This window comes from Schistocerca americana, chromosome 11, assembly GCF_021461395.2.
Source record: "Schistocerca americana isolate TAMUIC-IGC-003095 chromosome 11, iqSchAmer2.1, whole genome shotgun sequence".
In the NCBI taxonomy this organism is placed as follows: Eukaryota; Metazoa; Arthropoda; class Insecta; order Orthoptera; family Acrididae; genus Schistocerca; species Schistocerca americana.
This window is the reverse complement of record NC_060129.1, coordinates 8,538,700-8,610,788: the sequence shown is the minus strand read 5'-3', so window position 1 is coordinate 8,610,788 and position 72,089 is coordinate 8,538,700.

Here is a 72,089-nt window from a genome sequence, read left to right as displayed (position 1 = left end):
CTCACAGGAGAGGTACAAATCATAGAAAGTTCGAGTGTCAGTCCTCTTGTACTTAAGTCGGCATTGTACCATTTGTATTAAATTCGGATGCGATTTCCGTGTTTTATCGTCAATAAGAAGGTCCAAGGGATACATTAAACCTGAAGTGAAGCATCGGAATCTAAATCTGACCTCACAGGAGAGGTTCGAATCATAGAAAGTGAGAGTGTCAGCCCTCTTGTACTTAAGTCGGCATTGTGCCATTTGTATTAAATTCGGATGCAATTTCTGTGTTTCATCGTCAATAAGAATGTCCATGGGATACAGTAAACCTGAGGTGAAGCATCGGAATCTAAAACTGGACTCACAGGAGAGGTTCAAATCATAGAATGTGGCAGTGTCAGTCCTCTTGTCCTTAAGTCGACATTGTGCCATTTGTATTACATTCAGATGCAATTTCTGTGTTTCATCGTCAATAAGAAGGTCCAAGGGATACAGTAAACCTGAAGTGAAGCATCGGAATCTAAAACTGGACTCACAGGAGAGTTTCAAATCATAGAAAGTTTGAGTGTCAGTCCTCTTTTACTTAAGTCGTCATTGTGCCTTTTGTATTAAATTCCAAAGCAATTTCTATGTTTCATCGTCAATAAGAAGGTGCAAGGTATACAGTAAACCCGAAGTGAAGCATCGGAATTTAAAACCGGTCTCACAGGAGATGTACAAATCATAGAAAGTTCGAGTGTCAGTCCTCTTGTACTTAAGTCGGCATTGTACCATTTGTATTAAATTCGGATGCGATTTCCGTGTTTTATCGTCAATAAGAAGGTCCAAGGGATACATTAAACCTGAAGTGAAGCATCGGAATCTAAATCTGACCTCACAGGAGAGGTTCGAATCATAGAAAGTGAGAGTGTCAGCCCTCTTGTACTTGAGTCGGCATTGTGCCATTTGTATTAAATTCGGATGCAATTTCTGTGTTTCATCGTCAATAAGAATGTCCATGGGATACAGTAAACCTGAGGTGAAGCATCGGAATCTAAAACTGGACTCACAGGAGAGATTCAAATCATAGAAAGTGAAAGTGTCAGTCCTCTTGTACTTAAGTCGCCATTGTGCCTTTTGTATTAAATTCGGATGCAAACTCTGTGTTTCATCGTCAATAAGAAGGTCCAAGGGATACAGTAAACCTGAAGTGAAGCATCGGAATCTAAAACTTGACCTCACAGGAGAGGTTCGAATCATAGAAAGTGAGAGTGTCAGCCCTCTTGTACTTTAGTCGGCATTCTGCCATTTGTAATAAATTCGGATGCAATTTCTGTGTTTCATCGTCAATAAGAAGGTCCAAGGGATACAGTAACCTGGAGTGAAGCATCGGAATCTAAAACTGGACTCACAGGAGAGGTTCAAATCATAGAAAGTTAGAGTGTCAGTCCTCTTGTACTTAAATCGGCATTGTGCCGTTTGTACTAAATTCGGATGCAAACTCTGTGTTTCATCGTCAATAAGAAGGTGCAAGGTATACAGTAAACCTGAAGTGAAGCATCGGAATCTAAAACTGGACTCACAGGAGAGGTTCAAATCATAGAAAGTTAGAGTGTCAGTCCTCTTGTACTTAAATCGGCATTGTGCCTTTTGAATTTAATTCCGATGCAATTTCTGTGTTTCTTCGTCAATAAGAAGGTCCTAGGGATACAGTAAACCTGAAGTGAAGCAATGGAATCTAAAACTGGACTCGCAGGAGAGGTTCAAATCATAGAAAGTGAGAGTGTCAGTCCTCTTTTCTAAGTCGGCATTGTGCGTTTTGAATTTGATTCCGATGCAATTTCTGTGTTTCATCGTCAATAAGAAGTTCCAAGGGATACAGTAAACCAGAAGTGAAGCGTCGGAATCTAAAACTGGACTCACAGGAGAGGTTCAAATCATAGAAAGTAAGAGTGTCAGTCCTCTTGTACTTAAGTCGACATTGTGCCATTTGTATTACATTCAGATGCAATTTCTGTGTTTCATCGTCAATAAGAAGGTCCAAGGGATACAGTAAACCTGAAGTGAAGCATCGGAAATTAAAACTGTACTCACAGGAGATGTTCGAATCATAGAAAGTGAGAGTGTCAGTCCTCTTGTACTTAAGTCGGCATTGCGCCATTTGTATTAAATTCGGATGCAATTTCTGTGTTTCATCGTCAATAAGAAGGTCCAAGGGATACAGTAAACCTGAGGTGAAGCATCGGAATCTAAAACTGGACTCAGAGGAGAGGTTCAAATCATATAAAGTGAGTGTGTCAGTCCTGTTGTACTTAAGTCACCATTGTGACTTTTGTATTAATTTCGGATGCAATTTCTGTGTTTCATCGTCAATAAGAAGGTCCAAGGGATACAGTAAACCTGAAGTGAAGCATCGGAATCTAAAACTGGACTCACAGGAGAGGTTCAAATCATAGAAAGTAAGTGTGTCACTCCTCTTGTACTTAAGTCGGCATTGTGCCATTTCTATTAAATTCGGATGAAATTTCTGTGTTTCATCGTCAATAAGAAGGTCAAAGGTATACAGTAAACCTGAAGTGAAGCATCGGAATCTAAAACTGGACTCACAGGAGAGGTTCAAATCATAGAAAGTTAGACTGTCAGTCCTCTTGTACTTAAGTCGTCATTGTGCCTTTTGTATTAACTTCGGATGGAATTTCTGTGTTTCATTGTAAATAAGAAGGAGCAAGGTATACAGTAAACCTGAAGTGAAGCATCGGAATCTAAAACTGGACTCACAGGAGAGGTTCAAATCATAGAAAGTGGCAGTGTCAGTCCTCTTGTACTTAAGTCGACATTGTGCCATTTGTATTACATTCAGATGCAATTTCTGTGTTTCATCGTCAATAAGAAGGTCCAAGGGATACGGTAAACCTGAAGTGAAGCATCGGAATCTAAAACTGGACTCACAGGAGAGTTTCAAATCATAGAAAGTTTGAGTGTCAGTCCTCTTTTACTTAAGTCGTCATTGTGCCTTTTGTATTAAATTCCAATGCAATTTCTATGTTTCATCGTCAATAAGAAGGTGCAAGGTATACAGTGAACCTGAAGTGAAGCATCGGAATTTAAAACCCGGTCTCACAGGAGAGGTACAAATCATAGAAAGTTCGAGTGTCAGTCCTCTTGTACTTAAGTCGGCATTGTAATATTTGTATTAATTTCGGTTGCGATTTCCGTGTTTTATCGTCAATAAGAAGGTCCAAGGGATACATTAAACCTGAAGTGAAGCATCGGAATCTGAATCTGACCTCACAGGAGAGGTTCGAATCATAGAAAGTGAGAGTGTCAGCCCTCTTGTACTTAAGTCGGCATTGTGCCATTTGTATTAAATTCGGATGCAATTTCTGTGTTTCATCGTCAATAAGAATGTCAAAGGGATACAGTAAACCTGAGGTGAAGCATCGGAATCTAAAACTGGACTCACAGGAGAGATTCAAATCATAGAAAGTGAAAGTGTCAGTCCTCTTGTACTTAAGTCGCCATTGTGCCTTTTGTATTAAATTCGGATCCAAACTCTGTGTTTCATCGTCAATAAGAAGGTCCAAGGGATACAGTAAACCTGAAGTGAAGCATCGGAATCTAAATCTGACCTCACAGGAGAGGTTCGAATCATAGAAAGTGAGAGTGTCAACCCTCTTGTACTTAAGTCGGCATTGTGCCATTTGTAATAAATTCGGATGCATTTTCTGTGTTTCATCGTCAATAAGAAGGTCCAAGGGATACAGTAACCTGGAGTGAAGCATCGGAATCCATAACTGGACTCACAGGAGAGGTTCAAATCATAGAAAGTTAGAGTGTCAGTCCTCTTAAACTTAAGTCGGCATTGTGCCGTTTGTACTAAATTCGGATGCAAACTCTGTGTTTCATCGTCAATAAGAAGGTGCAAGGTATACAGTAAACCTGAAGTGAAGCATCGGAATCTAAAACTGGACTCACAGGAGAGGTTCAAATCATAGAAAGTTAGAGTGTCAGTCCTCTTGTACTTAAATCGGCATTGTGCCTTTTGAATTTAATTCCGATGCAATTTCTGTGTTTCTTCGTCAATAAGAAGGTCCAAGGGGTACAGTAAACCTGAAGTGAAGCAATGGAATCTAAAACTGGACTCGCAGGAGAGGTTCAAATCACAGAAAGTGAGAGTGTCAGTCCTCTTTTACTAAGTCGGCATTGTGCGTTTTGAATTTGATTCCGATGCAATTTCTGTGTTTCATCGTCAATAAGAAGTTCCAAGGGATACAGTAAACCAGAAGTGAAGCGTCGGAATCTAAAACTGGACTCACAGGAGATGTTCAAATCATAGAAAGTTAGAGTGTCAGTCCTCTTGTACTTAAGTCGGCATTGTACCTTTTGTATTAAATTCGGATGCAAACTCTGTGTTTCATCGTAAATTAGAAGGTCCGAGGGATACAGTAAATCTGAAGTGAAGCAACGGAATCTAAAACTGGACTCACAGGAGTGGTTCAAATCATAAAAAGTGAGAGTGTCAGTCCTCTTGTACCTAAGTCGACATTGTGCCATTTGTATTACATTCAGAAGCAATTTCTGTGTTTCATCGTAAATAAGAAGGTCCAAGGGATACAGTAAACCTGATGTGAAGCATCGGAATCTAAAACTGGACTCACACGAGGGTTTCAAATCATAGAAAGTTTGAGTGTCAGTCCTCTTTTACTTAAGTCGTCATTGTGCTTTTTGTATTAAATTCCAATGCAATTTCTATGTTTCATCGTCAATAAGAAGGTGCAAGGTATACAGTAAACCTGAAGTGAAGCATCGGAATTTAAAACCGGTCTCACAGGAGAGGTTCAAATCATAGAAAGTGCGAGTGTCAGTCCTCTTGTACTTAAGTCGGCATTGTACAATTTGTATTAAATTCGGATGCGATTTCCGTGTTTTATCGTCAATAAGAAGGTCCAAGGGATACATTAAACCTGAAGTGAAGCACCGGAATCTAAATCTGACCTCACAGGAGAGGTGCAAATCATATAAAGTGAGAGTGTCAGTCCTCTTGTACTTAAGTCGCCATTGTGATTTTTGTATTACATTCGGATGCAATTTCTGTGTTTCATCGTCAATAAGAAGGTCCAAGGGATACAGTAAACCTGAAGTGAAGCATCAGAATCTAAAACTGGACTCACAGGAGAGGTTCAAATCATAGAAAGTTAGAGTGTCAGTCCTCTCGTACTTAAGTCGGCATTGTACCTTTGTATTAAATTCGGATGCAAACTCTGTGTTTCATCGTCAATTAGAAGGTCCGAGGGATACAGTAAACCCGAAGTGAAGCATCGGAATCTAAAACTGGACTCACAGGAGAGGTTCAAATCATAGAAAGCGAGAGTGTCAGTCCTATTGTACTTAAGACGGCATTGTGCCTTTTGAATTAAATTCCGATGCAATTTCTGTGTTTCATCGTCAATACGAAGTTCCAAGGGATACAGTAAACCTGAAGTGAAGCGTCGGAATCTAAAACTGGACTCACAGGAGAAGTTCAAATCATAGAAAGTGAGAGTGTCAGTCCTCTTGTACTTAATTCGCCATCGTGATTTTTGTATTACATTCGGATGCAATTTCTGTGTTTCATCGTCAATAAGAAGGTCCAAGGGATACAGTAAACCTGAAGTGAAGCATCAGAATCTAAAACTGGACTCACAGGAGAGGTTCAAATCATAGAAAGTGAGTGTGTCAGTCTTCTAGTACTTAAGTGGGCATTGTGCGATTTGTATTAAATTCGGATGAAATTTCTGTGTTTCATCGTCAATAAGAAGGTCAAAGGTATACAGTAAACCTGAAAGGAAGCATCGGATTCTAAAACTGGACTCACAGGAGAGGTTCAAATCATAGAAAGTTAGACTGTCAGTCCACTTTTACTTAAGTCGGCATTGTGCTTTTTGAATTTAATTCCGATGTATTTCTGTGTTTCATCGTCAATAAGAAGGTCCAAGGGATACATTAAACCTGAAGTGAAGCATCGGAATCTAAATCTGACCTCACAGGAGAGGTTCGAATCATAGAAAGTGAGAGTGTCAGTCCTCTTTTACTTAAGTCGGCATTGTGCGTTTTGAATATGATACCGATGCAATTTCTGTGTTTCATCGTCTATAAGAAGTTCCAAGGGATACAGTAAACCAGACGTGAAGCGTCGGAATCTAAAACTGGACTCACAGGAGATGTTCAAATCATAGAAAGTGAGAGTGTCAGTCCTCTTGTACTTAAGTCGCCATTGTGATTTTTGTATTACATTCGGATGCAATTTCTGTGTTTCATCGTCAATAAGAAGGTCCAAGGGATACAGTAAACCTGAAGTGAAGCATCAGAATCTAAAACTGGACTCACAGGACAGGTTCAAATCATAGAAAGTTAGAGTGTCAGTCCTCTCGTACTTAAGTCGGCATTGTACCTTTGTATTAAATTCGGATGCAAACTCTGTGTTTCATCGTCAATTATAAGGTCCGAGGGATACAGTAAACCCAAAGTGAAGCATCGGAATCTAAAACTGGACTCACAGGAGAGGTTCAAATCATAGAAAGTGAGAGTGTCAGTCCTATTGTACTTAAGACGGCATTGTGCCTTTTGAATTAAATTCCGATGCAATTTCTGTGTTTCATCGTCAATAAGAAGCTGCAAGGTATACAGTAAACCTGAAGTGAAGCTTCGGAATCTAAAACTGGACTCACAGGAGACGTTCAAATCAGAGAAAGTGAGAGTGTTAGTCCTCTTCTACTGAGGTCGGCACTGTGCCTTTTGAATTTAATTCCGATGCAATTTCTGTGTTTCATCGTCAATAAGAACGTCCAAGGGATACAGTAAACCTGAAGTGAAGCATCGGAAATTAAAACTGTACTCACAGGAGAGGTTCGAATCATAGAAAGTGAGAGTGTCAGTCCTCTTGTACTTAAGTCGGCATTGCGCCATTTGTATTAAATTCGGTTGCAATTTCTGTGTTTCATCGTCAATAAGAAGGTCCAAGGGATACAGTAAACCTGAGGTGAAGCATCGGAATCTAAAACTGGACTCAGAGGAGAGGTTCAAATCATATAAAGTGAGAGTATCAGTCCTGTTGTACTTAAGTCACCATTGTGACTTTTGTATTAATTTCGGATGCAATTTCTGTGTTTCATCGTCAATAAGAAGGTCCAAGGGATACAGTAAACCTGAAGTGAAGCATCGGAATCTAAAACTGGACTCACAGGAGAGTTTCAAATCATAGAAAGTTTGAGTGTCAGTCCTCTTTTACTTAAGTCGTCATTGTGCTTTTTGTATTATATTCCAATGCAATTTCTATGTTTCATCGTCAATAAGAAGGTGCAAGGTATACAGTAAACCTGAAGTGAAGCATCGGAATTTAAAACCGGTCTCACAGGAGAGGTTCAAATCATAGAAAGTGCGAGTGTCAGTCCTCTAGTACTTAAGTCGGCATTGTACCATTTATATTAAATTTGGATGCGATTTCCGTGTTTTATCGTCAATAAGAAGGTCCAAGGGATACAGTAAACCTGAGGTGAAGCATCGGAATCTAAAACTGGACTCAGAGGAGAGGTTCAAATCATATAAAGTGAGAGTATCAGTCCTGTTGTACTTAAGTCACCATTGTGACTTTTGTATTAATTTCGGATGCAATTTCTGTGTTTCATCGTCAATAAGAAGGTCAAAGGTATACAGTAAACCTGAAAGGAAGCATCGGAATCTAAAACTGGACTCACAGGAGAGGTTCAAATCATAGAAAGTTAGACTGTCAGTCCTCTTGTACTTAAGTTGGCATTGTGCCTTTTGAATTTAATTCCGATGCAATTTCTTGTTTCATCGTCAATAAGAAGGTCCAAGGGATACATTAAACCTGAAGTGAAGCATCAGAATCTAAATCTGACCTCACAGGAGAGGTTCGAATCATAGAAAGTGAGAGTGTCAGTCCTCTTTTACTTAAGTCGGCATTGTGCGTTTTGAATATGATTCCGATGCAATTTCTGTGTTTCATCGTCAATAAGAAGTTCCAAGGGATACAGTAAACCAGAAGTGAAGCGCCGGAATCTAAAACTGGACTCACAGGAGATGTTCAAATCATAGAAAGTGAGAGTGTCAGTCCTCTTGTACTTAAGTCGCCATTGTGATTTTTGTATTACATTCGGATGCAATTTCTGTGTTTCATCGTCAATAAGAAGGTCCAAGGGATACAGTAAACCTGAAGTGAAGCATCAGAATCTAAAACTGGACTCACAGGAGAGGTTCAAATCATAGAAAGTTAGAGTGTCAGTCCTCTCGTACATAAGTCGGCATTGTACCTTTGTATTGAATTCGGATGCAAACTCTGTGTTTCATCGTCAATTAGAAGGTCCGAGGGATACAGTAAACCCGAAGTGAAGCATCGGAATCTAAAACTGGACTCACAGGAGAGGTTCAAATCATAGAAAGTGAGAGTGTCAGTCCTATTGTACTTAAGACGGCATTGTGCCTTTGGAATTAAATTCCGATGCAATATCTGTGATTCATCGTCAATAAGAAGATGCAAGGTATACAGTAAACCTGAAGTGAAGCTTCGGAATCTAAAACTGGACTCACAGGAGAGGTTCAAATCAGAGAAAGTGAGAATGTTAGTCCTCTTCTACTTAGGTCGGCACTGTGCCTTTTGAATTTAATTCCGATGCAATTTCTGTGTTTCATCGTCAATAAGAACGTCCAAGGGATACAGTAAACCTGAAGTGAAGCATCGGAAATTAAAACTGTACTCACAGGAGAGGTTCGAATCATAGAAAGTGAGAGTGTCAGTCCTCTTGTACTTAAGTCGGCATTGCGCCATTTGTATTAAATTCGGATGCAATTTCTGAGATTCATCGTCAATAAGAAGGTTCAAGGGATACAGTAAACCTGAGGTGAAGCATCGGAATCTAAAACTGGACTCAGAGGAGAGGTTCAAATCATATAAAGTGAGAGTGTCAGTCCTCTTGTACTTAAGTCACCATTGTGACTTTTGTATTAATTTCGGATGCAATTTCAGTGTTTCATCGTCAATAAGAAGGTCCAAGGGATACAGTAAACCTGAAGTGAAGCATCGGAATCTAAAACTGGACTCACAGGAGAGGTTCAAATCATAGAAAGTGAGTGTGTCAGTCCTCTTGTACTTAAGTCATCATTGTGCCATTTCTATTAAGTTCGGATGAAATTTCTGTGTTTCATCGTCAATAAGAAGGTCAAAGGTATACAGTAAACCTGAAGTGAAGCATCGGAATCAAAACTGGACTCACAGGAGAGGTTCAAATCATAGAAAGATAGACTGTCAGTCCTCTTGTACTTAAGTCGTCATTGTGCCTTTTGTATTAACATCGGATGGAATTTCTGTGTTTCATCGTAAATAAGAAGGAGCAAGGTATACAGTAAACCTGAAGTGAAGCATCGGAATTTAAAACCGGTCTCACAGGAGAGGTACAAATCATAGAAAGTTCGAGTGTCAGTCCTCTTGTACTTAAGTCGGCATTGTACCATTTGTATTAAATTCGGATGCGATTTCCGTGTTTTATCGTCAATAAGAAGGTCCAAGGGATACATTAAACCTGAAGTGAAGCATCAGAATCTAAATCTGACCTCACAGGAGAGGTTCGAATCATAGAAAGTGAGAGTGTCAGCCCTCTTGTACTTAAGTCGGCATTGTGCCATTTGTATTAAATTCGGATGCAATTTCTGTGTTTTATCGTCAATAAGAATGTCCATGGGATACAGTAAACCTGAAGTGAAGCATCGGAATCTAAAACTGGACTCACAGGAGAGATTCAAATCATAGAAAGTGAAAGTGTCAGTCCTCTTGTACTTAAGTCGCCATTGTGCTTTTTGTATTAAATTCGGATGCAAACTCTGTGTTTCATCGTCAATAAGATGGTCCAAGGGATACAGTAAACCTGAAGTGAAGCATCGGAATCTAAATCTGACCTCACAGGAGAGGATCGAATCATAGAAAGTGAGAGTGTCAGCCCTCTTGTACTTAAGTCGGCATTGTGCCATTTGTAATAAATTCTGATGCAATATCTGTGTTTCATCGTCAATAAGAAGGTCCAAGGGATACAGTAACCTGGAGTGAAGCATCGGAATCCAAAACTGGACTCACAGGAGAGGTTCAAATCATAGAAAGTTAGAGTGTCAGTCCTCTTGTACTGAAGTCGGCATTGTGCCGTTTGTACTAAATTCGGATGCAAACTCTGTGTTTCATCGTCAATAAGAAGGTGCAAGGTATACAGTAAACCTGAAGTGAAGCATCGGAATCTAAAACTGGACTCACAGGAGAGGTTCAAATCATAGAAAGTGAGTGTGTCAGTCTTCTTGTACTTAAGTGGGCATTGTGCCATTTGTATTAAATTCGGATGAAATTTCTGTGTTTCATCGTCAATAAGAAGGTCAAAGGTATACAGTAAACCTGAAAGGAAGCATCGGAATCTATAACTGGACTCACAGGAGAGGTTCAAATAATAGAAAGTTAGACTGTCAGTCCTCTTGTACTTAAGTCGGCATTTTGCATTTTAAATTTAATTCCGATGCAATTTCTGTGTTTCTTCGTCAATAAGAAGGTCCAAGGGATACATTAAACCTGAAGTGAAGCATCGGAATCTAAATCTGACCTCACAGGAGAGGTTCGAATCATAGAAAGTGAGAGTGTCAGTCCTCTTTTACTTAAGTCGGCATTGTGCGTTTTGAATATGATTCCGATGCAATCTCTGTGTTTCATCGTCAATAAGAAGTTCCAAGGGATACAGTAAACCAGAAGTGAAGCGTCGGAATCTAAAACTGGACTCACAGGAGATGTTGAAATCATAGAAAGTGAGAGTGTCAGTCCTCTTGTACTTAAGTCGCCATTGTGATTTTTGTATTACATTCGGATGCAATTTCTGTGTTTCACCGTCAATAAGAAGGTCCAAGGGATACAGTAAACCTGAAGTGAAGCATCAGAATCTAAAACTGGACTCACAGGAGAGGTTCAAATCATAGAAAGTTAGAGTGTCAGTCCTCTCGTACTTAAGTCGGCATTGTACCTTTGAATTAAATTCGGATGCAAACTCTGTGTTTCATCGTCAATTAGAAGGTCCGAGGGATACAGTAAACCCGAAGTGAAGCATCGGAATCTAAAACTGGAATCACAGGAGAGGTTCATAAAATAGAAAGTGAGAGTGTCAGTCCTATTGTACTTAAGACGGCATTGTGCCTTTTGAATTAAATTCCGTTGCAATTTCTGTGTTTCATCGTCAATAAGAAGCTGCAAGGTATACAGCAAACCTGAAGTGAAGCTTCGGAATCTAAAACTGGACTCACAGGAGAGGTTCAAATCAGAGAAAGTGAGAGTGTTAGTCCTTTTCTACTTAGGTCGGCACTGTGCCTATTGAATTTAATTCCGATGCAATTTCTGTGTTTCATCGTCAATAAGAACGTCCAAGGGATACAGTAAACCTGAAGTGAAGCATCGGAAATTAAAACTGTACTCACAGGAGAGGTTCCAATCATAGAAAGTGAGAGTGTCAGTCGTCTTGTACTTAAGTCGGCATTGCGCCATTTGTATTAATTTCGGATGCAATTTCTGTGTTTCATCGTCAATAACAAGGTCCAAGGGATACAGTAAACCTGAAGTGAAGCATCGGAATCTAAAACTGGACTCACAGGAGAGGTTCAAATCATAGAAAGTGAGTGTATCAGTCCTCTTGTACTTATGTCGGCATTGTGCCATTTGTATTAAATTCGGATGAAATTTCTGTGTTTCATCGTCAGTAAGAGGGTCAAAGGTATACAGTAAACCTGAAGTGAAGCATCGGAATCTAAAACTGGACTCACAGGAGGGGTTCAAATCATAGAAAGTTAGACTGTCAGTCCTCTTGTACTTAAGTCGTCATTGTGCCTTTTGTATTAACTTCGGATGGAATTTCTGTGTTTTATCGTAAATAAGAAGGAGCAAGGTATACAGTGAACCTGAAGTGAAGCATCGGAATCTAAAACTGGACTCACAGGAGAGGTTCAAATCATTGAAAGTGGCAGTGTCAGTCCTCTTGTACTTAAGTCGACATTGTGCCATTTGTATTACATTCAGATGCAATTTCTGTGTTTCATCGTCAATAAGAAGGTCCAAGGGATACAGTAAACCTGAAGCGAAGCATCGGAATCTAAAACTGGACTCACAGGAGAGTTTCAAATCATAGAAAGTTTGAGTGTCAGTCCTCTTTTACTTAAGTCGTCATTGTGCCTTTTGTATTAAATTCCAATGCAATTTCTATGTTTCATCGTCAATAAGAAGGTGCAAGGTATACAGTAAACCTGAAGTGAAGCATCGGAATTTAAAACCGGTCTCACAGGAGAGGTACAAATCATAGAAAGTTCGAGTGTCAGTCCTCTTGTACTTAAGTCGGCATTGTACCATTTGTATTAAATTCGGATGCGATTTACGTGTTTTATCGTCAATAAGTAGGTCCAAGGGATACATTAAACCTGAAGTGAAGCATCGGAATCTAAATCTGACCTCACAGGAGAGGTTCGAATCATAGAAAGTGAGAGTGTCAGCCCTCTTGTACTTAAGTCGGCATTGTGCCATTTGTATTAAATTCGGATGCAATTTCTGTGTTTCATCGTCAATTTGAAAGTCCATGGGATACAGTAAACCTGAGGTGAAGCATCGGAATCTAAAACTGGACTCACAGGAGAGATTCAAATCATAGAAAGTTAGAGTGTCAGTCCTCTTGTACTTAAGTCGCCATTGTGCCTTTTGTATTAAATTCGGATGCAAACTCTGTGTTTCATCGTCAATAAGAAGGTCCAAGGGATACAGTAAACCTGAAGTGAAGCAATGGAACCTTAAACTGGACTCACAGGAGAGGTTCAAATCATAGAAAGTTAGAGGGTCAGTCCTCTTGTACTTAAATCGGCATTGTGCCTTTTGAATTTAATTCCGATGCAATTTCTGTGTTTCATCGTCAATAAGAAGGTCCAAGGGATACAGTAAACTTGAAGTGAAGCAATGGAACCTAAAACTGGACTCACAGGAGAGGTTCAAATCATAAAAAGTTAGAATGTCAGTCCTCTTGAACTTAAGTCGGCATTGTGCCTTTTGAATTTAATTCCGATGCTTTTTCTGTGTTTCATTGTCAATAAGAAGGTCCAAGGGATATAGTAAACATGAAGTGAAGCATCGGAATCCAAAACTGGACTCACAGGAGAGGTTCAAATCATAGAAAGTTAGAATGTCAGTCCTCTTGTACTTAAGTCGGCATTGTGCCTTTTGCATTAAATTCGGATGCAATTTCTGTGTTTCATCGTCAATAAGAAGGTGGAAGGTATACAGCAAACCTGAAGTGAAGCATCGGAATCTAAAACTGGACTCACAGGAGAGGTTCAAATCATCGAAAGTGAGAGTGTCAGTCCTCTTGTACTTAAGTCGCCATTGTGCCATTTGTATTAAATTCGAATGCAATTTCTGTGTTTCATCGTCAATAAGAAGGTCCAAGGGATACAGTAAACCAGAAGTGAAGCATCGGAATACAAAACTGGACTCACAGGTGAGTTTCAAATCATAGAAAGAGAGAGTGTCAGTCCTCTTGTACTTAAGACGGCATTGTGCCTTTTGAATTTAATTACGATGCATTTTCTGAATTTCATCGTCAACAAGAAGGTGCAAGGTATACAGTAAACCTGAAGTGAAGCATCGGAATCTAAATCTGACCTCACAGGAGAGGTTCGAATCATAGTTAGTGAGAGTGTCAGTCCTCTTGTACTTAAGTCGGTATTGTGCCTTTTGTATTATATTCGGATGCAAACTCTGTGTTTCATTGTCAATAAGAGGGTCCTAGGGATACAGTAAACCTGAAGTGAAGCATCGGAATCTAAAACTGGACTCACAGGAGAGGTTCAAATCATAGAAAGTTAGAGAGCCAGTCCTCTTTTACTTAAGTCGGTATTGTGCCTTTTGAATTTAATTCGGATGCAATTTCTGTGCGTCATCGTCAATAAGAAGTTCCAAGGGATACAGTAAACCTGAAGTGAAGCATCGGAATCTAAAACTGGACTCAGAGGAGAGGTTCAAATCATAGAAAGTGAGAGTGTCAGTCCTCTTGTATTTAAGTCGTCATTGTGCCATTTGTATTAAATTCGGATGCAATTTCTGTTTTCTTCGTCAATAAGAAGGTCCAAGGATACAGTAAACCTGAAGTAAAGCATCGGAATCTAAAACTGGACTCTCAGGAGAGGTTCAAATCATAGAAAGTTAAAGTGTCAGTCCTCTTGTACTTAAGTCGGCATTGTGCCTTTTGAATTTAATTCCGATGCAATTTCTGTGTTTGATCGTCAATAAGAAGCTGCAAGGTATACAGTAAACCTGAAGTGAAGCTTCGGAATCTAAAACTGGACTCAGAGGAGAGGTTCAAATCATATAAAATGAGAGTGTCAGTCCTCTTGTACTTAAGTCTCCATTGTGATTTTTGTATTACATTCGGATGCAATTTCTGTGTTTCATCGTCAATAAGAAGGTCCAAGGGATACAGTAAACCTGAAGTGAAGCAATGGAATCTAAAACTGGACTCACAGGAGAGGTTCAAATCATAGAAAGTGAGAGTGTCAGTCCTCGTTTACTTAAGTCGGCATTGTGCGTTTTGAATTTGGTTCCGATGCAATTTCTGTGTTTCATCGTCAATAACAAGTTCCAAGGGATACAGTCAACCAGAAGTGAAGCGTCGGAATCTAAAACTGGACTCACAGGAGATGTTCAAATCATAGAAAGTGAGAGTGTCAGTCCTCTTGTACTTAAGTCGCCATTGTGATTTTTGTATTACATTCGGATGCAATTTCTGTGTTTCATCGTCAATAAGAAGCTGCAAGGTATACAGCAAACCTGAAGTGAAGCTTCGGAATCTAAAACTGGACTCACAGGAGAGGTTCAAATCAGAGAAAGTGAGAGTGTTAGTCCTTTTCTACTTAGGTCGGCACTGTGCCTATTGAATTTAATTCCGATGCAATTTCTGTGTTTCATCGTCAATAAGAACGTCCAAGGGATACAGTAAACCTGAAGTGAAGCATCGGAAATTAAAACTGTACTCACAGGAGAGGTTCCAATCATAGAAAGTGAGAGTGTCAGTCGTCTTGTACTTAAGTCGGCATTGCGCCATTTGTATTAATTTCGGATGCAATTTCTGTGTTTCATCGTCAATAACAAGGTCCAAGGGATACAGTAAACCTGAAGTGAAGCATCGGAATCTAAAACTGGACTCACAGGAGAGGTTCAAATCATAGAAAGTGAGTGTATCAGTCCTCTTGTACTTATGTCGGCATTGTGCCATTTGTATTAAATTCGGATGAAATTTCTGTGTTTCATCGTCAGTAAGAGGGTCAAAGGTATACAGTAAACCTGAAGTGAAGCATCGGAATCTAAAACTGGACTCACAGGAGGGGTTCAAATCATAGAAAGTTAGACTGTCAGTCCTCTTGTACTTAAGTCGTCATTGTGCCTTTTGTATTAACTTCGGATGGAATTTCTGTGTTTTATCGTAAATAAGAAGGAGCAAGGTATACAGTGAACCTGAAGTGAAGCATCGGAATCTAAAACTGGACTCACAGGAGAGGTTCAAATCATTGAAAGTGGCAGTGTCAGTCCTCTTGTACTTAAGTCGACATTGTGCCATTTGTATTACATTCAGATGCAATTTCTGTGTTTCATCGTCAATAAGAAGGTCCAAGGGATACAGTAAACCTGAAGCGAAGCATCGGAATCTAAAACTGGACTCACAGGAGAGTTTCAAATCATAGAAAGTTTGAGTGTCAGTCCTCTTTTACTTAAGTCGTCATTGTGCCTTTTGTATTAAATTCCAATGCAATTTCTATGTTTCATCGTCAATAAGAAGGTGCAAGGTATACAGTAAACCTGAAGTGAAGCATCGGAATTTAAAACCGGTCTCACAGGAGAGGTACAAATCATAGAAAGTTCGAGTGTCAGTCCTCTTGTACTTAAGTCGGCATTGTACCATTTGTATTAAATTCGGATGCGATTTACGTGTTTTATCGTCAATAAGTAGGTCCAAGGGATACATTAAACCTGAAGTGAAGCATCGGAATCTAAATCTGACCTCACAGGAGAGGTTCGAATCATAGAAAGTGAGAGTGTCAGCCCTCTTGTACTTAAGTCGGCATTGTGCCATTTGTATTAAATTCGGATGCAATTTCTGTGTTTCATCGTCAATTTGAAAGTCCATGGGATACAGTAAACCTGAGGTGAAGCATCGGAATCTAAAACTGGACTCACAGGAGAGATTCAAATCATAGAAAGTTAGAGTGTCAGTCCTCTTGTACTTAAGTCGCCATTGTGCCTTTTGTATTAAATTCGGATGCAAACTCTGTGTTTCATCGTCAATAAGAAGGTCCAAGGGATACAGTAAACCTGAAGTGAAGCAATGGAACCTTAAACTGGACTCACAGGAGAGGTTCAAATCATAGAAAGTTAGAGGGTCAGTCCTCTTGTACTTAAATCGGCATTGTGCCTTTTGAATTTAATTCCGATGCAATTTCTGTGTTTCATCGTCAATAAGAAGGTCCAAGGGATACAGTAAACTTGAAGTGAAGCAATGGAACCTAAAACTGGACTCACAGGAGAGGTTCAAATCATAAAAAGTTAGAATGTCAGTCCTCTTGAACTTAAGTCGGCATTGTGCCTTTTGAATTTAATTCCGATGCTTTTTCTGTGTTTCATTGTCAATAAGAAGGTCCAAGGGATATAGTAAACATGAAGTGAAGCATCGGAATCCAAAACTGGACTCACAGGAGAGGTTCAAATCATAGAAAGTTAGAATGTCAGTCCTCTTGTACTTAAGTCGGCATTGTGCCTTTTGCATTAAATTCGGATGCAATTTCTGTGTTTCATCGTCAATAAGAAGGTGGAAGGTATACAGCAAACCTGAAGTGAAGCATCGGAATCTAAAACTGGACTCACAGGAGAGGTTCAAATCATCGAAAGTGAGAGTGTCAGTCCTCTTGTACTTAAGTCGCCATTGTGCCATTTGTATTAAATTCGAATGCAATTTCTGTGTTTCATCGTCAATAAGAAGGTCCAAGGGATACAGTAAACCAGAAGTGAAGCATCGGAATACAAAACTGGACTCACAGGTGAGTTTCAAATCATAGAAAGAGAGAGTGTCAGTCCTCTTGTACTTAAGACGGCATTGTGCCTTTTGAATTTAATTACGATGCATTTTCTGAATTTCATCGTCAACAAGAAGGTGCAAGGTATACAGTAAACCTGAAGTGAAGCATCGGAATCTAAATCTGACCTCACAGGAGAGGTTCGAATCATAGTTAGTGAGAGTGTCAGTCCTCTTGTACTTAAGTCGGTATTGTGCCTTTTGTATTATATTCGGATGCAAACTCTGTGTTTCATTGTCAATAAGAGGGTCCTAGGGATACAGTAAACCTGAAGTGAAGCATCGGAATCTAAAACTGGACTCACAGGAGAGGTTCAAATCATAGAAAGTTAGAGAGCCAGTCCTCTTTTACTTAAGTCGGTATTGTGCCTTTTGAATTTAATTCGGATGCAATTTCTGTGCGTCATCGTCAATAAGAAGTTCCAAGGGATACAGTAAACCTGAAGTGAAGCATCGGAATCTAAAACTGGACTCAGAGGAGAGGTTCAAATCATAGAAAGTGAGAGTGTCAGTCCTCTTGTATTTAAGTCGTCATTGTGCCATTTGTATTAAATTCGGATGCAATTTCTGTTTTCTTCGTCAATAAGAAGGTCCAAGGGATACAGTAAACCTGAAGTAAAGCATCGGAATCTAAAACTGGACTCTCAGGAGAGGTTCAAATCATAGAAAGTTAAAGTGTCAGTCCTCTTGTACTTAAGTCGGCATTGTGCCTTTTGAATTTAATTCCGATGCAATTTCTGTGTTTGATCGTCAATAAGAAGCTGCAAGGTATACAGTAAACCTGAAGTGAAGCTTCGGAATCTAAAACTGGACTCAGAGGAGAGGTTCAAATCATATAAAATGAGAGTGTCAGTCCTCTTGTACTTAAGTCTCCATTGTGATTTTTGTATTACATTCGGATGCAATTTCTGTGTTTCATCGTCAATAAGAAGGTCCAAGGGATACAGTAAACCTGAAGTGAAGCAATGGAATCTAAAACTGGACTCACAGGAGAGGTTCAAATCATAGAAAGTGAGAGTGTCAGTCCTCGTTTACTTAAGTCGGCATTGTGCGTTTTGAATTTGGTTCCGATGCAATTTCTGTGTTTCATCGTCAATAACAAGTTCCAAGGGATACAGTCAACCAGAAGTGAAGCGTCGGAATCTAAAACTGGACTCACAGGAGATGTTCAAATCATAGAAAGTGAGAGTGTCAGTCCTCTTGTACTTAAGTCGCCATTGTGATTTTTGTATTACATTCGGATGCAATTTCTGTGTTTCATCGTCAATAAGAAAGTCCAAGGGATACAGTAAACCTGAAGTGATGCATCAGAATCTAAAACTGGACTCACAGGAGAGGTTCCAATCATGGAAAGTTAGAGTGTCAGTCCTCTTGTACTTAAGTCGGCATTGTGCCCTTTGTAATAAATTCGAATGCAAACTCTGTGTTTCATCGTTAATAAGAAGGTCCAAGGGATACAGTAAACCTTAAGTGAAGCATCAGAGATTAAAACTGGACTCTTAGGAGAGGTTCAAATCATAGAAAGTTAGAATGTCAGTCCTCTTGTACTTAAGTCGGCATTGTGCCTTTGGAATTTAATTCCGATGCTTTTTCTGTGTTTCATTGTCAATAAGAAGGTCCAAGGGATACAGTAAACCTGAAGTGAAGCATCGGAATCCAAAACTGGACTCACAGGAGAGGTTCAAATCATAGGAAGTTAGAATGTCAGTCCTCTTGTACTTAAGTCGGCATTGTGCCTTTTGCATAAATTCGGATGCAATTTCTGTGTTTCATCGCCAATAAGAAGGTGCAAGGTATACAGCAAACCTGAAGTGAAGCATCGGAATCTAAAACTGGACTCACAGGAGAGGTTCAAATCATAGAAAGTGAGAGTGTCAGTCCTCTTGTACTTAAGTCGACATTGTGCCATTTGTATTAAATTCGAATGCAATTTCTGTGTTTCTTCGTCAATAAGAAGGTCCAAGGGATACAGTAAACCAGAAGTGAAGCATCGGAATCCAAAACTGGACCTACAGGTGAGGTTCAAAGCATAGAAAGTGAGAGTGTCAGTCCTCTTGTACTTAAGACGGCATTGTGCCTTTTGAATTTAATTCCGACGCATTTTCTGAGTTTCATCGTCAATAAGAAGGTGCAAGGTATACAGTAAACCTGAAGTGAAGCATCGGAATCTAAATCTGACCTCACAGGAGAGGTTCGAATCATAGGAAGTGTGAGTGTCAATCCTCTTGTACTTAAGTCGGTATTGTGCCTTCTGTATTAAATTCCGATGCAAACTCTGTGTTTCATCGTCAATAAGAGGGTCCAAGGGATACAGTAAACCTGAAGTGAAGCATCGGAATCTAAAACTGTTCTCACAGGAGAGGTTCAAATCATAGAAAGTTAGAGTGTCAGTCCTCTTGTATTTAAGTAGGTATTGTGCCATTTGAATTTAATTCCGATGCTATTTCTGTGTTTCATCGATAATCAGAAGTTCCAAGGGATACAGTAAACCTGAAGTGAATCATCGGAATCTAAAACTGGACTCACAGGAGAGGTTCAAATCATAGATAGTGAGAGTGTCAGTCCTCTTGTACTTAAGTCACCATTGTGACTTTTGTATTAATTTCGGATGCAATTTCTGTGTTTCATCGTCAATTAGAAGGTCCAAGGGATACAGCAAACCAGAAGTAAAGCATCGAAATCTAAAACTGGAATCACAGGAGAGGTTCAAATCATAGAAAGTGAGAGTGTCAGTCCTCTTGTACTTAAGACGGCATTGTGCCTTTTGAATTTAATTCCGATGCATTTTCTGAGCTTCATCGTCAATAAGAAGGTGCAAGGTATACAGTAAACCTGAGGTGAAGCATCAGAATCTAAATCTGACCTCACAGGAGAGGTTCGAATCATAGAAAGTGAGAGTGTCAGTCCTCTTGTACTTAAGTCGGCATTGTGCCATTTGTATTAAATTCGTATGCAATTTCTGTGTTTCGTCGCCAATAAGAAGATCCAAGGGATACAGTAAACCTGAAGTGAAGCATCGGAAACTAAAACTGTACTCACAGGGGAGGTTCAAATCATAGAAAGTGAGAGTGTCAGTCCTCTTGTACTTAAGTCGCCATTGTGCCATTTGTATTAATTTCGGATGCAATTTCTGTTTTCATCGTCCACAAGAAGGTCCAAGGGATATAGTAAACCTGAAGTAATGCATCGGAATCTAAAACTGGACTCTCAGGAGAGGTTCAAATCATAGAAAGTTAAAGTTTCAGTCCTGTTGTACTTAAGTCGGCATTGTGCATTTTGTATTAAATTCGGATGCAAACTCTGTGTTTCATCGTCAATAAGAAGGTCCAAGGGATACAGTAAACCTGAAGTGAAGCATCGGAATCTAAACCTGGACTCACAGGAGAGGTTCATATCATAAAAAGTTAGAGTGTCAGTCCTCTTGTACTTAAGTTAGCTTTGTGCCTTTTGAATTTAATTCCGATGCTATTTCTGTGTTTCATTGTCAATAAGAAGGTCCAAGGGATACAGTAAACCTGATGTGAAGCATCAGAATCTAAAACTGGACTCACAGGAGAGTTTAAAATCATAGAAAGTGAGAGTGCCAGTCCTCTTTTACATAAGTCGGCATTGTGCGTTTTAAATTTAATTCCGATGCTATATCTGCGTTTCATCGTCAGTAAGAAGGTCCATGGGATACAGTAAACCTGAAGTGAAGCATCGGAATCTAGAACTGGACTCACAGGAGATGTTCAAGTCATAGAAAGTGAGAGTGTCAGTCCTCTTGTACTTAAGCCGCCATTGTGATTTTTGTATTAAATTCGGATGCAATTTCTGTGTTTCATCGTCAATAAGAAGGTCCAAGGGATACAGTAAACCTGAAGTGAAGCATCGGAATCTAAACTGGACTCACAGGAGAGATTCAAATCATAGAAAGTGAAAGTGTCAGTCCTCTTGTACTTAAGTCGCCATTGTGCCTTTTGTATTAAATTCGGATGCAATTTCTGTGTTTCATCGTCAATAAGAAGGTCCAAGGGATGCAGTAAACCTGAAGTGAAGCATTGGAATCCAAAACTGGATTCACAGGAGAGGTTCAAATCATAGAAAGTTAGAGTGTCAGTCCTCTTGTGCTTAAATCGGCATTGTGCCTTTTGAATTTAATTCGGATGGAATTTCTGTGTTTCATCGTCAATAAGAAGGTCCAAGGGATACAGTAAACCTGAAGTGAAGCAATGGAATCTAAAACTGGACTCACAGGAGAGGTTCAAATCATAGAAAGTGAGAGAGTCAGTCCTCTTTTACTTAAGTCGGCATTGTGCGTTTTGAATTTGATTCCGTTGCAATTTCTGTGTTTCATCGTCAATAACAAGTTCCAAGGGATACAGTAAACCAGAAGTGAAACGTCGGAATCTAAAACTGGACTCACAGGAGATGTTCAAATCATAGAAAGTGAGAGTGTCAGTCCACCTGTACTTATGTCGCCATTGTGATTTTTGTATTACATTCGGATGCAATGTCTTTGTTTCATCGTCAATAAGAAGGTCCAATGGATACAGTAAACCTGAAGTGAAGCATCAGAATCTGAAACTGGACTCACAGGAGAAGTTCAAATCATGGAAAGTTAGAGTGTCAGTCCTCTTGTACTTAAGTCGGCATTGTGCCCTTTGTATTAAATTCGAATGCAAACTCTGTGTTTCATCGTCAATAAGAAGGTCCAAGGGATACAGTAAGCCTTAAGTGAAGCATCAGAATTTAAAACTGGACTCTTAGGAGAGGTTCAAATCATAGAAAGTTAGAATGTCAGTCCTCTTGTACTTAAGTCGGCATTGTGCCTTTTGAATTTAATTCCGATGCTTTTTCTGTGTTTCATTGTCAATAAGAAGGTGCAAGGTATACAGCAAACCTGAAGTGAAGCATCGGAATCTAAAACTGGACTCACAGGAGAGGTTCAAATCATAGAAAGTGAGAGTGTCAGTCCTCTTGTACTTAAGTCGACATTGTGCCATTTCTATTAAATTCGAATGCAATTTCTGTGTTTCATCGTCAATAAGAGGGTCCAAAAGATACAGTAAATCAGAAGTGAAGCATCGGAATCCAAAACTGGACTCACAGGTGAGGTTCAAATCATAGAAATTGAGAGTGTCAGTCCTCTTGTACTTAAGTCGGTATTATGCCTTTTGAATTTAATTCCGATGCAATTTCTGTGTTTCATCGTCAATAAGAATGTCTATGGGATACAGTAAACCTGAGGTGAAGCATTGGAATCTAAAACTGAACTCACAGGAGAGATTCAAATCATAGAAAGTGAAAGTGTCAGTCCTCTTGTACTTAAGTCGCCATTGTGCCTTTTGTATTAAATTCGGATGCAAACTCTGTGTTTCATCGACAATAAGAAGGTCCAAGGGATACAGTAAACCTGAAGTGAAGCAATGGAACCTAAAACTGGACTCACAGGAGAGGTTCAAATCATAGAAAGTTAGAGTGTCAGTCCTCTTGTACTTAAATCGGCATTGTGCCTTTTGAATTTAATTCCGATGCAATTTCTGTGTTTCATCGTCAATAAGAAGTTCCAAGGGATACAGTAAACCTGAAGTGAAGCAATGGAACCTAGAACTGGACTCACAGGAGAGGTTCAAATCATGGAAAGTTAGAATGTTAGTCCTCTTGAACTTAAGTCGGCATTGTGCATTTTGAATTTAATTCCGATGCTTTTTCTGTGTTTCATTGTCAATAAGAAGGTCCAAGGGATATAGTAAACCTGAAGTGAAGCATCGGAATCCAAAACTGGACTCACAGGAGAGGTTCAAATCATAGAAAGTTGGAATGTCAGTCCTCTTGTACTTAAGTCGGCATTGTGCCTTTTGCATTAAATTCGGATGCAATTTCTGTGTTTCATCGTCAATAAGAAGGTGCAAGGTATACAGCAAACCTGAAGTGAAGCATCGGAATCTAAAACTGGACTCACAGGAGAGGTTCAAATCATCGAAAGTGAGAGTGTCAGTCCTCTTGTACTTAAGTCGCCATTGTGGCATTTGTATTAAATTCGAATGCAATTTCTGTGTTTCATCGGCAATAAGAAGGTCCAAGGGATACAGTAAACCAGAAGTGAAGCATCGGAATAGAAAACTGGACTCACAGGTGAGTTTCAAATCATAGAAAGAGAGAGAGTCAGTCCTCTTGTACTTAAGACGGCATTGTGCTTTTTGAATTTAATTACGATGCATTTTCTGAATTTCATCGTCAACAAGAAGGTGCAAGGTATACAGTAAACCTGAAGTGAAGCATCGGAATCTAAATCTGACCTCACAGGAGAGGTTCGAATCATAGAAAGTGAGAGTGTCAGTCCTATTGTACTTAAGTCGGTATTGTGCCTTTTGTATTAAATTCGGATGCAAACTCTGTGTTTCATCGTCAATAAGAGGGTCCTAGGGATACAGTAAACCTGAGGTGGAGCATCGGAATCTAAAACTGGACTCACAGGAGAGGTTCAAATCATAGAAAGTTAGAGTGTCAGTCCTCTTGTACTTAAATCGGCATTGTGCCTTTTGAATTTAATTCCGATGCAATTTCTGTGTTTCATCGTCAATAAGAAGTTCCAAGGGATACAGTAAACCTGAAGTGAAGCAATGGAACCTAAAACTGGACTCACAGGAGAGGTTCAAATCATAGAAAGTTAGAATGTTAGTCCTCTTGAACTTAAGTCGGCATTGTGCATTTTGAATTTAATTCCGATGCTTTTTCTGTGTTTCATTGTCAATAAGAAGGTCCAAGGGATATAGTAAACCTGAAGTGAAGCATCGGAATCCAAAACTGGACTCACAGGAGAGGTTCAAATCATAGAAAGTTGGAATGTCAGTCCTCTTGTACTTAAGTCGGCATTGTGCCTTTTGCATTAAATTCGGATGCAATTTCTGCGTTTCATCGTCAATAAGAAGGTGCAAGGTATACAGCAAACCTGAAGTGAAGCATCGGAATCTAAAACTGGACTCACAGGAGAGGTTCAAATCATCGAAAGTGAGAGTGTCAGTCCTCTTGTACTTAAGTCGCCATTGTGGCATTTGTATTAAATTCGAATGCAATTTCTGTGTTTCATCGGCAATAAGAAGGTCCAAGGGATACAGTAAACCAGAAGTGAAGCATCGGAATAGAAAACTGGACTCACAGGTGAGTTTCAAATCATAGAAAGAGAGAGAGTCAGTCCTCTTGTACTTAAGACGGCATTGTGCTTTTTGAATTTAATTACGATGCATTTTCTGAATTTCATCGTCAACAAGAAGGTGCAAGGTATACAGTAAACCTGAAGTGAAGCATCGGAATCTAAATCTGACCTCACAGGAGAGGTTCGAATCATAGAAAGTGAGAGTGTCAGTCCTATTGTACTTAAGTCGGTATTGTGCCTTTTGTATTAAATTCGGATGCAAACTCTGTGTTTCATCGTCAATAAGAGGGTCCTAGGGATACAGTAAACCTGAGGTGAAGCATCGGAATCTAAAACTGGACTCACAGGAGAGGTTCAAATCATAGAAAGTTAGAGTGTCAGTCCTCTTGTACTTAAGTCGGTATTGTGCCTTTTGAATTTAATTCCGATGCAATTTCTGTGTTTCATCGTCAATAAGAAGTTCCAAGGGATACAGTAAACCTGAAGTGAAGCATCGGAATCTAAAACTGGACTCACAGGAGAGGTTCAAATCATAGAAAGTGAGAGTGTCAGTCCTCTTGTACGTAAGTCACCATTGTGACTTTTGTATTAATTTCGGATGCAATTTCTGTGTTTCATCGTCAATTAGAAGGTCCAAGGGATACAGTAAACCTGAAGTAAAGCATCGGAATCTAAAACTGGAATCACAGGAGAGGTTCAAATCATAGAAAGTGAGAGTGTCAGTCCTGTTGTACTTAAGACGGCATTGTGCCTTTTGAATTTAATTCCGATGCATTTTCTGAGTTTCATCTTCAATAAGAAGGTGCAAGGTATACAGTAAACCTGAAGTGAAGCATCGGAATCTAAATCTGACCTCACAGAAGAGGTTCGAATCATAGAAAGTGAGAGTGTCAGTCCTCTTGTACTTAAGTCGGCATTGTGCCATTTGTATTAAATTCGTATGCAATATCTGTGTTTCGTCGTCAATAAGAAGGTCCAAGGGATACAGTAAACCTGAAGTGAAGCACCGGAAACTAAAACTGGACTCACAGGGGAGGTTCAAATCATAGAAAGTGAGAGTGTCAGTCCTCTCGTACTTAAGTCGCCATTGTGCCATTTGTATTAAATTCGGATGCAATTTCTGTTTTCATCGTCAATAAGAAGGTCCAAGGGATACAGTAAACCTGAAGTAAAGCATCGGAATCTAAAACTGGACTCTCAGGAGAGGTTCAAATCATAGAAAGTTAAAGTGTCAGTCCTCTTGTACTTAAGTCGGCATTGTGCCTTTTGTATTAAATTCGGATGCAAACTCGATGTTTCATCGTCAATAAGAAGCTGCAAGGTATACAGTAAACCTGAAGTGAAGCTTCGGAATCTAAAACTGGACTCAGAGGAGAGGTTCAAATCATATAAAATGAGAGTGTCAGTCCTCTTGTACTTAAGTCTCCATTGTGACTTTTGTATTAATTTCGGATGCAATTTCTGTGTTTCATCGTCAACAAGAAGGTCCAAGGGATACAGTAAACCAGAAGTGAAGCATCGGAATCTAAAACTGGACTCACAGGAGAGATTCAAATCATAGAAAGTGAAAGTGTCAGTCCTCTTGTACTTAAGTCGCCATTGTGCTTTTTGTATTCAATTCGGATGCAATTTCTGTGTTTCATCGTCAATAAGAAGGTCCAAGGGATACAGTATACCTGAAGTGTAGCATTGGAATCCAAAACTGGACTCACAGGAGAGGTTCAAATCATAGAAAGTTAGAGTGTCAGTCCTCTTGTACTTAAATCGGCATTGTGCCTTTTGAATTTAATTCCGATGCAATTTCTGTGTTTCATCGTCACTAAGAAACTCCAAGGGATACAGTAAACCTGAAGTGAAGCATCAGAATCTAAAACTGGACTCACAGGAGAGGTTCAAATCATGGAAAGTTAGAGTGTCGGTCCTCTTGTACTTAAGTCGGCATTGTGCCCTTTGTATTAAATTCGAATGCAAACTCTGTGTTTCATCGTCAATAAGAAGGTCCAAGGGATACAGTAAACCTTAAGTGAAGCATCAGAAATTAAAACTGGACTCTTAGGAGAGGTTCAAATCATAGAAAGTTAGAATGTCAGTCCTCTTGTACTTAAGTCGGCATTGTGCCTATTGAATTTAATTCCGATGCTTTTTCTGTGTTTCAATGTCAATAAGAAGGTCCAAGGGATACAGTAAACCTGAAGTGAAGCATCGGAATCCGAAACTGGACTCACAGGAGAGGTTCAAATCATAGAAAGTTAGAATGTCAGTCCTCTAGTACTTAAGTCGGCATTGTGCCTTTTGCATAAATTCGGATGCAATTTCTGTGTTTCATCGCCAATAAGAAGGTGCAAGGTATACAGCAAACCTGAAGTGAAGCATCGGAATCTAAAACTGGACTCACAGGAGAGGTTCAAATCATAGAAAGTGAGAGTGTCCGTCCTCTTGTACTTAAGTCGACATTGTGCCATTTGTATTAAATTCGAATGCAATTTCTGTGTTTCATCGTCAATAAGAAGGTCCAAGGGATACAGTAAACCTGAAGTGAAGCATCGGAATCTTAAGCTGGACTCACAGGAGAGGTTCAAATCATAGAAAGTGAGAGTGTCAGTCCTCTTGTACTTAAGTCGACATTGTGCCATTTCTATTTAATTCGAATGCAATTTCTGTGTTTCATCGTCAATAAGAAGGTCCAAGGGATACAGTAAACCAGAAGTGAAGCATCGGAATCCAAAACTGGACTCACAGGTGAGGTTCAAATCATAGAAAGTGAGAGTGTCAGTCCTCTTGTACTTATGTCGGTATTGTGCCTTTTGAATTTAATTCCGATGCAATTTCTGTGTTTCATCGTCAATAAGAAGTTCCAAGGAATACAGTAAACCTGAAGTGAAGCATCGGAATCTAAAACTGGAGTCACAGGAGAGGTTCAAATCATAGAAAGTGAGAGTGTCAGTCCTCTTGTACTTAAGTCACCATTGTGACTTTTGTATTAATTTCGGATGCAATTTCTGTGTTTCATCGTCAATAAGAAGCTGCAAGGTATACAGTAAACCTGAAGTGAAGCTTCGGAATCTTAAACTGGACTCACAGGAGAGGTTATATCATAGAAAGTGAGAGTGTTAGTCCTCTTCTACTTAGGTCGGCACTGTGCCTTTTGAATTTAATTCCGATGCAATTTCTGCGTTTCATCGTCAATAAGAACGTCCAAGGGATACAGTAAACCTGAAGTGAAGCATCGGAATCTAAAACTGTACTCACAGGAGAGGTTCGAATCATAGAAAGTGAGAGTGTCAGTCCTCTTGTACTTAAGTCGGCATTGTGCCTTTTGCATTAAATTCGGATGCAATTTCTGCGTTTCATCGTCAATAAGAAGGTGCAAGGTATACAGCAAACCTGAAGTGAAGCATCGGAATCTAAAACTGGACTCACAGGAGAGGTTCAAATCATAGAAAGTGAGAGTGTCAGTCCTCTTGTACTTAAGTCGACATTGTGCCATTTCTATTAAATTCGAATGCAATTTCTGTGTTTCATCGTCAATAAGAAGGTCCAAGGGATACAGTAAATCAGAAGTGAAGCATCGGAATCCAAAACTGGACTCACAGGTGAGGTTCAAATCATAGAAATTGAGAGTGTCAGTCCTCTTGTACTTAAGTCGGTATTGTGCCTTTTGAATTTAATTCCGATGCAATTTCTGTGTTTCATCGTCAATACGAATGTCCATGGGATACAGTAAACCTGAGGTGAAGCATCGGAATCTAAAACTGGACTCACAGGAGAGATTCAAATCATAGAAAGTGAAAGTGTCAGTCCTCTTGTACTTAAGTCGCCATTGTGCCCTTTGTATTAAATTCGGATACAAACTCTGTGTTTCATCGTCAATAAGAAGGTCCAAGGGATACAGTAAACCTGAAGTGAAGCAATGGAACCTAAAACTGGACTCACAGGAGAGGTTCAAATCATAGAAAGTTAGAGTGTCAGTCCTCTTGTACTTAAATCGGCATTGTGCCTTTTGAATTTAATTCCGATGCAATTTCTGTGTTTCATCGTCAATAAGAAGGTCCAAGGGATACAGTAAACCTGAAGTGAAGCAATGGAACCTAAAACTGGACTCACAGGAGAGGTTCAAATCATAGAAAATTAGAATGTCAGTCCTCTTGAACTTAAGTCGGCATTGTGCATTTTGAATTTAATTCCGATGCTTTTTCTGTGTTTCATTGTCAATAAGAAGGTCCAAGGGATATAGTAAACCTGAAGTGAAGCATCGGAATCCAAAACTGGACTCACAGGAGAGGTTCAAATCATAGAAAGTTAGAATGTCAGTCCTCTTGTACTTAAGTCGGCAGTGTGCCTTTTGCATTAAATTCGGATGCAATTTCTGTGTTTCATCGTCAATAAAAAGGTGCAAGGTATACAGCAAACCTGAAGTGAAGCATCGGAATCTAAAACTGGACTCACAGGAGAGGTTCAAATCATCGAAAGTGAGAGTGTCAGTCCTCTTGTACTTAAGTCGCCATTGTGCCATTTGTATTAAATTCGAATGCAATTTCTGTGTTTCATCGTCAATAGGAAGGTCCAAGGGATACAGTAAACCAGAAGTGAAGCATCGGAATACAAAACTGGACTCACAGGTGAGTTTCAAATCATAGAAAGAGAGAGTGTCAGTCCTCTTGTACTTAAGACGGCATTGTGCCTTTTGAATTTAATTACGATGCATTTTCTGAATTTCATCGTCAACAAGAAGGTGCAAGGTATACAGTAAACCTGAAGTGAAGCATCGGAATCTAAATCTGACCTCACAGGAGAGGTTCGAATCATAGAAAGTGAGAGTTTCAGTCCTATTGTACTTAAGTCGGTATTGTGCCTTTTGTATTAAATTCGGATGTAAACTCTGTGTTTCATCGTCAATAAGAGGGTCCTAGGGATACAGTAAACCTGAAGTGAAGCATCGGAATCTAAAACTGGACTCACAGGAGAGATTCAAATCATAGAAACTTAGAGTGTCAGTCCTCTTGTACTTAAGTCGGTATTGTGCGTTTTGAATTTAATTCCGATGCAATTTCTGTGTTTCATCGTCAATAAGAAGTTCCAAGGGATACAGTAAACCTGAAGTGAAGCATCGGAATCTAAAACTGGACTCACAGGAGAGGTTCAAATCATAGAAAGTGAGAGTGTCAGTCCTCTTGTACGTAAGTCACCATTGTGACTTTTGTATTAATTTCGGATGCAATTTCTGTGTTTCATCGTCAATTAGAAGGTCCAAGGGATACAGTAAACCTGAAGTAAAGCATCGGAATCTAAAACTGGACTCTCAGGAGAGGTTCAAATCATAGAAAGTTAAAGTGTCAGTCCTCTTGTACTTAAGTCGGCCTTGTGCCTTTTGTATTAAATTCGGATGCAAACTCTGTGTTTCATCGTCAATAAGAAGCTGCAAGGTATACAGTAAACCTGAAGTGAAGCTTCGGAATCTAAAACTGGACTCAGAGGAGAGGTTCAAATCATATAAAGTGAGAGTGTCAGTCCTCTTGTACTAAAGTCTTCATTGTAACTTTTGTATTAAATTCGGATGCAAACTCTGTGTTTCAACGTCAATTAGAAGGTCCAAGGCATACAGTAAACCTGAAGTGAAGCATCGGAATGTAAAACTGTACTCACAGGAGAGGTTTAAATCATAGAAAGTAAGAGTGTCAGTCCTCTTGTACTTAAGTCGGCATTGTGCCTTTTGAATTTAATTCCGATGCAATTTCTGTGTTTTATCGTCAATAAGAAGCTGCAAGGTATACAGTAAACCTGAAGTGAAGCTCCGGAATCTAAAACTGGACTCAGAGGAGAGGTTCAAATCATATAAAATAAGAGTGTCAGTCCTCTTGTACTTAAGTCTCCATTGTGACTTTTGTATTAATTTCGGATGCAATTTCTGTGTTTCATCGTCAACAAGAAGGTCCAAGGTATACAGTAAACCAGAAGTGAAGCATCGGAATCTAAAACTGGACTCACAGGAGAGATTCAAATCATAGAAAGTGAAAGTGTCAGTCCTCTTGTACTTAAGTCGCCATTGTGCCTTTTGTATTAAATTCGGATGCAATTTCTGTGTTTCATCGTCAATAAGAAGGTCCAAGGGATACAGTATACCTGAAGTGAAGCATTGGAATCCAAAACTGGACTCACAGGAGAGGTTCAAGTCATAGAAAGTTAGAGTGTCAGTCCTCTTGTACTTAAATCGGCATTGTGCCTTATGAATTTAATTCCGATGCAATTTCTGTGTTTCATCGTCAATAAGAAACTCCAAGGGATACAGTAAACCTGAAGTGAAGCATCAGAATCTAAAACTGGACTCACAGGAGAGGTTCAAATCATGGAAAGTTAGAGTGTCGGTCCTCTTGTACTTAAGTCGGCATTGTGCCCTTTGTATTAAATTCGAATGCAAACTCTGTGTTTCATCGTCAATAAGAAGGTCCAAGGGATACAGTAAACCTTAAGTGAAGCATCAGAATTTAAAACTGGACTCTTAGGAGAGGTTCAAATCATAGAAAGTTAGAATGTCAGTCCTCTTGTACTTAAGTCGGCATTGTTCCTTTTGAATTTAATTCCGATGCTTTTTCTGTGTTTCAATGTCAATAAGAAGGTCCAAGGGATACAGTAAACCTGAAGTGAAGCATCGGAATCCGAAACTGGACTCACAGGAGAGGTTCAAATCATAGAAAGTTAGAATGTCAGTCCTCTTGTACTTAAGTCGGCATTGTGCCTTTTGCATAAATTCGATTGCAATTTCTGTGTTTCATCGCCAATAAGAAGGTGCAGGGTATACAGCAAACCTGAAGTGAAGCATCGGAATCTAAAACTGGACTCACAGGAGAGGTTCAAATCATAGAAAGTGAGAGTGTCAGTCCTCTTGTACTTAAGTCGACATTGTGCCATTTGTATTAAATTCGAATGCAATTTCTGTGTTTCATCGTCAATAAGAAGGTCCAAGGGATACAGTAAACCTGAAGTGAAGCATCGGAATCTTAAGCTGGACTCACAGGAGAGGTTCAAATCATAGAAAGTGAGAGTGTCAGTCCTCTTGTACTTAAGTCGACATTGTGCCATTTGTATTAAATTCGAATGCAATTTCTGTGTTTCACCGTCAATAAGAAGGTCCAAGGTATACAGTAAACCAGAAGTGAAGCATCGGAATCCAAAACTGGACTCACAGGTGAGGTTCAAATCATAGAAAGTGAGAGTGTCAGTCCTCTTGTACTTAAGTCGGTATTGTGCCTTTTGAATTTAATTCCGATGCAATTTCTGTGTTTCATCGTCAATAAGAAGTTCCAAGGAATACAGTAAACCTGAAGTGAAGCATCGGAATCTAAAACTGGACTCACAGGAGAGGTTCAAATCATAGAAAGTGAGAGTGTCAGTCCTCTTGTACTTAAGTCACCATTGTGACTTTTGTATTAATTTCGGATGCAATTTCTGTGTTTCATCGTCAATAAGAAGCTGCAAGGTATACAGTAAACCTGAAGTGAAGCTTCGGAATCTTAAACTGGACTCACATGAGAGGTTCAAATCATAGAAAGTGAGAGTGTTAGTCCTCTTCTACTTAGGTCGGCACTGTGCCTTTTGAATTTAATTCCGATGCAATTTCTGCATTTCATCGTCAATAAGAACGTCCAAGGGATACAGTAAACCTGAAGTGAAGCATCGGAATCTAAAACTGGACTCACAGGAGAGGTTCAAATCATAGAAAGTGAGTGTGTCAGTCCTCTCGTACTTAAATCGGCATTGTGCCTTTTGAATTTAATTCCGATGCAATTTCTGTGTTTCATCGTCAATAAGAAGGTCCAAGGGATACAGTAAACCTGAACTGAAGCATCGGAATCTAAATCTGACCTCACAGGAGAGGTTCGAATCATAGAAAGTGAGAGTGTCAGTCCTCTTGTACTTAAGTCGGTATTGTGCCTTTTGTATTAAATTCGGATGCAAACTCTGTGTTTCATCGTCAATAAGAGGGTCCAAGGGATACAGTAAACCTGAAGTGAAGCATCGGAATCTAAAACGGGACTCACAGGAGAGGTTCAAATCATAGAAAGTGAGAGTGTCAGTCCTCTTGTACCTAAGTCGGCATTGCGCCATTTTTATTAAATTCGGATGCAATTTTTGTTTCATCGTCAATAAGAAGGTCCAAGGGATACAGTAAACCTGAGGTGAAGCATTTGAATCTCAAACTGGACTCAGAGGAGAGGTTCAAATCATATAAAGTGAGAGTGTCAGTCCTCTTGTACTTAAGTCACCATTGTGACTTTTGTATTAATTTCGGATGCAATTTCTGTGTTTCATCGTCAATAAGAAGGTCCAAGGGATACAGTAAACCTGAAGTGAAGCATCGGAATCTAAATCTGACCTCACAGGAGAGGTTCGAATCATAGAAAGTGAGAGTGTCAGTCCTCTTGTACTTAAGTCGGTATTGTGCCATTTGTATTAAATTCGGATGCAAACTTTGTGTTTCATCGTCAATAAGAGGGTCCAAGGGATACAGTAAACCTGAAGTGAAGCATCGGAATCTAAAACTGGACTCACAGGAGAGGTTCAAATCACAGAAAGTTATAGTGTCAGTCCTCTTGTACTTAAATCGGCATTGTGCCTTTTGAATTTAATTCCGATGCAATTTCTGTGTTTTATCGTCAATAAAAAGCTGCAAGGTATACAGTAAACCTGAAGTGAAGCTTCGGAATCTTAAACTGGAATCACAGGAGAGGTTCAAATCATAGAAAGTGATAGTGTTAGTCCTCTTCTACTTAGGTCGGCACTGTGCCTTTTGAATTTAATTCCGATGCAATTTCTGCGTTTCATCGTCAATAAGAACGTCCAAGGGATACAGTAAACCTGAAGTGAAGCATCGGAATCTAAAACTGGACTCACAGGAGAGGTTCAAATCATAGAAAGTGAGTGTGTCAGTCCTCTTTTACTTAAGTCAGCATTGTGCCATTTGTATTAAATTCGGATGAAATTTCTGTGTCTCATCGTCAATAAGAAGGTCAAAGGTATACAGTAAACCTGAAGTGAAGCATCGGAATCTAAAACTGGACTCACAGGAGAGGTTCAAATCATAGAAAGTTAGACTGTCAGTCCTCTTGTACTTAAGTCGGCATTGTGCCTTTTGTATAAATTCGGATGGAATTTCTGTGTTTCATCGTAAATAAGAAGGAGCAAGGTATACAGTAAACCTGAAGTGAAGCATCGGAATCTAAAACTGGACTCACAGGAGAGGTTCAAATCATAGAAAGTGAGACTGTCAGTCCTCATGTACTTAAGTCGACATTGTGCCATTTGTATTACATTCAGATGCAATTTCTGTGTTTCATCGTAAATAAGAAGCTGCAAGGTATACAGTAAACCTGAAGTGAAGCTTCGGAATCTTAAACTGGACTCACATGAGAGGTTCAAATCATAGAAAGTGAGAGTGTTAGTCCTCTTCTACTTAGGTCGGCACTGTGCCTTTTGAATTTAATTCCGATGCAATTTCTGCATTTCATCGTCAATAAGAACGTCCAAGGGATACAGTAAACCTGAAGTGAAGCATCGGAATCTAAAACTGGACTCACAGGAGAGGTTCAAATCATAGAAAGTGAGTGTGTCAGTCCTCTCGTACTTAAATCGGCATTGTGCCTTTTGAATTTAATTCCGATGCAATTTCTGTGTTTCATCGTCAATAAGAAGGTCCAAGGGATACAGTAAACCTGAACTGAAGCATCGGAATCTAAATCTGACCTCACAGGAGAGGTTCGAATCATAGAAAGTGAGAGTGTCAGTCCTCTTGTACTTAAGTCGGTATTGTGCCTTTTGTATTAAATTCGGATGCAAACTCTGTGTTTCATCGTCAATAAGAGGGTCCAAGGGATACAGTAAACCTGAAGTGAAGCATCGGAATCTAAAACGGGACTCACAGGAGAGGTTCAAATCATAGAAAGTGAGAGTGTCAGTCCTCTTGTACCTAAGTCGGCATTGCGCCATTTTTATTAAATTCGGATGCAATTTTTGTTTCATCGTCAATAAGAAGGTCCAAGGGATACAGTAAACCTGAGGTGAAGCATTTGAATCTCAAACTGGACTCAGAGGAGAGGTTCAAATCATATAAAGTGAGAGTGTCAGTCCTCTTGTACTTAAGTCACCATTGTGACTTTTGTATTAATTTCGGATGCAATTTCTGTGTTTCATCGTCAATAAGAAGGTCCAAGGGATACAGTAAACCTGAAGTGAAGCATCGGAATCTAAATCTGACCTCACAGGAGAGGTTCGAATCATAGAAAGTGAGAGTGTCAGTCCTCTTGTACTTAAGTCGGTATTGTGCCATTTGTATTAAATTCGGATGCAAACTTTGTGTTTCATCGTCAATAAGAGGGTCCAAGGGATACAGTAAACCTGAAGTGAAGCATCGGAATCTAAAACTGGACTCACAGGAGAGGTTCAAATCACAGAAAGTTATAGTGTCAGTCCTCTTGTACTTAAATCGGCATTGTGCCTTTTGAATTTAATTCCGATGCAATTTCTGTGTTTTATCGTCAATAAAAAGCTGCAAGGTATACAGTAAACCTGAAGTGAAGCTTCGGAATCTTAAACTGGAATCACAGGAGAGGTTCAAATCATAGGAAGTGATAGTGTTAGTCCTCTTCTACTTAGGTCGGCACTGTGCCTTTTGAATTTAATTCCGATGCAATTTCTGCGTTTCATCGTCAATAAGAACGTCCAAGGGATACAGTAAACCTGAAGTGAAGCATCGGAATCTAAAACTGGACTCACAGGAGAGGTTCAAATCATAGAAAGTGAGTGTGTCAGTCCTCTTTTACTTAAGTCAGCATTGTGCCATTTGTATTAAATTCGGATGAAATTTCTGTGTCTCATCGTCAATAAGAAGGTCAAAGGTATACAGTAAACCTGAAGTGAAGCATCGGAATCTAAAACTGGACTCACAGGAGAGGTTCAAATCATAGAAAGTTAGACTGTCAGTCCTCTTGTACTTAAGTCGGCATTGTGCCTTTTGTATAAATTCGGATGGAATTTCTGTGTTTCATCGTAAATAAGAAGGAGCAAGGTATACAGTAAACCTGAAGTGAAGCATCGGAATCTAAAACTGGACTCACAGGAGAGGTTCAAATCATAGAAAGTGAGACTGTCAGTCCTCATGTACTTAAGTCGACATTGTGCCATTTGTATTACATTCAGATGCAATTTCTGTGTTTCATCGTAAATAAGAAGGTCCAAGGGATACAGTAAACCTGAAGTGAAGCATCGGAATCTAAAACTGGACTCACAGGAGAGTTTCAAATCTTAGAAAGTTAGAGTGTCAGTTCTCTTTTACTTAAGTCGTCATTGTGCCTTTTGTATTAAATTCCAATGCAATTTCTATGTTTCATCGTCAATAAGAAGGTGCAAGGTATACAGAAAACCTGAAGTGAAGCATCGGAATTTAAAACCGGTCTCACAGGAGAGGTTCAAATCATAGAAAGTGCGAGTGTCAGTCCTCTTGTACTTAAGTCGGCATTGTACCGTTTGTATGAAATTCGGATGCGATTTCCGTGTTTTATCGTCAATAAGAAGGTCCAAGGGATACAGTAAACTTGAAGTGAAGCATCGGAATCTAAAACTGGACTCACAGGAGAGGTTCAAATCACAGAAAGTTATAGTGTCAGTCCTCTTGTACTTAAATCGGCATTGTGCCTTTTGAATTTAATTCCGATGCAATTTCTGTGTTTCATCGTCAATAAGAAGGTCCAAGGGATACAGTAAACCTGAAGTGAAGCAATGGAATCTAAAACTGGACTCACAGGAGAGGTTCAAATCATAGAAAGTGAGAGTGTCAGTCCTCTTTTACTTAAGTCGGCATTGTGCGTTTTGAATTTGATTCTGATGTAATTTCTGTGTTTCATCGTCAATTAGAAGGTCCAAGGGATACAGTAAACCTGAAGTGAAGCAATGGAATCTAAAACTGGACTCACAGGAGAGGTTCAAATCATAGAAAGTGAGAGTGTCAGTCCTCTTTTACTTAAGTCGGCATTGTGCGTATTGAATATGATTCCGATGCAATTTCTGTGTTTCATCGTCAATAAGAAGGTCCAAGGGATACAGTAAACCAGAAGTGAAGCGTCGGAATCTAAAACTGGACTCACAGGAGATGTTCAAATCATAGAAAGTGGGAGTGACAGTCCTCTTGTACTTAAGTCGCCATTGTGATTTTGTATTAAATTCGGATGCAATTTCTGTGTTTCATCGTCAATAAGAAGGTCCAAGGATACAGTAAACCTGAAGTGAAGCATCAGAATCTAAAACTGGACTCACAGGAGAGGTTCAAATCATAGAATGTTAGAGTGTCAGTCCTCTTGTACTTAAGTCGGCATTGTACCTTTTGTATTAAATTGGGATGCAAATTCTGTGTTTCATCGTCAATTAGAAGATCCGAGGGATACAGTAAACCTGAAGTGAAGCATCGGAATTTAAAACTGGACTCTTAGGAGAGGTTCAAATCATAGAAAGTTAGAATGTCAGTCCACTTGTACTTAAGTGGGCATTGTGCCTTTTGAATTTAATTCCGATGCTTTTTCTGTGTTTCATTGTCAATAAGAAGGTCCAAGGGATACAGTAAACGTGAAGTGAAGCATCGGAATCCAAAACTGGACTCACAGGAGAGGTTCAAATCATGGAAAGTTAGAGTGTCAGTCCTCTTGTACTTAAGTCGGCATTGTACCTTTTGTATTATATTCGGATGCAATTCAGTGTTTCTTCGTCAATTAGAAGGTCCGAGGGATACAGTTAACCTGAAGTGAAGCATCGGAATCTAAAACTGGACTCACAGGAGAGGTTTCTAATCATAGCAACTGAGAGTGTCAGTCCTCTTGTACTTAAGACGGCATTGTGCCTTTTGAATTAAATTCCGATGCAATTTCTGTGTTTTATGGTCAAAAAGAAGCTGCAAGGTATACAGTAAACCTGAAGTGAAGCTTCGGAATCTTAAACTGGACTCACAGGAGATGTTCAAATCTAGAAAGTGAGAGTGTTAATCCTTTTCTACTTAGGTCGGCACTGTGCCTTTTGAATTTAATTCCGATGCAATTTCTGTGTTTCATCGTCAATAAGAACGTCCAAGGGATACAGTAAACCTGAAGTGAAGCATCGGAATCTAAAACTGTACTCACAGGAGAGGTTCGAATCATAGAGAGTGAGAGTGTCAGTCCTCTTGTACTTAAGTTGGCATTGCGCCATTTGTATTAAATTCGGATGCAATTTCTGTGTTTCATCGTCAATAAGAAGGTCCAAGGGATACAGTAAACCTGAGGTGAAGCATCGGAATCTATAACTGGACTCAGAGGAGAGGTTCAAATCATATAAAGTGAGAGTGTCAGTCCTCTTGCACTTAAGTTGGCATTGTGCCATTTGTATTAAATTCGGATGAAATTTCTGTGTTTCATCGTCAATAAGAAGGTCAAAGGTATACAGTAAACCTGAAGTGAAGCATCGGAATCTAAAACTGGACTCACAGGAGAGGTTCAAATCATAGGAAGTTAGACTGTCGGTCCTCTTGTACTTAAGTCGGCATTGTGCCTTTTGTATTAAATTCGGATGGAATTTCTGTGTTTCATCGTAAATAAGAAGGAGCAAGGTATACAGTAAACCTGAAGTGAAGCATCGGAATCTAAAACTGGACTCACAGGAGAGGTTCAAATCATAGAAAGTGAGAGTGTCAGTCCTCTTGTACTTAAGTCGACATTGTGCCATTTGTATTAAATTCGAATGCAATTTCTGTGTTTCATCGTCAATAAGAAGGTCCAAGGGATACAGTAAACCTGAAGTGAAGCATCGGAATCTTAAGCTGGACTCACAGGAGAGGTTCAAATCATAGAAAGTGAGAGTGTCAGTCCTCTTGTACTTAAGTCGACATTGTGCCATTTCTATTAAATTCGAATGCAATTTCTGTGTTTCATCGTCAATAAGAAGGTCCAAGGGATACAGTAAACCAGAAGTGAAGCATCGGAATCCAAAACTGGACTCACAGGTGAGGTTCAAATCATAGAAAGTGAGAGTGTCAGTCCTCTTGTACTTAAGTCGGTATTGTGCCTTTTGAATTTAATTCCGATGCAATTTCTGTGTTTCATCGTCAATAAGAAGTTCCAAGGAATACAGTAAACCTGAAGTGAAGCATCGGAATCTAAAACTGGACTCACAGGAGAGGTTCAAATCATAGAAAGTGAGAGTGTCAGTCCTCTTGTACTTAAGTCACCATTGTGACTTTTGTATTAATTTCGGATGCAATTTCTGTGTTTCATCGTCAATAAGAAGCTGCAAGGTATACAGTAAACCTGAAGTGAAGCTTCGGAATCTTAAACTGGACTCACAGGAGAGGTTCAAATCATAGAAAGTGAGAGTGTTAGTCCTCTTCTACTTAGGTCGGCACTGTGCCTTTTGAATTTAATTCCGATGCAATTTCTGCGTTTCATCGTCAATAAGAACGTCCAAGGGATACAGTAAACCTGACGTGAAGCATCGGAATCTAAAACTGGACTCACAGGAGAGGTTCAAATCATAGAAAGTGAGTGTGTCAGTCCTCTTGTACTTAAATCGGCATTGTGCCTTTTGAATTTAATTCCGATGCAATTTCTGTGTTTCATCGTCAATAAGAAGGTCCAAGGGATACAGTAAACCTGAAGTGAAGCATCGGAATCTAAATCTGACCTCACAGGAGAGGTTCGAATCATAGAAAGTGAGAGTGTCAGTCCTCTTGTACTTAAGTCGGTATTGTGCCTTTTGTATTAAATTCGGATGCAAACTCTGTGTTTCATCGTCAATAAGAGGGTCCAAGGGATACAGTAAACCTGAAGTGAAGCATCGGAATCTAAAACTGGACTCACAGGAGAGGTTCAAATCATAGAAAGTGAGAGTGTCAGTCCACTTGTACCTAAGTCGGCATTGCGCCATTTTTATTAAATTCGGATGCAATTTTTGTTTCATCGTCAATAAGAAGGTCCAAGGGATACAGTAATCCTGAGGTGAAGCATTGGAATCTAAAACTGGACTCAGAGGAGAGGTTCAAATCATATAAAGTGAGAGTGTCAGTCCTCTTGTACTTAAGTCACCATTGTGACTTTTGTATTAATTTCGGATGCAATTTCTGTGTTTCATCGTCAATAAGAAGGTCCAAGGGATACAGTAAACCTGAAGTGAAGCATCGGAATCTAAAACTGGACTCACAGGAGAGGTTCAAATCATAGAAAGTGAGTGTGTCAGTCCTCTTGTACTTAAATCGGCATTGTGCCTTTTGAATTTAATTCCGATGCAATTTCTGTGTTTCATCGTCAATAAGAAGGTCCAAGGGATACAGTAAACCTGAAGTGAAGCATCGGAATCTAAATCTGACCTCACAGGAGAGGTTCGAATCATAGAAAGTGAGAGCGTCAGTCCTCTTGTACTTAAGTCGGTATTGTGCCTTTTGTATTAAATTCGGATGCAAACTTTGTGTTTCATCGTCAATAAGAGGGTCCAAGGGATACAGTAAAACTGAAGTGAAGCATCGGAATCTAAAACTGGACTCACAGGAGAGGTTCAAATCATAGAAAGTTAGAGTGTCAGTCCTCTTGTACTTAAGTCGGTATTGTGCCTTTTGAATTTAATTCCGATGCAATTTCTGTGTTTCATCGGCATTAAGAAGTTCCAAGGGATACAGTAAACCTGAAGTGAAGCATCGGAATCTAAAACTGGACTCACAGGAGAGGTTCAAATCATAGAAAGTGAAAGTGTCAGTCCTCTTGTACTTAAGTCACCATTGTGACTTTTGTATTAATTTCGGATGCAATTTCTGTGTTTTATCGTCAATAAAAAGCTGCAAGGTATACAGTAAACCTGAAGTGAAGCTTCGGAATCTTAAACTGGAATCACAGGAGAGGTTCAAATCATAGAAAGTGATAGTGTTAGTCCTATTCTACTTAGGTCGGCACTGTGCCTTTTGAATTTAATTCCGATGCAATTTCTGCGTTTCATCGTCAATAAGAACGTCTAAGGGATACAGTAAACCTGAAGTGAAGCATAGGAATCTAAAACTGGACTCACAGGAGAGGTTCAAATCATAGAAAGTGAGTGTGTCAGTCCTCTTTTACTTAAGTCAGCATTGTGCCATTTGTATTAAATTCGGAAGAAATTTCTGTGTTTCATCGTCAATAAGAAGGTCAAAGGTATACAGTAAACCTGAAGTGAAGCATAGGAATCTAAAACTGGACTCACAGGAGAAGTTCAAATCATAGAAAGTTAGACTGTCATTCCTCTTGTACTTAAGTCGGCATTGTGCCTTTTGTATAAATTCGGATAGAATTTCTGTGTTTCATCGTAAATAAGAAGGAGCAAGGTATACAGTAAACCTGAAGTGAAGCATCGGAATCTAAAACTGGACTCACAGGAGAGGTTCAAATCAAAGAAAGTTATAGTGTCAGTCCTCTTGTACTTAAATCGGCATTGTGCCTTTTGAATTTAATTCCGATGCAATTTCTGTGTTTCATCGTCAATAAGAAGGTCCAAGGGATACAGTAAACCTGAAGTGAAGCAATGGAATCTAAAACTGGACTCACAGGAGAGGTTCAAATCATAGAAAGTGAGAGTGTCAGTCCTCTTTTACTTAAGACGGCATTGTGCGTTTTGAATTTGATTCTGATGCAATTTCTGTGTTTCATCGTCAATAAGAAGGTCCAAGGGATACAGTAAACCAGAAGTGAAGCGTCGGAATCTAAAACTGGACTCACAGGAGATGTTCAAATCATAGAAAGTGGGAGTGACAGTCCTCTTGTACTTAAGTCGCCATTGTGATTTTGTATTAAATTCGGATGCAATTTCTGTGTTTCATCGTCAATAAGAAGGTCCAAGGATACAGTAAACCTGAAGTGAAGCATCAGAATCTAAAACTGGACTCACAGGAGAGGTTCAAATCATAGAATGTTAGAGTGTCAGTCCTCTTGTACTTAAGTCGGCATTGTACCTTTTGTATTAAATTGGGATGCAAATTCAGTGTTTCATCGTCAATTAGAAGATCCGAGGGATACAGTAAACCTGAAGTGAAGCATCGGAATATAAAACTGGACTCTTAGGAGAGGTTCAAATCATAGAAAGTTGAATGTCAGTCCTCTTGTACTTAAGTGGGCATTGTGCCTTTTGAATTTAATTCCGATGCTTTTTCTGTGTTTCATTGTCAATATGAAGGTCCAAGGGATACAGTAAACGTGAAGTGAAGCATCGGAATCCAAAACTGGACTCACAGGAGAGGTTCAAATCATGGAAAGTTAGAGTGTCAGTCCTCTTGTACTTAAGTCGGCATTGTACCTTTTGTATTAAATTCGGATGCAAACTCAGTGTTTCATCGTCAATTAGAAGGTCCGAGGGATACAGTAAACCTGAAGTGAAGCATCGGAATCTAAAACTGGACTCTCAGGAGAGGTTTCTAATCATAGAAAGTGAGAGTGTCAGTCCTCTTGTACTTAAGACGGCATTGTGCCTTTTGAATTAAATTCCGATGCAATTTCTGTGTTTTATCGTCAATAAGAAGCTGCAAGGTATACAGTAAACCTGAAGTGAAGCTTCGGAATCTTAAACTGGACTCACAGGAGAGGTTCAAATCATAGAAAGTGAGTGTGTCAGTCCTCTTGTACTTAAATCGGCATTGTGCCTTTTGAATTTAATTCCGATGCAATTTCTGTGTTTCATCGTCAATAAGAAGGTCCAAGGGATACAGTAAACCTGCAGTGAAGCATCGGAATCTAAATCTGACCTCACAGGAGAGGTTCGAATCATAGAAAGTGAGAGTGTCAGTCCTCTTGTACTTAAGTCGGTATTGTGCCTTTTGTATTAAATTCGGATGCAAACTCTGTGTTTCATCGTCAATAAGAGGGTCCAAGGGATACAGTAAACCTGAAGTGAAGCATCGGAATCTAAAACTGGACTCACAGGAGAGGTTCAAATCATAGAATGTGAGAGTGTCAGTCCTCTTGTACCTAAGTCGGCATTGCGCCATTTTTATTAAATTCGGATGCAATTTTTGTTTCATCGTCAATAAGAAGGTCCAAGGGATACAGTAATCCTGAGGTGAAGCATTGGAATCTAAAACTGGACTCAGAGGAGAGGTTCAAATCATATAAAGTGAGAGTGTCAGTCCTCTTGTACTTAAGTCACCATTGTGACTTTTGTATTAATTTCGGATGCAATTTCTGTGTTTCATCGTCAATAAGAAGGTCCAAGGGATACAGTAAACCTGAAGTGAAGCATCGGAATCTAAAACTGGACTCACAGGAGAGGTTCAAATCATAGAAAGTGAGTGTGTCAGTCCTCTTGTACTTAAATCGGCATTGTGCCTTTTGAATTTAATTCCGATGCAATTTCTGTGTTTCATCGTCAATAAGAAGGTCCAAGGGATACAGTAAACCTGAAGTGAAGCATCGGAATCTAAATCTGACCTCACAGGAGAGGTTCGAATCATAGAAAGTGAGAGTGTCAGTCCTCTTGTACTTAAGTCGGTATTGTGCCTTTTGTATTAAATTCGGATGCAAACTTTGTGTTTCATCGTCAATAAGAGGGTCCAAGGGATACAGTAAAACTGAAGTGAAGCATCGGAATCTAAAACTGGACTCACAGGAGAGTATTGTGCCTTTTGTGCCTTTTGTATTAAATTCGGATGCAAACTTTGTGTTTCATCGTCAATAAGAGGGTCCAAGGGATACAGTAAAACTGAAGTGAAGCATCGGAATCTAAAACTGGACTCACAGGAGAGGTTCAAATCATAGAAAGTTAGAGTGTCAGTCCTCTTGTACTTAAGTCGGTATTGTGCCTTTTGAATTTAATTCCGATGCAATTTCTGTGTTTCATCGGCATTAAGATGTTCCAAGGGATACAGTAAACCTGAAGTGAAGCATCGGAATCTAAAACTGGACTCACAGGAGAGGTTCAAATCATAGAAAGTGAAAGTGTCAGTCCTCTTGTACTTAAGTCACCATTGTGACTTTTGTATTAATTTCGGATGCAATTTCTGTGTTTTATCGTCAATAAAAAGCTGCAAGGTATACAGTAAACCTGAAGTGAAGCTTCGGAATCTTAAACTGGAATCACAGGAGAGGTTCAAATCATAGAAAGTGATAGTGTTAGTCCTATTCTACTTAGGTCGGCACTGTGCCTTTTGAATTTAATTCCGATGCAATTTCTGCGTTTCATCGTCAATAAGAACGTCTAAGGGATACAGTAAACCTGAAGTGAAGCATCGGAATCTAAAACTGGACTCACAGGAGAGGTTCAAATCATAGAAAGTGAGTGTGTCAGTCCTCTTTTACTTAAGTCAGCATTGTGCCATTTGTATTAAATTCGGATGAAATTTCTGTGTTTCATCGTCAATAAGAAGGTCAAAGGTATACAGTAAACCTGAAGTGAAGCATAGGAATCTAAAACTGGACTCACAGGAGAAGTTCAAATCATAGAAAGTTAGACTGTCATTCCTCTTGTACTTAAGTCGGCATTGTGCCTTTTGTATAAATTCGGATAGAATTTCTGTGTTTCATCGTAAATAAGAAGGAGCAAGGTATACAGTAAACCTGAAGTGAAGCATCGGAATCAAAAACTGGACTCACAGGAGAGGTTCAAATCATAGAAAGTGAGACTGTCAGTCCTCTTGTACTTAAGTCGACATTGTGCCATTTGTATTACATTCAGATGCAATTTCTGTGTTTCATCGTAAATAAGAAGGTCCAAGGGATACAGTAAACCTGAAGTGAAGCATCGGAATCTAAAACTGGACTCACAGGAGAGTTTCAAATCTTAGAAAGTTAGAGTGTCAGTTCTCTTTTACTTAAGTCGTCATTGTGCCTTTTGTATTAAATTCCAATGCAATTTCTATGTTTCATCGTCAATAAGAAGGTCCAAGGGATACAGTAAACCTGAAGTGAAGCATCGGAATCTAAAACTGGGCTCACAGGAGAGATACAAATCATAGAAAGTGAAAGTGTCAGTCCTCTTGTATTTAAGTCGCCATTGTGCCTTTTGTATTAAATTCGGATGCAACTTCTGTGTTTTATCGTCAATAAGAAGGTCCAAGGAATACAGTAAACCTGAAGTGAAGCATCGGAATCCAAAACTGGACTCACAGTAGAGGTTCAAATCATAGAACGTTAGAGTGTCAGTACTCTTGTACTTAAGTCGGCATTGTGCCTTTTGTATTAAATTCGGATGCAACCTCTGTGTTTCATCGTCAATAAGAACGTCCAAGGGATACAGTAAACCTGAAGTGAAGCATCGGAATCTAAAACTGGACTCACAGGAGAGGTTCAAATCACAGAAAGTTATAGTGTCAGTCCTCTTGTACTTAAATCGGCATTGTGCCTTTTGAATTTAATTCCGATGCAATTTCTGTGTTTCATCGTCAATAAGAAGGTCCAAGGGATACAGTAAACCTGAAGTGAAGCAATGGAATCTAAAACTGGACTCACAGGAGAGGTTCAAATCATAGAAAGTGAGAGTGTCAGTCCTCTTTTACTTAAGACGGCATTGTGCGTTTTGAATTTGATTCTGATGCAATTTCTGTGTTTCATCGTCAATTGGAAGGTCCAAGGGATACAGTAAACCTGAAGTGAAGCAATGGAATCTAAAACTGGACTCACAGGAGAGGTTCAAATCATAGAAAGTGAGAGTGTCAGTCCTCTTTTACTTAAGTCGGCATTGTGCGATTTGAATATGATTCCGATGCAATTTCTGTGTTTCATCGTCAATAAGAAGGTCCAAGGGATACAGTAAACCAGAAGTGAAGCGTCGGAATCTAAAACTGGACTCACAGGAGATGTTCAAATCATAGAAAGTGGGAGTGACAGTCCTCTTGTACTTAAGTCGCCATTGTGATTTTGTATTAAATTCGGATGCAATTTCTGTGTTTCATCGTCAATAAGAAGGTCCAAGGATACAGTAAACCTGAAGTGAAGCATCAGAATCTAAAACTGGACTCACAGGAGAGGTTCAAATCATAGAATGTTAGAGTGTCAGTCCTCTTGTACTTAAGTCGGCATTGTACCTTTTGTATTAAATTGGGATGCAAATTCTGTGTTTCATCGTCAATTAGAAGATCCGAGGGATACAGTAAACCTGAAGTGAAGCATCGGAATATAAAACTGGACTCTTAGGAGAGGTTCAAATCATAGAAAGTTGAATGTCAGTCCTCTTGTACTTAAGTGGGCATTGTGCCTTTTGAATTTAATTCCGATGCTTTTTCTGTGTTTCATTGTCAATATGAAGGTCCAAGGGATACAGTAAACGTGAAGTGAAGCATCGGAATCCAAAACTGGACTCACAGGAGAGGTTCAAATCATGGAAAGTTAGAGTGTCAGTCCTCTTGTACTTAAGTCGGCATTGTACCTTTTGTATTAAATTCGGATGCAAACTCAGTGTTTCATCGTCAATTAGAAGGTCCGAGGGATACAGTAAACCTGAAGTGAAGCATCGGAATCTAAAACTGGACTCACAGGAGAGGTTTCTAATCATAGAAAGTGAGAGTGTCAGTCCTCTTGTACTTAAGACGGCATTGTGCCTTTTGAATTAAATTCCGATGCAATTTCTGTGTTTTATCGTCAATAAGAAGCTGCAAGGTATACAGTAAACCTGAAGTGAAGCTTCGGAATCTTAAACTGGACTCACAGGAGATGTTCAAATCTAGAAAGTGAGAGTGTTAATCCTTTTCTACTTAGGTCGGCACTGTGCCTTTTGAATTTAATTCCGATGCAATTTCTGTGTTTCATCGTCAATAAGAACGTCCAAGGGATACAGTAAACCTGAAGTGAAGCATCGGAATCTAAAACTGTACTCACAGGAGAGGTTCGAATCATAGAGAGTGAGAGTGTCAGTCCTCTTGTACTTAAGTCGGCATTGCGCCATTTGTATTAAATTCGGATGCAATTTCTGTGTTTCATCGTCAATAAGAAGGTCCAAGGGATACAGTAAACCTGAGGTGAAGCATCGGAATCTAAAACTGGACTCAGAGGAGAGGTTCAAATCATACAAAGTGAGAGTGTCAGTCCTCTTGCACTTAAGTTGGCATTGTGCCATTTGTATTAAATTCGGATGAAATTTCTGTGTTTCATCGTCAATAAGAAGGTCAAAGGTATACAGTAAACCTGAAGTGAAGCATCGGAATCTAAAACTGGACTCACAGGAGAGGTTCAAATCATAGGAAGTTAGACTGTCAGTCCTCTTGTACTTAAGTCGGCATTGTGCCTTTTGTACTAAATTCGGATGGAATTTCTGTGTTTCATCGTAAATAAGAAGGAGCAAGGTATACAGTAAACCTGAAGTGGAGCATTGGAATCTAAAACTGGACTCACAGGAGAGGTTCAAATCATAGAAAGTGAGAGTGTCAGTCCTCTTGTACTTAAGTCGACATTGTGCCATTTGTATTACATTTCGATGCAATTTCTGTGTTTCATCGTCAATAAGAAGGTCCAAGGTATACAGTAAACCTGAAGTGAAGCAATGGAATCTAAAACTGGACTCACAGGAGAGGTTCATATCATAGAAAGTGAGAGTGTCGGTCCTCTTTTACTTAAGTCGGCATTGTGCGTTTTGAATTTGATTCCGATGCAATTTCTGTGTTTCATCGTCAATAAGAAGGTCCAAGGGATACAGTAAACCAGAAGTGAAGCGTCGGAATCTAAAACTGGACTCACAGGAGATGTTCAAATCATAGAAAGTGAGAGTGTCAGTCCTCTTGTACTTAAGTCGCCATTGTGATTTTTGTATTAAATTCGGATGCAATTTCTGTGTTTCATCGTCAATAAGAAGGTCCAAGGATACAGTAAACCTGAAGTGAAGCATCAGAATCTAAAACTGGACTCACAGGAGAGGTTCAAATCATAGAAAGTGAGAGTGTCAGTCCTCTTGTACTTAAGACGGCATTGAGCCTTTTGAATTTCATTCCGATGCAATTTCTGTGTTTCATCGTCAATAAGAAGGTGCAAGGTATACAGTAAACCTGAAGTGAAGCTTCGGAATCTTAAACTGGACTCACAGGAGAAGTTCAAATCATAGAAAGTGAGTGTGTTAATCCTCTTCTACTTAGGTCGGCACTGTGCCTTTTGAATTAAATTCCGATGCAATTTCTGTGTTGCATCGTCAATAAGAACGTCCAAGGGATACAGTAAACCTGACGTGAAGCATCGGAATCTAAAACGGTACTCACAGGAGAGACTCGAATCATAGAAAGTGAGAGTGTCAGTCCTCCTGTACTTAAGTCGGCATTGCGCCATTTGTATTAAATTCGGATGCAATGTCTGTGTTTCATCGTCAATAAGAAGGTCCAAGGGATACAGTAAACCTGAGGTGAAGCATCGGAATCTAATACTGGACTCAGAGGAGAGGTTCAAATCATATAAAGTGAGAGTGTCAGTCCTCTTGTACTTAAGTCGGCATTGTACCGTTTGTATTAAATTCGGATGCGATTTCTGTGTTTCATCGTCAATAAGAAGGTCCAAGGGATACAGCAAACCTGAAGTGAAGCATCGGAATCTAAAACTGGACTCACAGGAGAGGTTCAAATCATAGAAAGTTAGACTGTCAGTCCTCTTGTACTTAAGTCGGCATTGTGCCTTTTGTATTAAATTCGGATGGAATTTCTGTGTTTCATCGTAAATAAGTAGGAGCAAGGTATACAGTAAACCTGAAGTGAAGCATCGGAATCTAAAACTGGACTCACAGGAGAGGTTCAAATCATAGAAAGTGAGAGTGTCAGTCCTCTTGTACTTAAGTCGACATTGTGCCATTTGTATTACATTCCGATGCAATTTCTGCGTTTCATCGTCAATAAGAAGGTCCAAGGTATACAGTAAACCTGAAGTGAAGCATCGGAATTTGAAACCGGTCTCACAGGAGAGGTTGAAATCATAGAAAGTGCGAGTGTCAGTCCTCTTGTACTTAAGTCGGCATTGTACCGTTTGTATTAAATTCGGACGCGATTTCCGTGTTTTATCGTCAATAAGAAGGTCCAAGGGATACAGTAAACCTGAAGTGAAGCATCGGAATCTAAAACTGGACTCACAGGAGAGATTCAAATCATAGAAAGTGAAAGTGTCAGTCCTCTTGTACTTAAGACGAAATTGTGCCTTTTGAATTTCATTCCGATGCAATTTCTGTGTTTCATCGTCAATAAGAAGGTGCAAGGTATACAGTAAACCTGAAGTGAAGCATCGGAATCTAAATCTGACCTCACAGGAGAACGTTCGAATTATAGAGAGTGAGAGTATCAGTCCTCTTGTACTTTAGTCGGCATTGTGCCATTTGTTTTAAATTTGGATGCAAGTTCTGTGTTTCATCGTCAATAAGAAGGTCCAAGGGTTACAGTAAACCTTAAGTGAAGCATCAGAATTTAAAACTGGACTCTTAGGAGAGGTTCAAATCATAGAAAGTTAGAATGTCAGTCCTCTTGTACTTAAGTCGGCATTGTGCCTTTTGAATTTAATTCCGATGCTTTTTCTGTGTTTCATTGTCAATAAGAAGGTCCAAGGGATACAGTAAACCTGAAGTGAAGCATCGGAATCCAAAACTGGACTCACAGGAGAGGTTCAAATCATGGAACGTTAGAGGGTCAGTCCTCCTGTACTTAAGTCGGCATTGTACTTTTGTATTAAATTCGGATGCAAACTCTGTGTTTCATCGTCAATTAGAAGGTCCGAGGGATACAGTAAACCTGAAGTGAAGCATCGGAATCTAAAACTGGACTCACAGGAGAGGTTTCTAATCATAGAAAGTGAGAGTATTAGTCCTCTTGTACATAAGACGGCATTGTGCCTTTTGAATTAAATTCCGATGCAATTTCTGTGTTTCATCGTCAATATGAAGCTGCAAGGTGTATAGTAAACCTGAAGTGAAGCTTCGGAATCTTAAACTGGACTTACAGGAGAGGTTCAAATCATAGAAAGTGAGAATGTTAATCCTTTACTACTTAGCACCGCACTGTGCCTTTTGAATTTAATTCCAATGCAATTTCTGTGTTTCATCGTCAATAAGAACGTCCAAGGGATACAGTAAACCTGAAGTGAAGCATCGGAATCTAAAACTGTACTCACAAGAGAGGTTCGAATCATAGAAAGTGAGAGTGTCAGTCCTCTTGTACTTAAGTCGGCATTGCGCCATTTGTATTAAATTCGGATGCAATTTCTGTGTTTCATCGTCAATAAGAAGGTCCAAGGGATACAGTAAACCTGAGGTGAAGCATCGGAATCTAAACCTGGACTCAGAGGTGAGGTTCAAATCATATAAAGTGAGAGTGTCAGTCCTCTTGTACTTAAGTCGGCATTGTGCCATTTGTATTAAATTCGGATGAAATTTCTGTGTTTCATCGTCAATAAGAAGGTCAAAGGTATACAGTAAACCTGAAGTGAAGCATCGGAATCTAAAACTGGACTCACAGGAGAGGTTCAAATCATAGAAAGTTAGACTGTCAGTCCTCTTGTACTTAATTCGGCATTGTGCCTTTTGTATTAAAATCGGATGGAATTTCTGTGTTTCATCGTAAATAAGAAGCAGCAAGGTATACCGTAAACCTGAAGTGAAGCATCGGAATCTAAAACTGGACTCACAGGAGAGGTTCAAATCATAGAAAGTGAGAGTGTCAGTCCTCTTGTACTTAAGTCGACATTGTGCCATTTGTATTACATTCCGATGCAATTTCTGTGTTTCATCGTCAATAAGAAGGTCCAAGGGATACAGTAAACCTGAAGTGAAGCATCGGAATCTAAAACTGGACTCACAGGAGAGTTTCAAATCATAGAAAGTTAGAGTGTCAGTCCTCTTCTACTTTAGTCGTCATTGTGCCTTTTGTATTAAATTCCAATGCAATTTCTATGTTTCATCGTCAATAAGAAGGTGCAAGGTATACAGTAAACCTGAAGTGAAGCATCGGAATTTAAAACCGGGCTCACAGGAGAGGTTCAAATCATAGAACGTGTGATTGTCAGTCCTCTTGAACTTAAGTCGGCATTGTACCATTTGTATTAAATTCGGATGCGATTTCCGTGTTTTATCGTCAATAAGAAGGTCCAAGGTATACAGTAAACCTGAAGTGAAGCATCGGAATCTAAAACTGGACTCACAGGAGAGATTCAAATCATAGAAAGTGAAAGTGTCAGTCCTCTTGTACTTAAATCGGCATTGTGCCTTTTGAATTTAATTCCGATGCAATTTCTGTGTTTCATCGTCAATAAGAAGGTCCAAGGGATACAGTAAACCTGAAGTGAAGCAATGGAATCTAAAACTGGACTCACAGGAGAGGTTCAAATCATAGAAAGTGAGAGTCTCAGTCCTCTTTTACTTAAGTCGGCACTGTGCGTTTTGAATTTGATTCCGATGCAATTTCTGTGTTTTATCGTCAATAAGAAGTTCCAAGGGATACAGTAAACCAGAAGTGAAGCGTCGGAATCTAAAAGTGGACTCATAGGAGATGTTCAAATCATAGAAAGTGAGAGTGTCAGTCCTCTTGTACTTAAGACGCCATTGTGATTTTTGTAATAAATTCGGATGCAATTTCTGTGTTTCATCGTCAATAAGAAGGTCCAAGGATACAGTAAACCTGAAGTGAAGCATCAGAATCTAAAACTGGACTCACAGGAGAGGTTCAAATCATAGAAAGTTAGAGTGTCAGTCCTCTTGTACTTAAGTCGGCATTGAACCTTTTCTATTAAATTCGGATGCAAATTCTGTGTTTCATCGTCAATTAGAAGGTCCGAGGGATACAGTAAACCTGAAGTGAAGCATCGGAATCTAAAACTGGACTCACAGGAGAGGTTCAAATCATAGAAAGTGAGAGTGTCAGTCCTCTTGTACTTAAGTCGGCATTGTGCCATTTGTTTTAAATTCGGATGCAAGTTCTGTGTTTCATCGTCAAAGAGAAGGTCCAAGGGATACAGTAAACCTGACGTGAAGCATCGGAATCTAAAACTGGACTCACAGGAAACGTTCAAATCATAGAAAGTTACAGTGTCAGTCCTCTTGTACTTAAGTCGGCATTGTGCCCTTTGTATTAAATTCGAATGCAAACTCTGTGTTCCATCGTCAATAAGAAGGTCCAAGGGATACAGTAAACCTTAAGTGAAGCATCAGAATTTAAACAGGACTCTTAGAAGAGGTTCAAATCATAGAAAGTTAGAATGTCAGTCCTCTTGTACTTAAGTCGGCATTGTGCCTTTTGAATTTAATTCCGATGCTTTTTCTGTGTTTCATTGTCAATAAGAAGGTCCAAGGGATACAGCAAACCTGAAGTGAAGCATCGGAATCTAAAACTGGACTCACAGGAGAGGTTCAAATCATAGAAAGTGAGAGTGTTAGTCCTCTTGTACTTAAGTCGACATTGTGCCATTTGTATTAAATTCGAATGCACTTTCTGTGTTTCATCGTCAATAAGAAGGTCGAAGGGATACAGTAAACCTGAAGTGAAGCATCGGAATCTAAAACTGGACTCACAGGAGAGGTTCAAATCATAGAAAGTGAGAGTGTCAGTCCTCTTGTACTTAGATCGCCATTGTGCCTTTTGTATTAAATTCGGATGCAATTTCTGTGTTTCATCGTCAATAAGATGGTCCAAGTGATACAGTAAACCTGAAGTGAAGCATCGGAATCCAAAACTGGACTCACAGGTGAGGTTCAAATCTTAAAAAGTTAGAGTGTCAGTCCTCTTGTACTTAAGTCGGTATTGTGCCTTTTGTATTAAATTCGGATGCAAACTCTGTGTTTCATCGTCAATAAGAGGGTCCAAGGGATACAGTAAACCTGAAGTGAAGCATCGGAATCTAAAACTGGACTCACAGGAGAGGTTCAAATCATAGAAAGTGAAGGTGTCAGTCCTCTTGTACTTAAGTCGGTATTGTGCCTTTTGAATTTAATTCCAATGCAATTTCTGTGTTTCATCGTCAATAGCAAGGTCCAAGGGATACAGTAAACCTGAAGTGAAGCATCGGAATCTAAAACTGGACTCACAGGAAAGGTTCAAATCATGGAAAGTGAGAGTGTCAGTCCTCTTGTACTTAAGTCGCCATTGTGCCTTTTGTATTAAATTCGGATGAAATTTCTGTGTTTCATCGTCAATAAGAAGGTCCAAGGGATACCGTAAACCTGAGGTGAAGCATCGGAATCCAAAACTGGACTCACAGGAGAGGTTCAAATCTTAGAAAGTGGGAGTGTCAGTCCTCTTGTACTTATGTCCCCATTGTGCCATTTGTATTATATTCGGATGCAGTTTCTGTTTTCATCGTCAATAAGAAGGTCCAAGGGATACAGTAAACCTGAAGTAAAGCATCGGAATCTAAAACTGGACTCTCAGGAGAGGTTCAAATCATAGAAAGTTAAAGTGTCAGTCCTCTTGTACTTAAGTCGGCATTGTGCCTTTTGTATTGAGTTCGGATGCAAACTCTGTGTTTCATCGTCAATAAGAAGGTCCAAGGGATACAGTAAACCTGAGGTGAAGCATCGGAATCTAAAACTGGACTCATAGGAGAGGTTCAAATCATGAAAAGTTAGAGTGTCAGTCCTCTTGTACTTAAGTCGCCATTGTGCTTTTTGAATTTAATTCCGATGCTATTTCTGTGTTTCATCGTCAATAAGAAGGTCCAAGGGATACAGTAAACCTGAAGTGAAGCAATGGAATCTAAAACTGGACTCACAGGAGAGGTTCAAATCATAGAAAGTGAGAATCTCAGTCCTCTTTTACTTAAGTCGGCACTGTGCGTTTTGAATTTGATTCCGATGCAATTTCTGTGTTTTATCGTCAATAAGAAGGTCCAAGGGATACAGTAAACCAGAAGTGAAGCGCCGGAATCTAAAAGTGGACTCACAGGAGATGTTCAAATCATAGAAAGTGAGAGTGTCAGTCCTCTTGTACTTAAGACGCCATTGTGATTTTTGTATTAAATTCGGATGCAATTTCTGTGTTTCATCGTCAATAAGAAGGTCCAAGGATACAGTAAACCTGAAGTGAAGCATCAGAATCTAAAACTGGACTCACAGGAGAGGTTCAAATCATAGAAACTTAGAGTGTCAGTCCTCTTGTACTTAAGTCGGCATTGAACCTTTTGTATTAAATTCGGATGCAAATTCTGTGTTTCATCGTCAATTAGAAGGTCCGAGGGATACAGTAAACCTGAAGTGAAGCATCGGAATCTAAAACTGGACTCACAGTAGAGGTTCAAATCATAGAAAGAGAGAGTGTCAGTCCTCTTGTACTTAAGTCGGCATTGTGCCATTTGTTTTAAATTCGGATGCAAGTTCTGTGTTTCATCGTCAATAAGAAGGTCCAAGGGATACAGTAAACCTGACGTGAAGCATCGGAATCTAAAACTGGACTCACAGGAGACGTTCAAATCATAGAAAGTTACATTGTCAGTCCTCTCGTACTTAAGTCGGCATTGTGCCCTTTGTATTAAATTCGAGTGCAAACTCTGTGTTTCATCGTCAATAGAGAGGTCCAAGGGATACAGTAAACCTTAAGTGAAGCATCAGAATTTAAAACAGGACTCTTAGGAGAGGTTCAAATCATAGAAAGTTAGAATGTCAGTCCTCTTGTACTTAAGTCGGCATTGTGCCTTTTGAATTTAATTCCGATGCTTTTTCTGTGTTTCATTGTCAATAAGAAGGTCCAAGGGATACAGTAAACCTGAAGTGAAGCATCGGAATCCAAAACTGGACTCACAGGAGAGGTTCAAATCATAGAAAGTTAGAATGTCAGTCCTCTTGTACTTAAGTCGGAATTGTGCCTTTTGCATTAAATTCGAATGCAATTTCTGTGTTTCATCGTCAATAAGAAGGTGCAAGGTATACAGCAAACCTGAAGTGAAGCATCCGAATCTAAAACTGGACTCACAGGAGAGGTTCAAATCATAGAAAGTGAGAGTGTTAGTCCTCTTGTACTTAAGTCGACATTGTGCCATTTGTATTAAATTCGAATGCACTTTCTGTGTTTCATCGTCAATAAGAAGGTCGAAGGGATACAGTAAACCAGAAGTGAAGCATCGGAATCTAAAACTGGACACACAGGAGAGGTTCAAATCATACAAAGTGAGAGTGTCAGTCCTCTTGTACTTAGATCGCCATTGTGCCTTTTGTATTAAATTCGGATGCAATTTCTGTGTTTCTTCGTCAATAAGAAGGTCCAAGGGATACAGTAAACCTGAAGTGAAGCATCGGAATCCAAAACTGGACTCACAGGTGAGGTTCAAATCATAGAAAGTTAGAGTGTCAGTCCTCTTGTACTTAAGTCGGTATTGTGCCTTTTGTATTAAATTCGGATGCAAACTCTGTGTTTCATCGTCAATAAGAGGGTCCAAGGGATACAGTAAACCTGAAGTGAAGCATCGGAATCTAAAACTGGACTCACAGGAGAGGTTCAAATCATAGAAAGTGAGTGTGTCAGTCCTCTTGTACTTAAGTCGGTATTGTGCCTTTTGAATTTAATTCCAATGCAATTTCTGTGTTTCATCGTCAATAGCAAGGTCCAAGGGATACAGTAAACCTGAAGTGAAGCATCGGAATCTAAAACTGGACTCACAGGAAAGGTTCAAATCATGGAAAGTGAGAGTGTCAGTCCTCTTGTACTTAAGTCGCCATTGTGCCTTTTGTATTAAATTCGGATGAAATTTCTGTGTTTCATCGTCAATATGAAGGTCCAAGGGATACCGTAAACCTGAGGTGAAGCATCGGAATCCACAACTGGACTCACAGGAGAGGTTCAAATCTTAGAAAGTGGGAGTGTCAGTCCTCTTGTACTTATGTCGCCATTGTGCCATTTGTATTAAATTCGGATGCAATTTCTGTTTTCATCGTCAATAAGAAGGTCAAAGGGATACAGTAAACCTGAAGTAAAGCATCGGAATCTAAAACTGGACTCTCAGGAGAGGTTCAAATCATAGAAAGTAAAAGTGTCAGTCCTCTTGTACTTAAGTCGGCATTGTGCCTTTTGTATTAAATTCGGATGCAAACTCTGTGTTTCATCGTCAATAAGAAGGTCCAAGGGATACAGTAAACCTGAGGTGAAGCATCGGAATCTAAAACTGGACTCATAGGAGAGGTTCAAATCATGAAAAGTTAGAGTGTCAGTCCTCTTGTACTTAAGTCGCCATTGTGCCTTTTGAATTTAATTCCGATGCTATTTCTGTGTTTCATCGTCAATAAGAAGGTCCAAGGGATACAGTAAACCTGAAGTGAAGCATCGGAATCTAAAACTGGACTCACAGGAGAGATTCAAATCATAGAAAGTGAGAGTGTCAGTCCTCTTTTACTTAAGTCGGCATTGTGCGTTTTAAATTTAATTCCGATGCTATATCTGTGTTTCATCGTCAATAAGAAGGTCCAAGGGATACACTAAACCTGAAGTGAAGCATCTGAATCTAGAACTGGACTCACAGCAGATGTTCAAATCATAGAAAGTGGGAGTGTCAGTCCTCTTGTACTTAAGCCGCCATTGTGATTTTTGTAATAAATTCGGATGCAATTTCTGTGTTTCATCGTCAATTAGAAGGTCCAAGGGATACAGTAAACCTGAAGTGAAGCATCGGAATCTAAAACTGGACTCACAGGAGAGGTTCAAATCATAGAAAGTGAGAGTGTTAGTCCTCTTCTACTTAGGTCGGCACTGTGCCTTTTGAATTTAATTCCGATGCAATTTCTGTGTTTCATCGTCAATAAGAACGTCCAAGGGATACAGTAAACCTGAAGTGAAGCATCGGAATCTAAAACTGGACTCACAGGAGAGGTTCAAATAATAGAAAGTGAGAGTGTCAGTCCTCTTGTACTTAAGTCGGCATTGTACCTTTTGTATTAAATTCGGATGCCAACTCTGTGTTTCATCGTCAATTAGAAGGTCCAAGGGATACAGTAAACCTGAAGTGAAGCATCGGAATGTAAAACTGGACTCACAGGAGAGGTTCAAATCATAGAAAGTGAGAGTGTCAGTCCTCTTGTACATAAGTCGGCATTGTGCCTTTTGAATTAATTTCCGATGCAATTTCTGTGTTTCATCGTCAATAAGAAGCTGCAAGGTATACAGTAAACCTGAAGTGAAGCTTCGGAATCTAAAACTGGACTCACAGGAGAGGTTCAAATCATAGAAAGTGAGAGTGTTAGTCCTCTTCTACTTAGGTCGGCCCTGTGCCTTTTGAATTTAATTCCGATGCAATTTCTGTGTTTCATCGTCAATAAGAACGTCCAAGGGATACAGTAAACCTGAAGTGAAGCATCGGAATCTAAAACTGGACTCACAGGAGAGGTTCAAATAATAGAAAGTGAGAGTGTCAGTCCTCTTGTACTTAAGTCGCCATTGTGCCTTTCGTATTAAATTCGGATGCAATTTCTGTGTGTCATCGTCAATAAGAAGGTCCAAGGGATACAGTTAACCTGAAGTAAAGCATCGGAATCTAGAACTGGACTCACAGGAGAGGTTCAAATCATAGGAAGTTAGTGTGCCAGTCCTCTTGTACTTAAATCGGCATTGTGCCATTTGTATTAAATTCGGATGCAAACTCTGTGTTTCATCGTCAATAAGAAGGTCCTTGGGATTCAGTACACCTGAAGTGAAGCATCGCAATCTAAAACTGGACTCACAGGAGAGGTTCAAATCAAAGAAAGTTAGAGTGTCAGTCCTCTTGTACTTAAGTCGGCATTGTGCCTTTTGAATTTAATTCCGATGCTATTTCTGTGTTTCATTGTCAATAAGAAGGTCCAAGGGATACAGTAAACCTGAAGTGAAGCATCGGAATCCAAAACTGGATTCGCAGGAGAGGATCAAATCATAGAATGTTAGAGTGTCAGTCCTCTTTTACTTAAGACGGCATTGTGCCATTTGTATTAAATTCGGATGCGATTTCCGTGTTTTATCATCAACAAGAAGGTCCAAGGGATACAGTAAACCTGAAGTGAAGCAACGGAATCTAAAACTGGACTCACAGGAGAGGTTCAAATCATAGAGAGTGAGAGTGTCAGTCCTCTTGTACTTAAGTCGGCATTGTGCCTTTTGAATATAATTCCGATGCTATTTCTGTGTTTCATTGTCAATGAGAAGGTCCAAGGGATACAGTAAACCTGAAGTGAAGCATCGGAATCTAAATCTGACCTCACAGGAGAGGTTCAAATCATTGAAAGTGAGAGTGTCAGTCCTCTTTTACTTAAGTCGGCATTGTGCGTTTTAAATTTAATTCCGATGCATTATCTGTGTTTCATCGTCAATAAGATGGTCCAAGGGATACAGTAAACCTGAAGTGAAGCATCGGAATCTAGAACTGGACTCACAGGAGATGTTCAAATCATAGAAAGTGAGAGTCTCAGTCCTCTTGTACTTAAGCCGCCATTGTGATTTTTGTATTAAATTCGGATGCAATTTCTGTGTTTCATCGTCAATAAGAAGGTCCAAGGGATACAGTAAACCTGAAGTGAAGCATCGGAATCTAAAACTGGACTCACAGGAGAGGTGCAAATCATAGAAAGTTAGAGTGTCAGTCCTCTTGTACTTAAGTCGGCATTGTACCTCTTGTATTAAATTCGGATGCAAACTCTGTGTTTCATCGTCAATTAGAAGGTCCAAGGGGTACAGTAAACCTGAAGTGAAGTATCGGAATCTAAAACTGGACTCACAGGAGAGGTTCAAATCATAGAAAGTGAGAGTGTCAGTCCTCTTTGACTTAAGTCGTCATTGTGCGTTTTAAATTTAATTCCGATGCAATATCTGTCTTTCATCGTCAATAAGAAGGTCCAAGGGATACAGTAAACCTGAAGTGAAGCATCGGAATCTCAAACTGGACTCACAGGAGATGTTCAAATCATAGAAAGTGAGATTGTCCGTTCTCTTGTACTAAAGTCGCCATTGTGATTTTTGTTTTAAATTCGGATGCAATTTTATGTGTTTCATCGTCAATTAGAAGGTCCAAGGGATACAGTAAACCTGAAGTGAAGCATCGGAATGTGAAACTGGACTCACAGGAGAGGTTCATATCTTAGAAAGTGAGAGTGTCAGTCCTTTTATTACTTAAGTCGGCATTGTGCCTTTTGACTTAAATTCCGATGCAATTTCTGTGTTTCATCGTCAATAAGAAGGTGCAAAGTATACAGTAAACCTGAAGTGAAGCATCGGAATCTAAAACTGGACTCACAGGATAGGTTCAAATCATAGAAAGTGAGAGTGTTAGTCGTCTTCTACTTAGGTCGGCACTGTGCCTTTTGAATTTTATTCCGATGCAATTTCTGTGTTACATCGTCAATAAGAACGTCCAAAGGATACAGTAAACCTGAAGTGAAGCATCGGATTCTTAAACTGGACTCACAGGAGATGTTCAAATCATAGAATGTGAGAGTGTCAGTCCTCATGTACTTAAGTCACCATTGTGACTTTTGTATTAATTTCGGATGCAATTTCTGTGTTTCATCGTCAATAAGAAGGTCCAAGGGATACAGTAAACCTGAAGTGAAGCATCGGAATCTAAAACTGGACTCACAGGAGAGGTTCATATCATATAAATTTAGAGTGTCAGTCCTCTAGTACTTAAGTCGGCATTGTGCCTTTTGTATTAGATTCAGGTGCAAACTCTGTGTTTCATCGTCAATAAGAAGGTCCAAGGGATACAGTAAACCTGAAGTGAAGCATCGGAATCTAAAACTGGACTCACAGGAGAGGTTCAAATCATAGAAAGTTAGAATGTCAGTCCTCTTGTCCTTAAGTCGGCATTGTGCCTTGTGTATTAAATTCGGATGCAATTTCTGTGTTTCATCGTCAATAAGAAGGTGCAAGGTATACAGTAAACCTGAAGTGAAGCATCGGAATCTAAAACTAGACTCACAGGATAGGTTCAAATCATAGAAAGTGAGAGTGTCAGTCCTCTTGCACTTAAGTCGACATTGTGCCATTTATATTAAATTCGGAAGCAATTTCTTTGTTTCATCGTCAATAAGAAGGTCCAAGGGATACAGTAAACCTGAAGCGAAGTATCGGAATCTAAAACTGGACTCACAGGAGAGGTTCAAATCATAGGAAGTGAGAGTGTCAGTCCTCTTGTACTTAAATCGCCATTGTGCCTTTTGTATTAATTTCGGATGCAAACGCTGTGTTTCATCGTCAATAAGAAGGTCCAAGGGATACAGTAAACCTGAAGTGAAGCATTGGAATCTAAAACTGGAATCACAGGAGAGGTTCAAATCATAGAAAGTGAGAGTGTCAGTCCTCTTGTACTTAAGACGGCATTGTGCCTTTTGAATTTAATTCCGATGCATTTTCTGAGTTTCATCGTCAATAAGAAGGTGTAAGGTGTACAGTAAACCTGAAGTGATGCATCGGAATCTAAATCTGACCTCACAGGAGAGGTTCGAATCATAGAAAGTGAGAGTGTCAGTCCTCTTGTACTTAAGTCGGCATTGTGCCATTTGTATTAAATTCGGATGCAATTTCTGTGTTTCGTCGTCAATAAGAAGGTCCAAGGGATACAGTAAACCAGAAGTGAAGCATCGGAATCTAAAACTGGACTCACAGGGGAGGTTCAAATCATAGAAAGTGAGAGTGTCAGTCCTCTTGTACTTCAGTCGCCATTGTGCCATTTGTATTATATTCGGATGCAATTTCTGTTTTCATCGTCAATAAGAAGGTCCAAGGGATACAGTAAACCTGAAGTAAAGCATCGGAATCTAAAACTGTATTCTCAGGTGAGGTTCAAATCATAGAAAGTTAAAGTGTCAGTCCTCTTGAACTTAAGTCGGCATTGTGCCTTTTGTATTAAATTCGGATGCAAACTCTGTGTTTCATCGTCAATAAGAAGGTCCAAGAGATACAGTAAACCTGAAGTGAAGCATCGGAAACTAAAACTGGACTCACAGGAGAGGTTCAAATCATAAAACGTTAGAGTGTCAGTCCTCTTGTACTTAAGTCGGCTTTGTGCCTTTTGTATTTAATTCCGATGCTATTTTCAGTGTTTCATTGTCAATAAGAAGGTCCAAGGGATACAGTAAACCTGAAGTGAAGCATCGGAATCTAAAACTGGACTCACAGGAGAGATTCAAATCATAGAAAGTGAGAGTGTCAGTCCACTTTTACTTAAGTCGGCATTGTGCGTTTTAAATTTAATTCCGATGCTATATCTGTGTTTCATCGTCAATAAGAAGGTCCAAGGGATACAGTAAACCTGAAGTGAAGCATCGGAATCTAGAACTGGACTCACAGGAGATGTTCAAATCATAGAAAGTGAGAGTGTCAGTCCTCTTGTACTAAAGCCGCCATTGTGATTATTGTATTAAATTCGGATCCAATTTCTGTGTTTCATCGTCAATAAGAAGGTCCAAGGGATACAGTAAAAACCTGTAGTGAAGCATCGGAATCTAAAACTGGACTCACAGGAGAGGTGCAAATCATAGAAAGTTAGAGTGTCAGTCCTCTTGTACTTAAGTCGGCATTGTGCCTTTTGTATTAAATTCGGATGAAACTCTGTGTTTCATCGTCAATTAGAAGGTCCAAGGGATACAGTATACCTGAAGTGAAGCATCGGAATGTAAAACTGGACTCACAGGAGAGGTTCAAATCATAGAATGTGAGAGTGTCAGTCCTCTTGTACTTAAGTCGGCTATGTGTCTTTTGAATTTAATTCCGATGCAATTTCTGTGTTTCATCGTCAATTAGAAGCTGCAAGGAATACAGTAAACCTGAAGTGAAGCATCGGAATCTAAAACTGGACTCACAGGAGAAGTTCGAATCATAGAAAGTGAGAGTGTCAGTCCTCTTGTACTTAAGTCGCCATTGTGCCCTTTGTATTAAATTCGGATGCAATTTCTGTGTGTCATCGTCAATAAGACTGTCCAAGGGATACAGGAAACCTGAAGTAAAGCATCGGAATCTAAAAATGGACTCACTGGAGAGGTTCAAATGATAGAAAGTTAGAGTGTCAGTCCTCTTGTACTTAAGTCGGCATTGTGCCTTTTGTATTAAATTCGGATGCAAACTCTGTGTTTCATCGTCAATAAGAAGGTCCATGGGATACAGTAAACCTGAAGTGAAGCATCGGAATCTAAAACTGGACTCACAGGAGAGGTTCAAATCATAGAACGTTAGAGTGTCAGTCCTCTTGTACTTAAGTCGGCATTGTGCCTTTTAAATTTAATTCCGATGCTATTTCTGTGTTTCATTGTCAATAAGAAGGTCCAAGGGATACAGTAAACCTGAAGTGAAGCATCGGAATCTATATCTGACCTCACAGGAGAGGTTCAAATCATAGAAAGTGAGAGTGTCAGTCCTCTTTTACTTAAGTCGGCATTGTGCGTTTAAAATTTAATTCCGATGCAATATCTCTGTTTCATCGTCAATAAGAAGGTCCAAGGGATACAGTGAACCTGAAGTGAAGAATCGGAATCTAAAACTGGGTTCGCAGGAGAGGTTCAAATCATAGAATGTTAGAGTGTCAGTCCTCTTTTACTTAAGACTGCATTGTGCCATTTGTATTAAATTCGGATGCGATTTCTGTGCTTTATCGTCAACAAGAAGGTCCAAGGGATACAGTAAACCTGAAGTGAAGCATCGGAATCTAAATCTGACCTCAGAGGAGAGGTTCTAATCATAAAAAGTTAGAGTGTCAGTCCTCTTGTACTTAAGTCGGTATTGTGCCTTTTGAATTTCATTCCGATGCTATTTCTGTGTTTCATTGTCAATAATAAGGTCCAAGGGATACCGTAAACCTGAAGTGAAGCATCGGAATCTAAAACTTGGCTCACAGGAGAGATTCAAATCATAGATAGTGAGAGTGTCAGTCCTCTTTTACTTAAGTCGGCATTGTGCGTTATAAATTTAATTCCGATGCATTATCTGTGTTTCATCGTCAATAAGAAGGTCCAAGGGATACAGTAAACCTGAAGTGAACCATCGGAATCTAGAACTGGACTCACAGGAGATGTTCAAATCATAGAAAGTGAGAGTGTCAGTCCTCTTTTACTTAAGTCGCCATTGTGCCTTTTGTATTAATTTCGGATGCAAACTCTGTGTTTCATCGTCAATAAGAAGGTCTAAGGGATACAGTAAACCTGAAGTGAAGCATCGGAATCTAAAACTGGACTCACAGGAGATGTTCAAATCATAGAATGTGAGAGTGTCAGTCCTTTTGTACTTAAGTCACCATTGTGATTTTTGTATTAAATTCGGATGCAATTTCTGTGTTTCATCGTCAATAAGACGGTGTAAGGTGTACAGTAAACCTGAAGTGAAGCATCGGAATCTAAATCTGACCTCACAGGAGAGGTTCGAATCATAGAAAGTGAGAGTGTCAATCCTCTTGTACTTAAGTCGGCATTGTGCCATTTGTATTAAATTCGGATGCAATTTCTGTGTTTCGTCGTCAATAAGAAGGTCCAAGGGATACAGTAAACCTGAAGTGAAGCATCGGAATCTAAAACTGGGCTCACAGGGGAGGTTCAAATCATAGAAAGTGAGAGTCACAGTCCTCTTGTACTTAAGTCGCCATTGTGCCATTTGTATTAAATTCGGATGCAATTTCTGTTTTCATCGTCAATAAGAAGGTCCAAGGGATACAGTAAACCTGAAGTAAAGCATCGGAATCTAAAACTGGAGTCACAGGAGAGGTTCAAATCATAGAAAGTGAGAGTGTCAGTCCTCTTGTACTTAAGACGGCATTGTGCCTTTTGAATTTAATTCCGATGCATTTTCTGAGTTTCATCGTCAATAAGAAGGTGCAAGGTGTACAGTAAACCTGAAGTGAAGCATCGGAATCTAAATCTGACTCACAGGAGAGGTTCGAATCATAGAAAATGAGAGTGTCAGTTCTCTTGTACTTAAGTCGGCATTGTACCTTTTGTATTAATTTCGGATGCAAACTCTGTGTTTCATTGTCAATTAGAAGGTCCAAGGGATACAGTAAACCTGAAGTGAAGCATCGGAATGTAAAACTGGACTCACAGGAGAGGTTCAAATCATAGAATTTGAGAGTGTCAGTCCTCTTGTACTTAAGTCGGCATTGTGCCTTTTGAATTTAATTCCGATGCAATTTCTGTGTTTCATCGTCAATTAGAAGCTGCAAGGTATACAGTAAACCTGAAGTGAAGCTTCGGAATCTAAAACTGGACTCGCAGGTGAGGTTCGAATCATAGAAAGTGAGAGTGTCAGTCCTCTTGTACTTAAGTCGGCATTGTGCCTTTTGAATTTCATTCCGATGCTATTTCTGCGTTTCATTGACAATAACAAGGTCCAACGTATACAGAAAACCTTAAGTGAAGCATCGGTATCTAAATCTGACCTCACAGGAGAGCTTCAAATCATAGAAAGTGAGAGTGTCAGTCCTCTTTTACTTAAGTCGGCATTGTGCGTTTTAAATCTAATTCCGATGCAATATCTGTGTTTCATCGTCAATAAGAAGGTCCAAGGGATACAGTGAACCTAAAGTGAAGCATCGGAATCTAAAACTGGATTCGCAGGAGAGGTTCAAATCATAGTAAGTTAGAGTGTCAGTCCTCTTTTACTTAAGACGGCATTGTGCCATTTGTATTAAATTCGGATGCGATTTCTGTGTTTTATCGTCAATAAGAAGGTCCAAGGGATACAGTAAACCTGAAGTGAAGCATCGGAAACTAAATCTGACCTCACAGGTGAGGTTCGAATAATAAAAAGTGAGAGTGTCAGTCCGCTTGTACTTAAGACGGCATTGTGCCATTTGTATTAAATTCGGATGCAATTTCTGTGTTTCATCGTCAATAAGAAGGTCCAAGAGATACATTAAACCTGAGGTGAAGCAGCGGAATTTAAAACTGGACTCACAGGAGAGGTGCAAATCATAGAAAGTGAGAGTGTCAGTCCCCTTGTACTTAAGTCACCATTGTGACTTTTGTATTAATTTCGGATGCACTTTCTGTGTTTCATCGTCAATAAGAAGGTCCAAGGGATACAGTAAACCTGAAGTGAAGCATCGGACCCTAAAACTGGACTCAGAGGAGAGGTTCAAATCATATAGAGTGAGAGTATCAGTCCTCTTGTACTTAAGTCACCATTGTGACTTTTGTATTAATTTCGGATGCAATTACTGTGTTTCATCGTCAATAAGAAGGTCCAAGGGATACAGTAAACCTGAAGTGAAGCATCGGAATCTAAAACTGGACTCACAGGAGAGGTTCAAACCATAGAAAGTGATAGTGTCAGTCCTCTTGTACTTAAGTCGCCATTGTGCCTTTTGTATTAAATTCGGATGCAATTTCTGTGTGTCATCGTCAATAAGAAGGTCCAAGGGATACAGTAAACCTGAAGTAAAGCATCGGAATCTAAAACTGGACTCACAGGAGAGGTTCAAATCATAGAAAGTTAGAGTGTCTGTCCTCTTGAACTTAAGTCGGCATTGTGCCTTTTGTATTAAATTCGGTGGCAAACTCTGTGTTTCATCGTCAATAAGAAGGTCCAAGGGATACAGTAAACCTGAAGTGAAGCATCGGAATCTAAACCTGGACTCACAGGAGAGGTTCAAATCATAAAACGTTAGAGTATCAGTCCTCTTGTACTTAAGTCGGCATTGTGCCTTTTGAATTAAATTCCGATGCTATTTCTGTGTTTCATTGTCAATAAGAAGGTCCAAGGGATACAGTAAACCTGAAGTGAAGCATCGGAATCTAAAACTGGACTCACAGGAGAGATTCAAATCATAGAAAGTGAGAGTGTCAGTCCTCTTTTACTTAAGTCGGCATTGTGCGTTTTAAATTTAATTCCGATGCTATATCGGTGTTTCATCGTCAATAAGAAGGTCCAAGGGATACAGTAAACCAGAAGTGCAGCATCGTAATCTAGAACTGGACTCACAGGAGATGTTCAAATCATAGAAAGTGAGAGTGTCAGTCCTCTTGTACTTAAGCCGCCATTGTGATTATTGTATTAAATTCGGATCCAATTTCTGTGCTTCATCGTCAATAAGAAGGTCCAAGGGATACAGTAAACCTGAAGTGAAGCATCGGAATCTAAAACTGGACTCACAGGAGATGTTCATTTCATAGGAAGTGAGATTGTCGGTCCTCTTGTACTAAAGTCGCCATTGTGATTTTTGTATAAAATTCGGATGCAATTTCTGTAATTCATCGTCAATAAGAAGGTCCAAGGGATACAGTAAACCTGAAGTGAAGCATCGGAATCTAAAACTGGACTCACAGGAGAGGTGCAAATCATAGAAAGTAAGAGTGTCAGTCCTCTTGTACATAAGTCGGCATTGTGACTTTTGTATTAAATTCGGATGCAAACACTGTGTTTCATCGTCAATAAGAAGGTCCAAGGGATGCAGTAAACCTGAAGTGAAGCATCGGAATGTAAAACTGGACTCACAGGAGAGGTTCAAATCATAGAAAGTGAGAGTGTCAGTCCTCTTTTACTTAAGTCGGCATTGTGGTTTTTGAATTTAATTCCGATGCTATTTCTGTGTTTCATTGTCAATAAGAAGGTCCAAGGGATACAGTAAACCTGAAGTGAAGCATCGGACTCTAAAACTGGACTCACAGGGGAGGTTCAAATCATAGAAAGTGAGAGTGCCAGTCCTCTTTTACTTAAGTCGGCATTGTGCGTTTTAAATTTAATTCCGATGCAATGTCTGTGTTATATCGTCAATAAGCAGGTCCAAGGGATACAGTAAACCTGAAGTGAAGCATCGGAATCTAAAACTAGACTCACAGGAGAGGTTCAAATCATAGAAAGTTAGAGTGTCAGTCCTCTGGTACTTAAGTCGGCATTGTGCCTTTTGTATTAAATTCGGATGCAAACTCTGTGTTTCATCGTCAATAAGAAGGTCCAAGGGATACTGTAAACCAAAAGTGAAGCATCGGAATCTAAAACTGGACTCACTGGAGAGGTTCAAATCATAGAAAGTTAGAGTGTCAGTCCTCTTGTACTTAAGTCGGCATTGTGCCTTTTGAATTTATTTCCTATGCTATTTCAGTGTTTCATTGTCAATAAGAAGGTCCAAGGGATACAGTAAACCTGAAGTGAAGCATCGGAATCTAAATCTGACCTAACAGGAGAGGTTCAAATCATAGAAAGTAAGATTGTCAGTCCTCTTTTACTTAAGTCGGCATTGTGCGTTTTAAATTTAATTTCGATGCAATATCTGTGTTTCATCGTCAATAAGAAGGTCCAAGGGATACAGTAAACCTTATGTGAAGCATCGGAATGTAAAACTGGACTCATAGGAGCTGTTCATTTCATAGAAAGTGAGATTGTCGGTCCTCTTGTACTAAAGTCGCCATTGTGATTTTTGTATTAAATTCGGATGCAATTTCTGTGTTTCATCGTCAATAAGAAGATCCAAGGGATACAGTAAACCTGAAGTGAAGCATCGGAAACTAAAACTGGACTCATAGGAGAGGTGCAAATCATAGAAAGTTAGAGCGTCAGTCCTCTTGTACTTAAGTCGGCATTGTACCTTTTGTATTAAATTCGGATGCAAACTCTGTGTTTCATCGTCAATTAGAAAGTCCAAGGGATACAGTAAACCTGATGTGAAGAATCGGAATGTAAAACTGGAATAACAGGAGAGGTTCAAATCATATAAAGTGAGAATGTCAGTCCTCTTGTACTTAAGTCGGCATTGTGCATTTTGAATTTCATTCCGATGCAATTTCTGTGTTTCATCGTCAATAAGAAGGTGCAAGGTGTACAGTAAACCTGAAGTGAAGCATCGGAATCAAAATCTGACCTCACAGGAGAGGTTCGAATCATAGAAAATCAGAGTGTCAGTTCTCTTGTTATTAAGTCGGCATTGTACCTTTTGTATTAATTTCGGATGCAAACTCTGTGTTTCATTGTCAATTAGATGGTCCAAGGGATACAGTAAACCTGAAGTGAAGCATCGGAATGTAAAACTGGACTCACAGGAGAGGTTCAAATCATAGAATGTGAGAGTGTCAGTCCTCTTGTACTTAAGTCGGCATTGTGCCTTTTGAATTTAATTCCGATGCAATTTCTGTGTTTCATCGTCAATTAGAAGCTGCAAGGTATACAGTAAACCTGAAGTGAAGCTTCGGAATCTAAAACTGGACTCACAGGAGAGGTTCGAATCATAGAAAGTGAGAGTGTCAGTCCTCTTGTACTTAAGTCGGCATTGTGCCTTTTGAATTTAATTCCGATGCTATTTCTGCGTTTCATTGTCATTAAGAAGCTCCAACGTATACAGTAAACCTGAAGTGAAGCATCGGAATCAAAATCTGACCTCACAGGAGAGGTTCAAATCATAGAAAGTGAGAGTGTCAGTCCTGTTTTACTTAAGTCGGCATTGTGCGTTTTAAATCTAATTCCGATGCAATATCTGTGTTACATCGTCAAAAAGAAGGTCCAAGGGATACAGTGAACCTAAAGTGAAGCATCGGAATCTAAAACTGGATTCGCAGGAGAGGTTCAAATCATAGTAAGTTAGAGTGTCAGTCCCCTTTTACTTAAGACGGCATTGTGCCATTTGTATTAAATTCGGATGCGATTTCTGTGTTTTATCGTCAACAAGAAGGTCCAAGGGATACAGTAAACCTGAAGTGAAGCATCGGAATCTAAATCTGACCTCACAGGAGAGGTTCGAATCATAAAAAGTGAGAGTGTCAGTCCGCTTGTACTTAAGACGGCATTGTGCCATTTGTATTAATTTCGGATGCAATTTCTGTGTTTCATCGTCAATAAGAAGGTCCAAGAGATACATTAAACCTGAGGTGAAGCAGCGGAATCTAAAACTGGACTAACAGGAGAGGTGCAAATCATATAAAGTGAGAGTGTCAGTCCCCTTGTACTTAAGTCACCATTGTGACTTTTGTATTAATTTCGGATGCAATTTCTGTTTTTCATCGTCAATAAGAAGGTCCAAGGGATACAGTAAACCTGAAGTGAAGCATCGGAATCTAAAACTGGACTCAGAGGAGAGGTTCAAATCATATAAAGTGAGAGTATCAGTCCTCTTGTACTTAAGTCACCATTGTGACTTTTGTATTAATTTCGGATGCAATTTCTGTGTTTCATCGTCAATAAGAAGGTCCAAGGGATACAGTAAACCTGAAGTGAAGCATCGGAATCTAAAACTGGACTCACAGGAGAGGTTCAAACCATAGAAAGTGATAGTGTCTGTCCTCTTGTACTTAAGTCGCCATTGTGCCTTTTGTATTAAATTCGGATGCAATTTCTGTGTGTCATCGTCAATAAGAAGGTCCAAGGGATACCGTAAACCTGAAGTAAAGCATCGGAATCTAAAACTGGACTCACAGGAGAGGTTCAAATCATAGAAAGTTAGAGTGTCAGTCCTCTTGTACTTAAGTCGGCATTGTGCCTTATGAATTTAATTCCGATGCAATTTCTGTGTTTCATCGTCAATAAGAAGGTCCAAGGGATACAGTAAACCTGAAGTGAAGCATCGGAATCTAAACCTGGACTCACAGGAGAGGTTCAAATCATAAAACATTAGAGTATCAGTCCTCTTGTCCTTAAGTCGGCATTGTGACTATTGAATTAAATTCCGATGCTATTTCTGTGTTTCATTGTCAATAAGAAGGTCCAAGGGATACAGTAAACCTGAAGTGAAGCATCGGAATCTAAAACTGGACTCACAGGAGAGATTCAAATCATAGAAAGTGAGAGTGTCAGTCCTCTTTTACTTAAGTCGGCATTGTGACTATTGAATTAAATTCCGATGCTATTTCTGTGTTTCATTGTCAATAAGAAGGTCCAAGGGATACAGTAAACCTGAAGTGAAGCATTGGAATCTAAAACTGGACTCACAGGAGAGATTCAAATCATAGAAAGTGAGAGTGTCAGTCCTCTTTTACTTAAGTCGGCATTGTGCTTTTTAAATTTAATTCCGATGCTATATCGGTGTTTCATCGTCAATAAGAAGGTCCAAGGGATACAGTAAACCTGAAGTGCGGCATCGGAATCTAGAACTGGACTCACAGGAGATGTTCAAATCATAGAAAGTGAGAGTGTCAGTCCTCTTGTACTTAAGCCGCCATTGTGATTATTGTATTAAATTCGGATCCAATTTCTGTGCTTCATCGTCAATAAGAAGGTCCAAGGGATACAGTAAACCTGAAGTGAAGCATCGGAATCTAAAACTGGACTCACAGGAGATGTTCATTTCATAGAAAGTGAGATTGTCGGTCCTCTTGTACTAAAGTCGCCATTGTGATTTTTGTATTAAATTCGGATGCAATTTCTGTAATTCATCGTCAATAAGAAGGTCCAAGGGATACAGTAAACCTGAAGTGAAGCATCGGAATCTAAAACTGGACTCACAGGAGAGGTGCAAATCATAGAAAGTTAGAGTGTCTGTCCTCTTGTACTTAAGTCGGCATTGTACCTTTTGTATTAAATTCGGATGCAAACTCTGTGTTTCATCGTCAATTAGAAGGTCCAAGGGATACAGTAAACCTGAAGTGAAGCATCGGAATGTAAAACTGGACTCACAGGAGAAGTTCAAATCATAGAAAGTGAGAATGTCAGTCCTCTTGTACTTAAGTCGGCATTGTGCCTTTTGAATTTCATTCCGATGCAATTTCTGTGTTTCATCGTCAATAAGAAGATGCAAGGTGTACAGTAAACCTGAAGTGAAGCATCGGAATCTAAATCTGATCTCACAGGAGAGGTTCGAATCATAGAAAATGAGAGTGTCAGTTCTCTTGTACTTAAGTCGGCATTGTACCTTTTGTATTAATTTCGGATGCAAACTCTGTGTTTCATTGTCAATTAGATGGTCCAAGGGATACAGTAAACCTGAAGTGAAGCTTCGGAATCTAAAACTGGACTCACAGGAGAGGTTCGAATCATAGAAAGTGAGAGTGTCAGTCCTCTTGTACTTAAGTCGGCATTGTGCCTTTTGAATTTAATTCCGATGCTATTTCTGCGTTTCATTGTCAATAAGAAGGTCCAACGTATACAGTAAACCTGAAGTGAAGCATCGGAATCTAAATCTGACCTCACAGGAGAGGTTCAAATCATAGAAAGTGAGAGTGTCAGTCCTCTTTTACTTAAGTCGGCATTGTGCGTTTTAAATCTAATTCCGATGCAATATCTGTGTTACATCGTCAATAAGAAGGTCCAAGGGATACAGTGAACCTAAAGTGAAGCATCGGAATCTAAAACTGGATTCGCAGGAGAGGTTCAAATCATAGTAAGTTAGAGTGTCAGTCCTCTTTTACTTAAGACGGCATTGTGCCATTTGTATTATATTCGGATGCGATTTCTGTGTTTTATCGTCAACAAGAAGGTTCAAGGGATACAGTAAACCTGAAGTGAAGCATCGGAATCTAAATCTGACCTCACAGGAGAGGTTCGAATCATAAAAAGTGAGAGTGTCAGTCCGCTTGTACTTAAGACGGCATTGTGCCATTTGTATTAATTTCGGATGCAATTTCTATGTTTCATCGTCAATAAGAAGGTCCAAGAGATACATTAAACCTGAGGTGAAGCAGCGGAATCTAAAACTGGACTCACAGGAGAGGTGCAAATCATAGAAAGTGAGAGTGTCAGTCCCCTTGTACTTAAGTCACCATTGTGACTTTTGTGTTAATTTCGGATGCAATTTCTGTGTTTCATCGTCAATAGGAAGGTCCAAGGGATACAGTAAACCTGAAGTGAAGCATCGGAATCTAAAACTGGACTCAGAGGAGAGGTTCAAATCATATAAAGTGACAGTATCAGTCCTCTTGTACTTAAGTCACCATTGTGACTTTTGTATTAATTTCGGATGCAATTTCTGTGTTTCATCGTCAATAAGAAGGTCCAAGGGATACAGTAAACCTGAAGTGAAGCATCGGAATCTAAAACTGGACTCACAGGAGAGGTTCAAACCATAGAAAGTGATAGTGTCCGTCCTCTTGTACTTAAGTCGCCATTGTGCCTTTTGTATTAAATTCTGATGCAATTTCTGTGTGTCATCGTCAATAAGAAGGTCCAAGGGATACAGTAAACCTGAAGTAAAGCATCGGAATCTAAAACTGGACTCACAGGAGAGGTTCAAATCATAGAAAGTTATAGTGTCAGTCCTCTTGAACTTAAGTCGGCATTGTGCCTTTTGTATTAAATTCGGATGCAAACTCTGTGTTTCATCGTCAATAAGAAGGTCCAAGGGAAACAGTAAACCTGAAGTGAAGCATCGGAATCTAAACCTGGACTCACAGGAGAGGTTCAAATCATAAAACGTTAGAGTATCAGTCCTCTTGTACTTAAGTCGGCATTGTGCCTATTGAATTAAATTCCGATGCTATTTCTGTGTTTCATTGTCAATAAGAAGGTCCAAAGGATACAGTAAACCTGAAGTGAAGCATCGGAATCTAAAACTGGACTCACATGAGAGATTCAAATCATAGAAAGTGAGAGTGTCAGTCCTCTTTTACTTAAGTCGGCATTGTGCGTTTTAAATTTAATTCCGATGCTATATCGGTGTTTCTTCGTCAATAAGAAGGTCCAAGGGATACAGTAAACCTGAAGTGCCGCATCGGAATCTAGAACTGGACTCACAGGAAATGTTCAAATCATAGAAAGTAAGAGTGTCAGTCCTCTTGTACTTAAGCCGCCATTGTGATTATTGTATTAAATTCGGATCCAATTTCTGTGCTTCATCGTCAATAAGATGGTCCAAGGGATACAGTAAACCTGAAGTGAAGCATCGGAATCCAAATCTGGACTCACAGGAGATGTTCATTCCATAGAAAGTGAGATTGTCGGTCCTCCTGTACTAAAGTCGCCATTGTGATTTTTGTATTAAATTCGGATGCAATTTCTGTAATTCATCGTCAATAAGAAGGTCCAAGGGATACAGTAAACCTGAAGTGAAGCATCGGAATGTAAAACTGGACTCACAGGAGAA